Below are 72,089 nucleotides of genomic sequence, written 5' to 3' on the forward strand. Positions count from 1 at the left end.
CCCGACGAGAGCTGCCGCAGGAGCTCGTCGCCGGTAGCCCTCCGGTGATCAGCTCGTCCATCTGAGGCCACCAGCAGCTTCAGGCCGTCGCGTAGATGCCATAGGAGCCGAGTCCCGTGCGTAACTCCCTCTGTATCAAAGACCCCGATGACGCCCGAACCTTGGCCGCCGCCAAGCTCGTCGCCGGCGTCATCCAATATATCATATCATGTCTTTGGCCATATCACATCACATGCATACCGTGCGAAAACAAGTTAGACGTCCTCTAATTTGTTCTCGCAATTTTTACATGGCTGCTATGGGTATATAGTATGATCGCGTCTTACTTACACAAAGCCACAAAGGTGATATGCAAATTGCTATTTAACCTTCTCCAAGGACCGCCTCGGTCAAATCCAATTCAACTAAAGTTGAAGAAACAGACACCCGCCACTCATCTTTATGCAACAAGTTGCATGTCAGTTGATGAAACCGGTCTCTCGTAAGCGTACGATTAAAGTTGGTTCGGGCCACTTCAATCCAACAATACTGCTGAATTAAGAAAAGACTAAGGAGGGCAGAAAATTGAACATCAACGCCCAAAAACTGCTTTGCATGTCAGTTGATGAAACCGGTCTCTCGTAAGCGTACGAGTAAAGTTGGTTCGGGCCGCTTCAATCCAACAATACCGCTGAATTAAGAAAAGACTAAGGAGGGCAGAAAATTGAACATCAACGCCCACAAACTCCTTTGTGTTCTACTCGAGATATCATCTATGCATGAACCTAGCTCATGATGCCACTGTTGGCGAACGTCGCATGGGAAACAAAAAATTTCCTACGCACACGCAATACCTATCCATGGTGATGATCATCTATGAGAGGGGAGAGTGCATCTACATACCCTTGTAGATTGCTAAGTGGAAGCGTATATAGCGCGGTTGATGTAGTGAACCAGCTTCGCGATCCGAATCGCAGCCCGTCCCACGATCCCATCACGATCCATCCCGATCTAGTGCCAAACGGACGGCACCTCCATGGTCAGCACACGTACAGCTCGATGACGATCTCCGCCGTCTTTATCCATCAAGAGGGGCGAAGAGGTAGATGAGTTCTCCAGCACGGCGGCATGGTGGTGGTGGTGGTGGAGCTATTCCAGTACGGCTTCGCCTAAGCACCGTTGAAACTAGACTAGAGGAGAAACAAATCTAGAGAGAGAGGGCAGCACGTGGTTGTTTTATTGTGTTTTAAAAACCCACAATACCTCTAGTATATATAAGAGGGAGGGAGGGGAGGAGGCAGCCTCAAACCCTCAAGGTTTGGCCTAAACAGGAGGTGGATGATGTTGGAAATATGCCCTAGAGGCAATAATAAATTAGTTATTATTATATTTCTTAGTTCATGATAATCGTTTATTATCCATGCTATAATTGTATTGATTGGAAACACAATACTTGTGTGGATACATAGACAAAACACTGTCCCTAGTAAGCCTCTAGTTGACTAGCTCGTTGATTAAAGATGGTCAAGGTTTCCTGGCCATAGGCAAGTGTTGTCACTTGATAACGGGATCACATCATTAGGAGAATCATGTGATGGACTAGACCCAAACTAATAGACGTAGCATGTTGATCGTGTCATTTTGTTGCTACTGTTTTCTGCGTGTCAAGTATTTGTTCCTATGACCATGAGATCATATAACTCACGGACACCGGAGGAATACTTTGTGTGTATCAAACGTCGCAACGTAACTGGGTGACTATAAAGATGCTCTACAGGTATCTCCGAAGGTTTTCGTTGAGTTAGTATGGATCGAGACTGGGATTTGTCACTTCGTGTGACGGAGAAATAATTCCAGAAATGTTTAAAACTTAAAAAATTCATAGGAATTAATCTGTAACTCCAATGAAAATAATTTATATATGAAAAAGTATCAGAAAAAATCAAGGAATCTGAATATGTCAATTTCAAACATGTTTGAAAATGTTACAGAACCCAAACATGTAGATTAATGAATAAGTCAATTCTTATAAATACTTTATAAATGGAATATGGAAAATATTTGAATTTCACTATGATTGACATGATCAAATACTGTCCTAATTACAAACAAGCAACCTAACATGTCATCCCATGCATGTTAACATCAAGTTGATCTGAGCATCAGGTCGAATCAATTAAAATGGTATCCGAGAATACCTCGTTTGTAGTGATATTTGAATTTGATTCAAATTAACTTCAAACCTAATATATGCTATCTATATTAGTTTGTCACCTTGCATTCTCATGCCATGATCATGCATCATCTTGATTGCATATGTTTGTTATTGATTGTTGTCATTTCTTCCGGTAGGCTCCGCTCCCCCGGATTCCACCGAATATCCGTCTAACGGATATTGTCACTCCTCTGAGCAACAAGGCAAGCAACCATTTTGATCATCCCGATAAATCCCATGTTCTTGCTCCTGCACTTATTTATTGCATTAGGATCAAATGCTTCAACTGCTTTTGCCACGTTAGTTGAACCCACTTCCTTTGCATGACCTATCCTTGTCACAGTAAATAGCCGAACCTTGCAACCTAGCATACCTGGTAGTTGCTTGAGCCATGATGTGCCTTATCCTGCTATGCATGCTATGCTTAGAGTTGTGTATGGTGTGTCATCTGGGAGATGAACAGAATTGTGAGAATGTGTTCGGTAAGCAAAGATTGTGTGTTGAACCTGATTTGGTAAAGGTACCGGTGAAAGGCTGTTTAGGAGTACATGGCGGGTTGTTTCATTGGAACCGTCCTTAGGAATTGAGTTCCGTGTATGTAATCCAAGACTAGATACTACCACATGTTGGGCCCTGAAAGATGACCCCGCTCGGCCTATTAATCGCTTAGTACTCGGTCCAGGAGTTGCAAGTATTTTCTGGTGTTTATAGTCATGCTGGAGGCCGTGCATAGTGCTGACCTGAGAGGTGGGCTATGATGCGGTAGGCAGTGGCACGGTGTACCAAGTGGCACACGGATGGTGGGCTTGGGAACCCTGCGCACATCGTTTGAGGCCGTGGCGGAAACCTCGGCCGGACTTCCGTACAGGTTATTCTCATATAGGCGATAAACCTGGACTAGGTACTAGTGTGGTTAACGGTCGTGGCCGACTCCCTCGCTAGGCTTCCGCTTGAAGGTTGCCGAGGTGCATGACGTGCACATGGCGATAAGTGGTGAGAGCGTGTGTGACGAAGTACACCCCTGCAGGGTTATGATCTATTCGAATAGCCGCGTCCGCGGATATGGACTACTTGGAGACATATGTTGTTCATAGATAACTTAAATGGCTACTCATAAAATTGTCAAGATAAGCGTGAGTGTCGTGGACGGCATTTCCGTATGGAGACGGAATGATTCCACGATGGTGTATTGTTGTGGTGTTAGTGGACTCGTGTGCGAGAAATCAAGTTGTCAAAATTATTTAAAAATGCAAGTTGTCTAGCCACGAGTCAAATGCTGGCCTTCCGCATGAAACCCCACCATACCTTGTTGATACATTGCATGAGTAGTTAGTTATCCTAAAGTCTTGCTGAGTACCTTCGTACTCATGTTTGCTTAATAAATGTTGCAGAGGTTGCTAATGACCCTAATGGAGGGTTCTTCGTAGACATCGACGATGACGAGTAGCTGGTGTCCCAGCTACGATCTGGCCCTACGTTGGGTCTGTAGTATAGTCAGGCCATGTGCCTTCTAGTTGCCCTGTCTGTACTCAGATAGTTTTAAACTCTTCCGCTGGCTTGTAACTGAATGACTGCTATTATGGGTCGTGAGACCCTTAATTTGTAATATTATGTGTGTGGCTCTTCCGAGCCTCTTAAATAAAGCTTGTATGTTTATGGTTATGTTGTGATGCCATTGATGTATCTATACATATCGGTATGCCATGCGTACGTGTGTCGTACTTGATATCTATGGGGTTCGACTTCCTAGTCGTGAACTTTAGTAGCACTCCTTACAAGGAAATGCCCTTTGTGATCCAACGAGCCTTGGTAGTTCGCTACTGCTCCGGACACATTGGTTGACCGGCATGTGTCCTTCTTAGCCGCTGTGTCTGTCCCCCCTTGGGGAAATGTCACGCGATGTAATGGAGTCCCTGTAGCTTACTACGACTCGTCTACACTCGCTGGTGACCGACACCTGCTTTGTTGGGTCATGTATGTCTCTCCTTGTGCGGTACTGCCACTTTGGTTTGTGACTAGACTTGTCGATCCGGGTTCTTTGACATTGGAATGCTAGCGACACTATTGCATACGTCTGTCAAAAGACGCAAACGGTCCTGGCTAAGGTAAGGCTGCAACCGTGGAGTTAACCGTGCGCGAGACCGCAAAGAGATGCAATGTGTTACAGGCTGGATTCCTATGACTTAGGATCGGGGTCCCGACAATTACATCAACTGAGTTTCTTAACGCTTCCTGATGTGCGATCTACAAGGGCAGGGCAGGCTCTGGCCCAGGGCAAGAGGGGCGACGGCCCGGGGCCCGACCAAAATAGGGGCCCATATAATCTGGTACAGTGTATATGCAAAGGAAAAAAAAGGAAAAGGCCCATCTATCACACATGCACAGCTAGCCTAGGCAATGCATCAAGTAAACCTGCGCACAACACAACCAATCGCCCTCGTCACGAAATAAAGGCATGAACATAGCGGAAGGTTGATGCTTCATTTCCCGTCGAGCGATTCACGCACTGAGTGCTCGCCAGTTGCCCTCGCCCTCGCCCAGCCGCCCACTTGCCTGATTGGAAATTTGGATCCCTAATTCCCAAATCATGCAAGGTCATAGTCCTAGAGAGTTAGAGATGAAGGCACATAATCGATCAAAGTCGGCAAGAAATCAGGATTCAGGAAGATATCAAGATCAACAGATAATTCTCACTTCTCAGATTGAAATACTTTGCGAGACTATGCTTGTTGGGCGAGTCAATCTTTTCTTGTTCTCAATCTAAAAATCTCAATCAAATATCTGATTTTACTTTCTTTTTACATCACTTGCAGCTGCATCCATTCATTTGCTACAACGTTCAGGTGTCCAGTGTCCTCTCTCTTTTTATTGTAATCATGTTGCCTAAGAAGCATCTATCAGGTTGTCATAATTACTGGAGGCTTGGAGGTCTGATTTGTCAGCATGCTATTTCTCTTTATTTTTATGCGATGTAGCTTTTTATTATACTTGGTTTGGAACACATGCAAGAAATATTATTAGATATTTGATTCTGATGAAAAATTGTTAGTCTTTATGACTTAAAAAAAGATTATCCATTAATGTATCAAATAGGATTTTTCTCTCTATTGGACCCATTGGTGAAATCCGCCCTAGGGCCTTTGAAATCCTAGAGCTGGTCTTGTACAAGGGTACGTAGATCGGAAATCCCCTCTCGTAGATGGACATCACCATGATAGGTCTTCGTGCGCGTAGGAAATTTTTTGTTTCCCGTGCGACGTTCCCCAACAGTGGCATCATGAGCTAGGTTCATGCATAGATGTAATCTCGAATAGAACACAAAGGGTTTTGTGGACGGTGATGTTCGATTTGCTGCCCTCCTTAGTCTTTTCTCAATTCTGCGACATTGTTGGATTGCAGCGGCCCGGACCGACATTATTCGTACGCTTTGAAAGACTGGTTTCATCGATTGACATGCAACCTTGTTGCATAAAGATGACTGGCGGGTGTCGGTTTCTTCAAATTAAGTTGAATTGGTTTTGACCGAGGCGGTCCTTGGAGAGGTTAAATAGCAATTTGCACATCTCCGTTGTGGATTTTGCGTAAGTAAGATGCGATCTACTAGATACCCATAGCAGCCACGTAAAACATGCAACAACAATTAGAGGACGTCTAACTTGTTTTTGAAGGGTATGCTTGTGATATGATATGGCCAATAACGTGATGTGATATATTGGATGTATGAGATGATCATGTTGTAATAGTTAATATCGACTTGCACGTCGATGGTCGGCAACCGGCAGGAGCCATAGGGTTGTCTTTAAACTAACGTTTGTGTTTGCAAATGCGTTTATTATATTGCTAGGACATAGCTTTAGTAGTAATAGCATAAGTAGCACGACAACCGCGATGGCGACACGTTGATGGAGATCATGATGATGGAGATCATAGTGTGGCGCCGGTGACAAGAAGATCGTGCCGGTGCTTTGGTGATGGAGATCAAGAAGCACATGATGATGGCCATATCATGTCACTTATGAATTGCATGTGATGTTAATCCTTTTAAGCACCTTATTTTGCTTAGAACGATGGTAGCATTATGAGGTGATCTCTCAATAAAATTTCAAGACAAAATTGTGTTCTCCCCGACTATGCACCGTTGATACAGTTCGTCGTTTCGAGACACCACGTGATGATCGGGTGTGATAGACTCAACGTTCATATACAACGGGTGCAAAACAGTTGCACACGCGGAACACTCGTGTTAAACTTGATGAGCCTAGCATGTATAGACATGGCCTCGGAACACAAGAGACCGAAAGGTCGAGCATGAATCGTATAGTTGATATGATTAGCATAGAGATGCTTACCACTGAAACTATTCTCAACTCACGTGATGATCGGACTTGAGATAGTGGATTTGGATCACGTACCACTCAAATGACTAGAGAGATGTACTTTTTGAGTGGGAGTTCTTAAGTAATATGTTTAATTGAACTAATTATCATGAACATAGTCTAATGATCTTTGTGAATTATGATGTAGCTTGCGATATAGCTCTACTGTTTTTATATGTTCCTAGAGAAAATTTAGTTGAAAGTTGATAGTAGCAACTTTGCGGACTGAGTCCGTAAAACTGAGGATTGTCCTCATTGAAGCACAGAAGGCTTATGTCCTTAATGCACCACTCGGTGTGCTGCACCTCGGGCATCGGCTGTGGATGTTGCGAACATCTGACATACACGTCTTTGATGACTACATGATAGTTAAGTGCACAATACTTAATGGCTTAGAAGCTAGGCGCCGAAGACGTTTTGAAAACATCGCAGAACATAAGATATGTTCAAAGAGATGAAATTGAGATTTCATGCTCGTGCCCTTGTTGAGAGGTATAAGACCTCCGACAAGATTCTTTGCCTACAAAGTAAAGGAGAAAAGCTCAAATCGTTGAGCATGTTCTCAGATTGTCTGAGTACAACAATCACTTGAATCAAGTGGGAGTTAATCTTCCAGATGAGATAGTGATGGTTCTCCAAAGTCACTGCCACTAAGCTGCTAGAGCTTCGTGATGAACTATAACATACCAAGGATAGATATGATGATCCTTGAGTGATTCACAATGTTTGACACTGCGAAACTACAAATCAAGAAGGAGCATAAATTATTGATGGTTAGTAGAACCACTAGTTTCAAGAAGGGCAAGGGCTAAAAAGGGATACTTCATGGAACGGCAAACCGGTTGTTGCTCTGGTGAAGAAACCCAAAGATTGAACCCAAACCCGAGACTAAGTGCTTCAGTTATGAGGGGAACGGTCACTGAGGCGGAGCTACCCTAGATACTTGGTAAAAAAGAAGGATGGCAAAAGTCGACAGAAGTATATGTGATATACATGATATTGATGTGTGCTTTACTGGTACTCCTAGTAGCACGAGGGTACCGGATACCGGTTCGGTTGCTAAGTAATTAGTAACTCGAAATGAAAGCTACGGTATAAATGGATACTGGCTAAAGGCGAGGTGACGATATGTGTTGGAAGTGTTTCCGAGGTTGATGTGATCAAACATCGCACGCTCCCTCTATCACCGGGATTGGTGGTAAAACCTAAATAATTGTTATTTGGTGTTTGCGTTGAGCATGAACATGATTGGATCATGTTTATTGCAATATGATTATTCATTTAAAGAGAATAATAGTTATTCTATTTTCTTGAATAATTACCCTCAATGGTTTATTGAATCTCGATCGTAGTGTTACACATGTTCATAATATTGGTTCCAAAAGATATGAAGTAATAATGATAGTACCACTTAGTTGTGGCACTGCCACTTGAGTCATGTTGGTGTAAAATGCATGAAGAAGCTCCATGCTGATGGATCTTTGTACTCACTCATTTTTGAAACGTTTGAGACATGCAAACCATACATGTTGGTATAAATGCATGAAGAAGCTCCATAGAGATGGATCGTTTGGACTCACTTGATTTTGAATCACTTGAGACATGCAAATCATGCCACATGAAACAAGAGAGTAACTTGTTGGGAGCAATACATTTTTGATGTGTGCAGTCCAATGAGTGCTAAGGCACGCAGTGGATATCGTTATGTTCTTACTTCACTGACGATTTGAGTAGATACGGGAGTATTTACTTGATGAATCACAAGTCTGAAATGTTGAAAAGTTCAAAGTTGTTTCAGAGTGAAGATCGTCGTGACAAGAGGATAAACTTTCTACGATATGATCATAGAGATGAATATCTGAGTTGCGAGTTTTTGGTACATAGTTAAGACAATGTGGAAATTTTTTTCACAATTTATGCCACCTAGAACACCATAGTGTGATGGTGTGTCCGAACGTCATAGCCGCGCCCTATTTGATATGGTGCATACTATGATGTCTCTTATCGAATTACCACTATCGTTTATGGGTTATGCATTAGAGACAACCGCATTCACTTTAAATAGGGCACTGCGTATTTCCGTTGAGATGACACAGTATAGACTATGGTTTAGAGAAACCTAAGCTGTCGTTTCTTGAAAGTTTGGGGCTGTGATGCTTATGTGAAAAGGTTTCAGTCTGATAAGCTCGAACCCAATGCGGATAAATGCATCTTCATAGGATATCCAAAACAGTTGGATACATCTCCTATCTAAGATCCGGAAGCAAAGTGTTTGTTTCTAGAAACGGATCCTTTCTTGAGGAAAGGTTTCTCTCAAAAGAATTGAGTGGGAGAGTGGTGGAACTTGATGAGGTTACTGAACAGTCACTTCAACTAGTGTGTAGAAGGGCGGAGGAAGTTGTTCCTATGGCGCCTACACAAACTGAAGTAGAAAACTGATGATGGTGATCATTGAGCTTCGGATCAAGTTACTACAAACCTCGTAGGTCGACAAGGTCGCGTACTGCTGCAGATTAGTACGGTGACCCTGTCTTGGAGGTCATGTTGTTGAACAACAATGAACCCGCGAGCTATGGAGAAGTGATGGTGGGCCTGGATTCCGACATATGGCTGGAGGCCATGAAATCCGAGAGAGGATCTATGTATGAAAACAAAGTGTAGACTTTGGAAGAACTACTTGATGGTAGTAAGACTATTAAGTAAAGATGGATCTTTAAAAGGAAGACAAACGATGATGGTGATAAGTCACTATTAAGAAAAGCTCGACTTGTCGCAAAGATGTTTTCGACAAGATCAAAGAGTTGACTATGATGTGACTTTCTCACTCACAGCGATGCTAAAAGTCTCTTGGAATTATGTTAGTAGTTGCTGCATTATTTGTGAAATATTGCACATAGGAAGTCAAAACATTCTTTCCTCGACGGTTTCCTTGAGGAAAGATTGTATGTGATACAATCTGAAGGTTTTGTCGATCCTAAGGATACTAACAAGTATGCAAGCACCAGCGATCCTTTTATGGACTGGTGCAAGCATCTCGGAGTTGGAATATACACTTTGATGAGATGATCAAAGATTTTGGGTTTGTACAAGGTTTATGAGAAATTTGTATTTCCAAAGAAGTGAGTGGGAGGACTATAGTATTTCTGATAAAGTATATGTGGTTGACATATTGTTGATTAGAAGTGATGTAGAATTTCTGTAAAGCATAAAGGTTGTTTGAAAGGAGTTTTTCAATGGAAGACCTGGATAGAGCTATTTGAACATTGAGCATCAAGATCTATAGAGATAGATCAAAACGCTTAATAGAACTTTCAAATGAAATGCATGCCTTGACAAGTTCTTGAAGGAGTTCAAAATAGATCAGCAAAGAAAGAGTTCTTGGCTGTGTTGTAAGGTGTGAATATGAGTAAGTCAAAAGCCCGACCACGGCAGCAGAAAAAGAAAGGACGAAGGTCGTCCCCTATGCCTTAGCCATAGACTCTACAGTATGTCGTGCTGCGTACCGCGCCTGATGTGTGCCTTGCCACAAGTCTGTTAAGAGGTACAAAGAGTGATCCAGGATTGAATCACTGAACAGCGGTCAAAACTATCCTTCGTAACTAATGGACTAAGGAACTTTTCTCGATTATGGAGGTGGTTAAATAGTTCGTCGTAAAGGGTTACGTCGATGCAAGCTTTAACACTAATCCGAATAACTACTAGTAGTGAAACGGATTCGTATGGTAGAGTAGATATTTGGAATATTTCCGAATAGCACATAGTAGCAGCATCTATAAGATGAGATAAAGATTTGTAAAGCTCACTCGGATCTGAAAGGGTTCAGAACCGTCGACTAAAACCTCTCTCACAAGCAAGACGTGATCAAACCCCAGAACAGTAAGGGTATTGGATTTTTTAGAATCACATAGTGATGTGGACTAGATTATTGACTCTAGTGCAAGTGGGAGACTGTAGGAAATATGCCCTAGAGTAAATAATAAATTAGTTATTATTATGTTTCTTTGTTCACGATAATCGTTTATTATCCATGCTATAATTGTATTGATTGGAAACACAATACATGTGCGGATACATAGACAACACACTGTCCCTAGTGAGCCTCTAGTTGACTAGTTCGTTGATCAAAGATGGTCAAGGTTTCCTGACCATAGGCAAGTGTTGTCACTTGATAACGGGATCACATCATTAGGAGAATCATGTGATGGACAAGACCCAAACTATGAACGTAGCATATTGATCGTGTCATTTTATTGCTATTGTTTTCTGTGTATCAAGTATTTGTTCCTATGACAATGAGATCGTATAACTCACTGGCACCGGAGGAATACCTTGTGTGCATCAAACGTCACAACGTAACTGGGTGACTTAAAGGTGTTCTACAGGTATCTCCGAAGGTGTCTGTTGAGTTAGTATGGATCAAGACTGGGATTTGTCACTCCGTGTGATGAAGAGGTATCTCGGGGCCCACTCGGTAATACAACATCACACACAAGCCTTGCAAGCAATGTGACCAAGTGTAAGTCACGGGATCTTGTATTACGGAACGAGTAAAGAGACTTGCTGGTGACGAGATTGAAATAGGTATGCGGATACCGACGATCGAATCTCGGGCAAGTAACATACCGAAGGACAAAGGGATTGACATACGGGATTATATGAATCCTTGACACTGAGGTTCAACCGATAAGATCTTCGGAGAATATGTAGGATCCAATATGGGCATCCAGGTCCCTCTATTGGATATTGACCGAGGAGTACCTCGGGTCATGTCTACATAGTTCTCGAACCCGCACGGTCTGCACACTTAAGGTTCGGTGACGTTTCGGTATAGTTGAGTTATAGATGTTGGAAACCAAAAGTTGTTCGGAGTCCCGGATGAGATCCAGGACGTCACGAGGAGCTCCGGAATGGTCCGGAGGTAAAGATTGATATATGTAGGAAGTCCTGTTTTGGTCACCGGAAAAGTTTCGGGCTCATCGGTAGTGTACTGGGAGTGCCGGCAGGGGTGCCGGGGACCATCGGGAGGGGTGTCACGCCCCAAGGGGTATCATGGGCTATGGGAATAGATAAACCAGCCCCTAGTGGGCTGGAATAAGTTCCCACCAAGGCCCATAAGGTTTGAGAAGGAAAAAACACAAGGTGGAAAGAGTTTCCAAGTGGGAAGGTGGAATCCTACTCCAAGTAGGATTGGAGTAGGACTCCTCCACCTCAAATTTCGGCCAAACCTTGAGGGTTTGAGGCTGCCTCCTCCCCTCCCTCCCTCCTATATATACTAGAGGTATTGAGGGTTTTTGAGACACAACTTTGCCACGGCAGCCCGACCACATACCTCCACGGTTTTTCCTCTAGATCGTATTTCTGCGGTGCTCGGGTGGAGCCCTGCTGAGATAGATCACCACCAACCTCCGGAGCGCCGTCATGGTGCCGGAGAACTCATCTACCTCTCCTTCTCTCTTGCTGGATCAAGAAGGCCGAGATCATCATCGAGGTGTATGTGTGCTGAACACGGAGGTGCTGTCCGTTCGGCACTAGATCGGAGCGGATCGTGGGACGGATCGCGAGACGGTTCGTGGGACGGTTCGCGGGGCGGATCAAGGGACTTGAGGACGTTCCAGTAGATCAACTGCGTTTCTTAACGCTTCCTGTTGTGCGACCTATAAGGGTACGTAGATCGGAAATCCCCTCTCGTAGATGGACATCACCATGATAGGTCTTCGTGCGCGTAGGAAAAGTTGTGTTTCCCATGCGACGTTCCCGAACAATAACAGCCCCTGCAGTGTTTAAAAAGGGTCTTCCAAGGATGACCGCCATGGCATCATCCTCGGGAATATCTAGAATAACAAAGTCCGTTAAGATAGTAACGTTTGCAACCACAACAGGCCACTACTGGAATCTGCTAGTTTGCCGACAGCTTTAAGCTTTGCCGTCAGCAATTTCACGGGGCTGACGGCAAAGAGACTTTGCCCTCAGCCAAAATAAAAGCTCGCGGCATAGGAGGGGCTGACGGCAAATAAAATCTCTGCCGTCCGCTTTATCTAAGCCGGTAGCCAGCTGACGGTAAAGGACGAAAAAGTTGTCGGCATAGAAAGGCTGACGGCACACGGGCTAACACAGTCGCCGCCTCGACAAAAAAAAACGGGGGCTCTCTTTGCCGACAGCCAGCTGAGGGCAAAGACTAACGGCTATCTTTGCCGACAGCTGGCTGAGGGCAAAGAAAAAGAAAACTGCCTTATCCCCCCGTGCCTACCTCTTCTCTCTCTCACCGTTCTCTCTCTCACCCTCCCACGCATACTGCTCTCCCCCACACTGCGCCGCCCCGCCCTGCGCCGCCCCGCCCGCGCCGCCCCCTCCGGCTCGGGCCCTCGCCGCTCCGCCCGGACGCGTGCCCGCCGCCAGCCGCCGGACGACGAGGCGCCGCCCGCGCAGGCCCGCGCCGCCCCCCCCCCCCCCCCGCCCGACGCCGCCGGAGTCCCCTCCTCCTCCCCCGCCGCCCCCCGCCCGACGCCGCCGGAGTCCCCTCCTCCTCCTCTGGCTCGGGCCCCCGCCGCCCCCCGCCGCCAGCCGCCGGACGACGAGGCGCCGCCCGCCCTGGCCCCCGCCGCCCCCCCGCCCGAAGCGCGGGGCCTCTCCCTCCCGCCGGTCCGTCCTCGCCAGCTCCGTCCTCGCCAGGTCCGTCCTACAATACATTTTCTTGTCCCGATGCAGCTACAACCAGTAATTACTAGTAGAGTCAGTAGCTCAAGACATGGCCAAGGCTGCTGTTAGCAACCCAGCTGCATGACCTACGGCATAATGTCGATTGTGCTGGTTTTTATTTAGTTGACTGACAACCATGTTAGTTTCCATAGCTGTGGTTTTGCTGAATTTTCAGCTTGTCTAGGGACACTTTGTTGCCGTAATGTTTATCATTTTTAGTTGGACAGAACAAGCAGAGAAGCAACAACAACAGAGACAAAGCCGAATGCCAAATTTAGATGACTACAAAGACTAACAAGTCACGATGCTTCATTTAAATCTTGACTGTACAATTATCACAAAAGTGTTACTTGAACAGAGGCCTTGCATATATAACTTGCAGGTGCATCGAACAAAATATATGCCAAAACAAAGTAATATATCTCTGTCGAGTGTTGTCCAGAACTGAACTTGCCCACCCATGCTTGTTTGCACTCTGATTCATTTTCGAAAAACAACAGTACTTCACCATGACCCAGTGAAAAGATCATCACTAATTGGCCCCTGAAAATTAAATAAATAAGAATAACGTATGAGCAAGATTTTGCCATCTCTAGTTGGGATCATTCTAGATTTTTAAACTACATGAGCAAGATTATACCATCAACAACTGAGTGAAGCTAAGGTTGGTCTTGTAACCTTGAGGCTCCTTGGCATTATCCCTATAAACTCTATCATTTGCAACTTCTGCACCACCACCACCTGCCACTCCCCCCGTCTCTTGTATCTTATTGTGAAAGAAAATTAGAGGCTGTGAGAACTAATGTACATAACTATAACACCGAAAGCACTGTATTTTTTAGCAACATACCTCTTCACCCAACTGTGATGTAGCTTTGTTTTCTCTCCTTTTCCTAGCCTTGTGCTTCTTATCGAAAAGCTTGTAACTCTGAAATTCCTGCATCATCTGCTGTTGCAATTTCAAAAGCTTGTAACTTTGAAATTTTTCTTTGGGACACCATTAAGTGTAAGGTTTCTGCTAGGTGTAGTGTGTGGTTGTGTTCCAAAACCAGCTCCGATACTTTGAGATTTCCCTTCTTCCGGTCCATTTTAAGATTCATGTGCACTTCACAATTGGTTCTAGTTTCAGCTCGAGGGCACTTTGTCAAATGATCCTTTTTGTCTTGTGCTCGCTGACCCTCATTTGCACAAACAAATTTACATGTTAAGAGAACGTGGTACGTGAGGGATACGTTAGAGATATTATTTGCCAACATAAGGTACCAAACTAGGCAATACAACTCTGCAAAGTAGAACGTGGTGCAGTTGTAAAAAACTTGGACTATATGTTAAGAGAGAGAGATACGTTAGAGATATTATTTTTTGAGATAGAGATACGTGAGGGATGCGTAACTGACAAAAACGGATATGTAAGAGATTGAATTGGACATATCTGGTATTTCCATAGTATAAAAATAACATAATATATATTGCAAACTTCATATTATATAGAGTAATCTACACCGTAATAACTTGGTCCCACCAGATTAACAACTCCTAATTTCTAATTAATGTAGGAATTTCTTGGGAGCCCCTAATTAGTATAAGTATAGATTACTCGAAGAAGTTTATTAATCTACAAAATAGGGGAAGTAATATTAGCTCTACACAACAAACCTGAATGCATCACACTCATAGTAGTTTTGGAGAACTCTATGAATTATGCCCCCGAAGATCACAATTTAGGAGTGAAATTTAAGTATTTCGCATGTAAAGATATGGAGATTCAGAGTTTTAGAAAAATGCATTTAAATGATAGATGTTAGTATTAGTTAGCTTAATTACCGCGAGTGCGTATTTGTGTTGATTGAGTGCATTTAAATGTGCAGTAGCTTCTCCGCGAGGGATTGGTTTTTGACGACCTCCCCTGCATTCGAAAGTGAGCACATTTGTTAACTCCTCCTCCACCCCCTTTATTTTGCTCTGTTCCAGCCTTCATGCTGATGACACTATCTAGCTAGGTATTTTTAGTATTAAAATGCAAAGGTGTTGCGTAACCAATATGCGTCTCCCGTTCGAAAGGGTTCCTGTCATAAATATGCATGCATTTGCATATTTATAACGGTGATTCTTTCGAATTGTCCAACGTTGTCCATGGACAGCCCGGGTATGTGTAGATTGGGTCGTTTCCCACGCTTTGCTCCGGATCCCATGCAGAGTTTCGACAGCTCCTCCTTGTTGTTCTCCGGGTACACATCCTCTCGGTTAGTTGCCGAGACGTGTATCAGGAGAACAGCGGGGAGGTGCTGCCAAAATTTTGCGTTGGGTCGGGAGCAGAGCAGTGGGAAATGACCCAATCTACACATACTCGGGTGGGATTAGGACCCATCTTTACCTAGTAGCTGGTAGGTGTGCATGCCGTGCATCCCAATGTATTAACCATGATTAAAAAATGGCCATAATTAATTTAACATACTCGATGAATTGATATTTTATATTGTTTTATATGTGGATACTATGTAGCTAGCTTGCCAGACTGACTGATCGTGAATGGATGTACACCGGTCACCATAGTCAGAGAGATATGACCGATGAATGGTTGAGCAAAACCTATGAATTCGTGGAAACGGCGTTTTCTAAAGGCCAGCCAAAAACATGGTGCCCCTGCACTAAGTGCAAGAATTATTCGCGACAGACAAAGGATGTAATGGGTAAACACGTGCAGATGCATGGTTTTACTCCCGGCTATACCTTGTGGACATTTCATGGTGAGTTGGCCCAACGTAATAGAGATGAGGTGTTGCGTCGGCGCACCGATGATCATGGTACAGGGATTGAAGACATGGTGAATGACTTTGATGATGCTCGGAACAAGGACGAAGAGATGGAGGAATCCGCGAAAGCCTTCTATGCCATGTTGGAGTCTTCAAAACATCCTCTTCATGAGCACACTAAGATTTCTCAGCTAGATGCCATCGCACAAGTAATGGCTCTGAAAGCCCAGTTCAACATTGGAAGAGATCTGTTTGACTCAGTGATGACCCTATTTGGGAGCTTTCTACCAGAAGGTCATATTATGCCTTGAAACCTATATGAGTCAAACAAAATCCTTAGTGCACTCAAGATGCCGTATGAGCAGATACATGCTTGTGAGAAGGGATGTGCCTTATTTAGGAAAGAGTATGCGGAGGAAACATATTGTCCATTTTGCAAGTCCTCCAGATATGTTGAGGTAGAAAACGGTGAAGGTGAGAAGAAGCAGAGCAAAATCCCCGTGAGTGTCCTACGGTATCTGCCGATCCTACCAAGACTTCAACGACTTTACATGCTCGAAGAAACAGCAAAACAGATGACATGGCACAAACATGGAATTAGGAAAGAATTAGATGAACACGGAGTTCCGATGTTGGTACACCCTTCAGATGGTGACGCATGGAAGGCATTCGATAGTATACATAAGGAAAAAGCTAAAGAACAAAGGAATTGTCGAATCGCCATCAGCCTCGATGGGTTCAATCCTTTTGGTATGACAGCTACCCAATATAGTTGCTGACCTGTATTTGTCATTCCCCTCAATCTTCCACCATCATCCATTATGCAAAGAAAGCACATATTTCTGACGTTGATAGTTCCAGGGCCAAAATACCCGGGGAAGAATATGAGTGTGTACATGCAACCGCTGATGGATGACTTGAAAGAAGCTTGGGTGAATGGGGTCAACACATACGACGCAGCTAAGAAAGAGAACTTTCAAATGTATGTTTGGTACCAATACTCGTTGCATGATCTGCCAGCATTTGCGCTTTTCGTTGCCTGGTGTGTGCATGGAAGGTTCCCATGCCCATAATGCAAGGCAGCTCTTAAGTTTCATTGGTTGCCGACGGGTGGGACGTATTCCTGCTTTGACTTGCATAGACAGTTCTTGCCTATGAACCATCCATTCATAAAAGACAAGAAGAATTTCATGAAAGGTAAAGTTGTCAAACACTCTGCACCACCTGTGTTGACGGGGGCACAAATTAATGAATAGTTAAAATCTATGGAGCCTGATCCAAACCGTCCAGGGTATTTCTTGGGTTATAATGAGGAACACGCCTGGACCCACAAGCCATGCATCTGGGATCTCCCCTACTTTGAAGACCTCTTACTTCCAGACAACATTGACATGATGCACACTGAAAAGAATATCGTCGAGGCCCTTCTTGGCACATTTTTTGGCACTGATAAGGGCAAAGATAATACAAAGGCTAGAGTTGACCAGGAGACTCTATGTGATAGGCCATCACTAAACATGCGAGAACCGAAAGGAAGAAAAAATTGGTCCAAACCACCTGCCTGGTACAATCTTGAGAAGGGAGCAATAAGGGAAATCCTCTTGTGGGTGCAAAAAAATTTGTTGTTCCCCGATGGGTATGCTGCGAATCTAGCGAGGGGAGTGAGCATTGAAAAAATGAAAATTTTTGGGCTCAAGAGTCATGATTGGCACATATGGCTTGAGCGGATAATGCCGGTGATGTTGCGTGGCTATATACCCGAGGCTGAATGGCTAGTATTGGCCGAGTTGAGCTATTTCTTCCGTGTTCTTTGTGCTAAAGAGTTGTCGCGTGCCTTGATAGATGACATGGAAGAGTTGGCGCCTGAGTTGCTCTGCAAGTTAGAGAAGATTTTTCTACCGGGCTTCTTTAATCCGATGCAACACATGATTTTGCATCTCCCAACCGAGGCAAGATTGGGTGGCCCTGTGCAAAATCGTTGGTGCTACGCAACTGAAAGAATGCAGAAGACACTTCGAGGAAAATGTAAAAATAAACGTAGAATTGAAGCATCGATGGCCGAGGCGTTCATTACCGAGGAGGCGGCAAATTTCGTAACAGAACACTATGATGCCACTATGCACAGCTTGCATAATCCAAAGCCTCGGTACAATCTGGGCGACCCCAAACGACGTGAATCCAATCTCAGCCTTTTCAAAGGGAAGCTCGCACCTTCTGGTGTGGGAAAACCAAAGTTGCTGTGCGTCGAGGAGTGGCGCACACTAACGATGTATATATTGAACAATTTAACAGAAGTTCGGCCATACATCGAGTAAGCGCTCTATACATTGTTTCGCAACTTTTAACAAGTTTTGTGTCTAAAAACTATTATTAATTGATACAGTCGATACGTCGAACAGTTCTCGAATGGTGTTGCAATCGAGAAAGAATCCATTCTCGAGTATGAACTTCTTGAAAAGACAGGAGGCGGCTATCCCAGTTTCATCTCTTGGTTCAAAAAAACGGTACCTCCCTTATATATAATAAGTGATTTCCTTTGTTGCTATTACTCATGAGTAACACACCAAACTCTATCTTTTCTTACCTTCTAGGCTAATTCAGACGAGCAAGTCGACGATGAATTGAGACAAATAGCTAATGGTTTTGACTTTAAGGTCCGTACATTTCAGAAGTACGACATCAACGGGTATCGCTTTCGTACTGCTAGCAAAGAGCTTTCAATGCCCGGTCGAAAAACAAACAATTCCGGTGTCTCTGCTATAGGCGAGGGAGGTGTCGAGTATTATGGAAGACTTGAAGAAGTCTACGAACTTCATTATTATGGTGAAAATCCTCCGAACGTTGTTGTGTTCAAATGTCATTGGTTCGATCCTACTAAGACAAGACGGACTCATGAACATCTTGGGATTGTCGAAATTCGACAAGACAGGCAGTTAAGCGGTGCCGATGTCTATATTGTGGCTCAACAGGCCACCCAAGTTTTCTATCTGCCATACTGTCGTCAAAGTGTTAAGAACCTAGAAAGTTGGTATGTCGTGTTCGATGTGCCGCCACATCTTAGACCACCTCCCCCAAATGAAGACGATTATGAACCTCAAATTGACCCAATAACATATGATGGAGAATTTTTCCAAGAATCACGTGGTGTCAGACGTCGTACCCGAAACTGCTCTACGTCCACCTTGAACACGGAGGAACAAGACTCACGTGATGATGAGGAAGAAGTGGAAGTAGAAGAAGTTACCAATGCCGATGAGCTATCAATGCTTGATCAGTTACAAAAAGGCCTTCCACATGATGTCCTTGAACCCGATGACGATATCAGTCATGACGACACGTGTGATACTGATGATGATTTTGCTTCAATTGACCATGGAGAAGAGACAGATGATCCAGACTATTAGTACTTTGTATGCATCCAAACATTGTTGTTTAATTATTCAATTATTAGTTGAATTATTCATGTATTTATTATTGTTCACTTAATTATTGTCCTTGAATTTGTACTAATTATTTAACTATTTATCGTTACAGGTGGTGAGACATGGCAGGCGGGGATAAGTTGAGGATAGCACCTGGGCAGCTACGGAGAACTTTGTTGCAGAGCTTTGCCGAGGAGCCCCGTGGGAGAGGCGTAGGAAAGAAGAGAGGCAGAGGACGTGGTCGTGGGAGAGGGAGGCTGCATGATAGGAGCCAATCGCCACCACCCTCGGCCACTTCACCCTTGCAGACGAGGGTGTCGCCGGTGCGGGATCCTACCGTCCAGGAGGAGACACCGATGCAGGGGGCTGAGGCGGAGGGTGCTGAGGCGGAGGCTGAGGCGGAGGGTGCTGAGGCGGAGGGTGCTGGGGCGGAGGGTGCTGAGGCGGAGGCGGAAGCTGAGGCGGAGGGTGCTGAGGCGGAGGCTGAGGGGGCTGCCAGCAAGTCGGTCTACCAACGTGGTATGACACGAGTTCCAGACCGATTGGACTTGCAGCACAGGCCGTTAATTAAGCCAGAAGGCGAGAAGTAAGTTGATATATATTGTGTACCTTATATCATTATATTTCACCAAGTAGCTAATGTCTTTGCCTTATCATTATGTAGGGGGTGGGATTACCCGCAGAATACCCGGAATCCAAACTGCCTCCTTGGTGCTTTACTTAGGGAGCACTTCCCCGGGATAGTGCAGTTGCCCGGTGAGGGTATGGTTCCCGAGCCAGGACTCAACTGGGAGCACTACCCAGCCGCTCTGCTCCCGGAAAACACACATGTCAATGGTGTTGTTTGCGTGAGCGTGGCCGACAAGGTGTTGGCTGATTTTTGGGTAACTATTATTTTACCCAATAAAAAGTATACAATGTTATATATTGTTATTTCCTTCCAAATCATTTCACTATTCATCTGTGCATCTATTTGGCATAATTGCAGAGTCACTTTAGGGTCGAGGAGGGGACGGAGGAGGCGGCCAAGAAGAACCTCGTGAAAGAGTGCAAGAGTTTATTGAATAACACGAGGCACGAAATGCGTGTTCAGGCTGTTCGAGATTGGTACGCCAAGCAAGGGGAGTCGAAGACAAAGACTGAATGTCGAAAGATTTTCCTTGATAAGACCGAGTACATGGAGGTATGTACATTCCAAAGATCAATTCTTAGGGCTAGTTAGGTCTATTTAGTTATAATACTTAGTTTCATTCTTCATTAACTTACATTCATAGGTGCCCCCGAGATGGTTGGCCGATAAGATGGATTGTTGGGAGATGATAGCGGACAGGTGGTGCACAGAGGCTTGGTTGAGCACCCACACTATGGCCATGGACCGTCGTGCCCAATTGGTTGGTGTGCCACACCACCAAGGCAATGCCAACATCAAGCAATACGCCAAAAAATGGGTATGTGTGCCTTGTTTTGTTTCATCAATAATTCGTTCGTTCATGATTTTTGTTGTACTAATTCTTTGTCTTTTCGTGTAGGGCAAACACAATAACCAGCCCGAGCCTGAGGGATACACCGCGTTTAGCATGGCCCATAAGGGCTCGTACAAGACGGTGAAGGCATATTCTGAGGGGGACGGGCCGTCGGCGTACACAAGCCTGTCCGCCTACAGCAAGATGACGTCTTATTCTGAGGTGGTCAAACAGCTGCGCGGGCCTGACTTTGACCCGAGCCAGAATCCTATCGATCCAGAGGCGTTAATGATCTCTGGTGGCGGTAAGAGTCATGGCACGCTGGCCATGTGTGATGGCTTCGTCCCTATCACTGAGACTCTATCTCAGATCAAGTCGAGGCAAACGAGCTCCGCTCTTGCAATTAGGACTGGGCATTCGGTCTAACCGAACCGATCGGTTCGGCTCTACAGGTTAATAAGAAATTCGGTTTTTTAGAAAACACAGACCGCTCGGTTCCTTCACATTTAAGAAACCGAATTATTTTAGAACCGAAAATTCGGTTCGGTTCTGGGTTACAACCGAACAAGACGGAAGAGCTTTTTTATCCTACCACGATTTGTTGTGACAGCAAGTTGCATTGAGTAGGCGGATGTCTAGCTACTAGTAGTATTTGTAGTGTTACCCACACGTTCTTTCTCAATATATATTCGAGGTGGTACTAAATATAAAGTTGACCAGTGCAAGTGTGCAACCAAGTACTAGTTTTAGGCCATAACAATGAGCATGTACTTTTTAAGAAACTTTACTATATTTTTCAGCTAAACAAGGAAAGGCCTACACAGGCTAGGTAACTTTTTTGTAGCGGTACAGAGGCCAGCTAGCGAGCTGGACTAGGGCGCTTTAGAAAAAAAAAGCTAGGAGAAGCGGTACACAGGGTAGGAGAAGCGAGGTTTGTTGCATGTTTTTGGTTTTCTTAGTCTATTCAGTTAATTAGGTATAAAAACCGAAATTAATGAGATAATTTCGGTCCTGCATATTTGACAACCGAATTAAAAACCTAATTTTGTGGGTTCGGTTCATTCGGTTTCGGTCCCGATTCTTTCGGTTCGGTACATCGGTCCTCGGTTAATATGCCCACCCCTACGTGCAATACGGCAACGCGCGAGGCCAGTTGATCTTGCCATCGAGGTTAGTTTTCTTCATTAGTTCTTTCATTCTTTTGTCCCTGGATGGATGCTGAAAATTCCTTTTGAGGAGTGGTTGCAGGCCGCACTTATGAAGGAGAGGGAGGCCACCAGGCTCTTGTTGGAGGAGAGGGACCGGAATACGCAGAGGTTGCTTGACAAGGAGAGGGCACGCAATAATGCCCATGCGAAGGCCATGCACGACTTCGTTGCGGTAAGTCAGTTTTGTGAGAAGCAAGGCCATGTGTGAGATGCAACAAGGCTATTTCTTTGACTCCTCGAAAACTAATTTGCAGGCTATGTGTGAGAAGCAAGGTTTGCCGCCCCCTCCGCCAATGCCTTCTCCGGTGGGAACGGTGAGTTCCCTTTCAATGACCAACCTTGCACGGTCTTATACCATTGTCTGTTGCCGTGCTAACCACATATTTTAACTCTTGCCTTGTTGCAGCATCATTCAAGAGTTGAATCCCACGATCCCTTTACTTCTCCTGGTGAGAGCCCTAGCAACCCAGCGACCAACGGAGATGTAGCTTCTCCTTCGTTTCCTGGCATTTGGTAAGTTATTCCTCTCCTTCTTATTCTTCTTATTGTTTAGATCAACTTAGATTATGCCAGGCTTTAGTTAGCTTAGTAAATTCTAGTTGATATTAGCCATGGTTTAGTTATCTTAGTAAATTCTAGTTGATATTAGAGCTCAAAAATGACATAATTAGTTTAGAAAGTTTTAAAAGAAACCAGAAGAGAAGAACAAACAAGAGATGAAGAAATAAGAGAAGAAGAAAGAGGAGAAAAAGATAACTTCTCTTCTTTCTTTTTCTCTATCTTCTTCTTCTTCTTCCACTTCTTCCACTTCTTCTTCTTGTTCTTCTTCTTCTTCCACTTCTTCTTCTAATTGCTTAGCTTAATTTAGATAACTTCTTTCTTGTTGTATTCTTCTTCTAAATTCTTTCTCATTATGCAGATTTTGATAAAGCAGCATGGCATATGGATGGATGCTTGAGACTTTGTAATGCACTTGTGTAGTCCTAGATGAACTTTGTAATGCAATTGTATTTGTGGATGCACTTGTGATGCTTTGTAATACTTTGTGATCTTGTTTGCACTTTAATGACATATATTCGTGTTGTTTGCACTTGTGTTGTGCTGTTTGCACTTTTTGATGCACTTGTGGTGCTGTTTAGGGGCAGATTCAATATATACATGTTGCTGTTTGTATCTATGTTTTGCAAACGCAGGGAATTAACAGAAAACAAATATGAAAAAAGCAAAGAGGGTCTTTGCCTACAGCTCACTGACGGTAAAGGCTTTGCCATCGGTGGGCTGTCGGCAAAGAAGACACGTGGTGGCAGCCTGTGCATTCTGGCAACTCTCGGAATACCAGTTTTTCGGCTTTGCCGTCAGCTGGGACAAAGCTGTCGGCAAAGAGGCGGCCAAGGGGACCCAGGGGTAGGCTTTGCCGTCAGCTGGGCCCTAGCTGTCGGCAAAGAGGCGGCCAAGGGGACCCAGGTGTTTGGGCTTTGCCGTCAGCTCTGCTACAGCTGTGGGCAAAGAGGGGAGGCTTTGCCGTCAGCTTTGCTACGGCTGTGGGCAAAGCCTGCCGTTAACCTGCTAACGGAGCTCGGCCTGCGCCGTTGCCGCCACTGCTCTTTGCCGTCAGCCCGTGCCACAAAGCTGATGGCAAAGTCTTTGCCGTCGGTGGATCTCCGGCTGTCGGCAAAGAAGGTGATTGCCGATAAAATCTTAGCCGTCACCTTTGCCGACAGCTCACTAACGGCAAAGCCTTTGCCATCAGTTAAAATGTCCTTTGCCGTCAGCTCTGGCTGTCGGCAAACCAGCAGATTCCAGTAGTGGGCACATCCTCGCAAATGCCGATAGGAAAAGAAGTTGATTTGTCGGCCATTTGCAAAGACATTTCAGTGGGTGTCAACTTATCCAATTCAAGTCTACGATAAAGAGAGAGAGGCATAACACTAACACCAGCTCCAAGATCGCATAAATTAGTTCTAACATAATTTCCTTTAATGGAGCAAGGTATAGTGGGCACTCCGGGATCACCTAGTTTCTTAGGAGTTCCACCCTTGAAGGTGTAATTAGCGAGCATGGTGGAAATCTCAACCTCAGGTACCCTCCTTTTATTGGTCACAATTTCTTTCATGTACTTAGCATAAGGAGACATTTTGAGCATATTTGTCAAACATATTTGCAGAAAGACAAGTCTAATCATTTCAACAAAGCGCTCAAGATCCTCATCATCCTTCTTCTTGGATGGTTTGGGAGGAAAGGGCATGGGTTTCTGAACCCATGGTTCTCTTACTTTACCATGCTTCCTAGCAATAAAGTCGTTCTTATCATATCTCCTATTCTTAGGTTGTGGGTTATCAAGATCAACAGGTTCAATCTCCACATCCTTATCATTGCTAAGTTGAGCATCATCATGAACACCACTATCGATATTATAACTAGGCTCATGTTCATCACCAGATTGTGTTTCGGCATCAGAAACAGAGATATCATTTGGATTCTCGGGTGTAACAGCAGCAGGTTTGCCAGCATGCAAGTTCCTATCATCTTTCTTTTTCTTCCTAATACCAGGATGACTAGGTGCCTCAGTGCTAACTCCTTGAGAATCTTGTTCAATTCTCTTAGGATGGCCCTCAGGATACAAAAGGTTCCTGAGTCATTCTACCACCTCTAGTGACGACTCTAACAGAATTGTCATTCAACTCATTGAGCAAGTCATTTTGAGCCTTAAGTACTTGTTCTACTTGAGTAGTGACTGATAATCCACAAGTATAGGGTGTCGCAACAGTTTTCGAGGGTAGAGTATTCAACCCAAATTTGTCGATTCGACACAAGGGGAAGCCAAAGAATATTCTCGAGTATTAGCAGTTGAGTTGTCAATTCAACCACACCTGAAAGACTTAGTATCTGCAGCAAACTACCAGTAGCAAAGTAGTGTGATAGCAACAGTAGCAACGGTAACAGTAGCAGTGACAGCAGTAGCGGTAACAATAGCAGCAGTGACAGCAGTAGCAACAAAGTAACGTAGCAAGAACCAGTAGGAGAAGACTCGTAGGCATTGAATCGGTGATGGATAATTATGCCGGATAACATTCATCATGTATCAGTTATAACATGGAGAGATATGTAACTAGCTCCAGTTCGTCAATGTAATGTACGCATGTATTCCGTATATAGTCATACGTGCTTATGAAAAGAACTTGCATGACATCTATTGTTCATCCCTCCCGTGGCAGCGGGGTCCTAATGGAAACTACGGGATATTTGTTGGAAATATGCCCTAGAGGCAATAATACAATGGTTATTATCATATTTCCTTGTTCATAATAATCGTTTATTGTTCATGCTATAGTTGTATTAACAGGAAACAATAATACATGTGTGAATAAATAGATCATAATGTGTCCCTAGCAAGCCTCTAGTTGGCTAGCTCGTTGATCAATAGATGATCATGGTTTCCTGATCATGGGCATTAGATGTCATTGATAACGGGATCACATCATTAGGAGAATGATGTGATGGACAAGACCCAATCCTGAGCATAGCACTAGATCGTATTGTTCGTATGCTAAATCTTTTCTAATGTCAAGTGTCTTTTCCTTCGACAGTGAGATTGTGCAACTCCGGGATACCGTAGGAGTGCTTTGGGTGTAACAAACGTCACAACGTAACTGGGTGACTATAAAGGTGCACTACGGGTACCTCCGAAAGTGTTTCTTGGGTTGGTACGACTCGAGATCGGGATTTGTCACTCCGTGTGATGGATAGGTATCTATTGGGGAACGTCGCATGGGAAACAAAAAATTTCCTACGCACACGCAATACCTATTATGGTGATGTTCATCTACGAGAGGAGATTTCTGATCTACGTACCCTTGTAGATCGCACAGCAGGAAGCGTTAAAAAACACAGTTGATGTAGTGGAACGTCCTCGCGTCCCTCGATCCGCCCCGCTAACCGTCCCGCAATCCGTCCCACAATCCGCTCCGATCTAGTGCAGAACGGACGGCACCTCCGCGTTCAGCACATGTACAGCTCGACGATGATCTCGGCCTTCTTGATCCAGCATGAGAGACGGAGAGATAGATGAGTTCTCGGGCAGCGTGACGGCGCTCCGATGGTGGTGAAGGATCTACTCCTGCAGGGCTCCGCCCGAGCTCCGCAGAAATACGATCCAGAGGAAAAACTGCGTGGTATAGGGTCGAGCAACACGTGGCAAAGTTGTGTCTCAAAAACCCTCAATACCTCTAGTATATATAGGAGGGAGGGAGGGGAGGAGGCAGCCTCAAACCCTCAAGGTTTGGCCGAAATTTGAGGTGGAGGAGTCCTACTCCAATCCTACTTGGAGTAGGATTCCACCTTCCCACTTGGAAACTCTTTCCACCTTGTGTTTTTCCCTTCTCAAACCTTATGGGCCTTAGTGGGAACTTATTCCAGCCCACTAGGGGCTGGTTTATCTCTTCCCATAGCCCATGAGACCCCTTGGGGCGTGACACCCCTCCCGATGGTCCCCGGCACCCCTCCCGGCACTCCCGGTAGACTACCGATGAGCCTCAAACTTTTCCGGTAATGTCCAAAAACTTTCCGGTAACCAAATGAGGTCATCCTATATATCAATCTTCGTCTCCGGACCATTCCGGAAACCCTCGTGACGTCCATGATCTCATCCGGGACTCCTAACAACATTCGGTAACCACACATATAACTCAACTATACTAAAACATCGCCGAACCTTAAGTGTGCAGACCCTGCGGGTTCGAGAACTATGTAGACATGTCCCGAGGTACTCCTCGGTCAATATCCAACATCGGGACCTGGATTTCCATATTGGATCCTACACATCTCTGAATAACTTATCGGTTGAACCTCAGTGTCAAGGATTCAGGCAATCCCGTATGTCATTCCCTTTGTCCTTCGGTATGTTACTTGCCCGAGATTCGATCGTCGGTATCCGCATACCTATTTTAATCTCGTTACCGGCAAGTCTCTTTACGTGTTGCTTAATACAAGATCCCCTGACTTACACTTAGTCACATTGCTTGCAAGGCTTGTTTGCGATGTTGTATTACCGAGTGGGCCCCGAGATACCTCTCCATCACACGGAGTGACAAATCCCAGTCTTGATCCATACTAACTCAACGGACACCTTCGGAGATACCTGTAGAGCATCTTTATAGTCACCCAGTTACGTTGTGACGTTTGATACACACAAGGTATTCCTCCGGTGCCAGTGAGTTATATGATCTCATGGTCATAGGAATAAATACTTGACACGCAGAAAAACAGTAGCAACAAAATGACACGATCAACATGCTACGTTCATTAGTTCGGGTCTAGTCCATCACATGATTCTCCTAATGATGTGATCCCGTTATCAAGTGACAACACTTGCCAATGGTCAGGAAACCTTGACCATCTTTGATCAACGAGCTAGGCAACTAGAGGCTTACTAGGGACAGTGTTTTGTCTATGTCCACACAAGTATTGTGTTTCCAATCAATACAATTATAGAATGGATAATAAACGATTATCATGAACAAAGAAATATAACAATAACTAATTTATTATTGCCTCTAGGGCATACTTCCAGCAGTCTCCCATTTGCACTAGAGTCAATAATCTAGTTCACATCACCATGTGATTTCAACGAATCCAACACCCATATAGTTCTGGGGTCTGATCACGTCTTGCTCATGAGAGAGGTTTTAGTCAACGGTTCTGAAACTTTCAGATCCGTGTGTTCTTTACAAATCTTTATGTCATCTTATAGATGCTGCTACTACGTGCTATTCGGAAATACTCTAAATATCGACTCTATTATACGAATCCGATTCACTACTCATTGTTATTCGGATTAGTGTAAAAGCTTGCATCGACGTAACCCTTTACGACAAACTCTTTAACCACCTCCATAATCGAGAAAAATTCCTTAGTCCATTAATTACTAAGGATAACTTTGGCCGATGTTCAGTGATTCAATCCTGGATCACTCTCTGTACCTCTTAACACACTTGTGGCAAGGCACACATCAGGTGCGGTCCACAACATGGCATACTGCAGAGTCTACGCCTAAGGCATAGGGGATGACCTTCGTCCTTTCTCTTTCTTCTCCCATGGTCGGGATTTTGAGTCTTACTCAAATTCACACCTTACAACACAACCAAGAACTCTTTCTTTGCTGATCTATTTTGAACTCTTTCAAAAACTTGTCAAGGCATGTATTCATTTGAAAGTTCTGTTTAGCATTTTGATCTATCTCCATACATCTTGATACTCAATGTTCAAGTAGCTCTATCCAGGTCTTCCTTTGAAAAGCTCCTTTCAAACAACCTTTTATGCTTCACAAAAATTCTACATTACTTCTGATCAACAATATGTCAATCACATATACTTTATCAGAAATACTATTGTGCTCCCACTCACTTTTTTGGAAATACAAGTTTCTCATAAACCTTGTACAAACCCAAAATCTTTGATCATCTCATCAAATCGTATATTCCAACTCCGAGATGCTTGCACCAGTCCATTGAAAGATCGCTGGAGCTTGCATACTTGTTAGTATCCTTAGGATCGACAAAACCTTCTGGTTGTATCACATACAATCTTTCCTCAAGGAAACCATCGAGGAAACAATGTTTTGACATCCTATGTGCAATATTTCATAAATAATGCAGTAACTACTAACATAATTCTAACAGATTTTTAGCATCGCTATGAGTGAGAAAGTCTCAGCATAGTCAACTATTTGATCTTGTCAGAAACATCTTTGCGACAAGTCGAGCTTTTCTTAATAGTGACTTATCACCATCATCGTCTGTCTTTCTTTTAAAGATCCATCTTTACTTAATGGTCCTATGACCATCAAGTAGTTCTTCCAAAGTCTACACTTCGTTCTCACACATGGATTCTCTCTCGGATTTCATGGCCTCCAGCCATGTGTCGGAATCCGGGCCCACCATTGCTTCTCCATAACTCGTAGGTTCATTGTTGCTCAACAACATGACCTCCAAGACAGGGTTATCGTACCACTCTGCAGTAGTACGCGACCTTGTCGACCTACGAGGTTTGTAGTAACTTGATCCGAAGCTCAATGATCACCATCATTAGTTTCCACTTCAATTGGTGTAGGCGCAACATGAACATCTTCCTGCGCCCTGCTACACACTGGTTGAAGTGACGGTTCACTAACCTTATCAAGTTCCACCACCCTCCCATTCAATTCTTTTGAGAGAAACCTTTCCTCGAGAAAGGACCCGTTTATAGAAACAAACACTTTGCTTCCGGATATGAGATAGGAGATGTATCCAATTGTTTTGGATATCCTATGAAGATGCATTTATCCATTTTGGGTTCGAGTTATCAGACTGAAACTTTTTCACATAAGCATCGCAGCCCCAAACTTTCAAGAAACGACACCTTAGGTTTCTCCAAACCATAATCTATACTGTGTGATCTCAACGGAAATACGCGGTGCCCTATTTAAAGTGAATGTGGTTGTCTCTAATGCATAACCCATAAACGATAGTGGTAATATGACAAGAGACATCGTAGTATGCGCTATATCCAATAGGGCGTGGCTATGACGTTTAGACACATCATCACACTATGGTGTTCTAGGTGCCATGAACTACGAAACAATTTCCACATTGTCTTAACTGTGTACCAAAACTCGCGACTCAGATATTCATCTCTATGATCATATCGCAGACAGTTTGTCCTCTTGTCACGACGATATTCGCTCTGAAGTAGCTTTGAACTTTTCAATATTTCAGACTTGTGATTCATCAAGTAAATACTCATGCATCTACTCAAATCGTCAGTGAAGTAAGAACATAACGATATCCACTGTGCACCTCAGTACTCATTGGATGGTATACATCAAAATGTATTACTTCCAACAAGTTACTTTCTAGTTTCATCTCAACGAAAACAAGGCCTTGCTCATGTGGTATGATTTGCATGTCTCAAGTGATTAAAAATCAAGTGAGATTTAAAGATCCAACAGCATGGAGACTTTCATGCAATTTACACCAACATGACTCAAGCGGCAGTGCACAAGTAGGTGGTACTATCATCATTACCTTGTATCTTTTGGCACCAATATCATGAACATGTGTAACACTACGATTGAGATTCAATAAACCATTGAAGGTGATTATTCAAGCAAATAGAGTAAGCATTATTCTCTTTAAATGAATAATCATATTGCAATAAACACGATCCAATCATGTTCATGCTCAATGAAGCACCAAATAACAATTATTTAGGTTTAACACCAAACCCGATGGTAGAGGGAGCGTGCGACGTTTGATCATATCAACCTTGGAAACACTTCCAACATGTATCGTCACCTCACCTTTAGCTAGTCTCCGTTTATTCCGTACCTTTCATTTCGAGTTACTAATCACTTAGCAACCGAACCAGTATCCAATACCCTTGTGCTACTAGGAGTACTAGTAAAGTACACATCAATATCATGTATATCAAATATACTTCTGTCGACTTAGCCAGCCTTCTTATCTACCAAGCATCTAGGGTAGCTCCGCCTCAGTGACCGTTCCCCTCATAACACAAGCACTTAGTCTCGGGTTTGGGTTCAATCTTGGGTTTCATTAGTGCAGCAACTGGTTTGCCGTTTCATGAAGTATCCCTTTTAGCCCTTTCCTTTCTTAAAACTTAGTGGTTTTACAAACCATCAACTATTGATGCTCCTTCTTGATTTCTACTTTCGAGTGTCAAACATCGCGAATCGCTCAAGGATCATTGTATCTATCCTTGATATGTTATAGTTCATCACAAAGCTCTCACAGCTTGGTTGCAGTGTCTTTGGAGAACCATCACTATCTCATCTGGAAGATTAACTCCCACTTGATTCAAACGATTGTCGTACTCAGACAATCTGAGCACACGCTCAACGATTGAGCTTTTCTCCTTTACTTCGTGGACAAAGAATCTTGTCGGAGGTCTCATACCTCTTAACAAGGGCACGAGCATGAAATCACAATTTCATCTCTGTAGAACATCTCTTATGTTCTGTGATGTTTCAAAAACGTCTTCGGCGCCTTGCTTCTAAGCCATTAAGTATTTTGCACTGAACTATCGCGTAGTCATCAGAAACGTGTATGTCAGATGTTCAAAACATCCATAGATGACGCTCGAGGTACAACACATCGAGTGGTGCATCAACGAGGACAATCCTTAGTTTTACAGACTCAGTCCGCAAAATTGCTACTATCAACTTTCAACTAAATTTTCTCTAGGAACATATAAAAACCAGTAGAGCTATAGCATAAGCTACATCGTAATTTGCAAAGACCATTAGACTATGTTCATGATAATTAGTTCAATTAATCATATTACTTAAGAACTCCCACTCAAAAATACATCTCTCTAGTCATTTGAGTGGTACATGATCCAAATCCACTATCTCAAGTCCGATCATCACGTGAGTCGAGAATAGTTTCAGTGGTAAGCATCCCTATGCTAATCATATCAACTATATGATCCATGCTCGACCTTTCGTTCTCTTGTGTTCCGAGGCCATGTCTGCACATGCTAGGCTCGTCAAGTTTAACCCGAGTGTTCCGCGTGTGCAACTGTTTTGCACCCGTTGTATGTGAACGTTGAGTCTATCACACCCGATCATCACGTGGTGTCTCGAAACGATGAACTGTCGCTACGGTTCATAGTCAGGGAGAACACAATTTCAGCTTGAAATGTTTAGTGAGAGATTACCTCATAATGCTACCGTCATTCTAAGCAAGATAAGGTGCATAAAAGGATTAACATCACATGCAATTTATAAGTGACATGATATGACCATCATAAAGTGCTCCTTTGAACTCCATCACCAAAGCACCGACATGATCTTCTTGTCACCGGCGCCACACCATGATCCCCATCATCATGATCTCCATCATCGTGTCGCCATCGTTGTTGTCGTGTATGCTATGCTATTACTACTAAAGCTACGTCCTAGCAATATAGTAAACGCATCTGCAAACACAAACGTTAGTTTAAAGACAACCCTATGGCTCCTGCCGGTTGCCGTAGCATCGACGGGCAAGTCGATACTAACTATTACAACATGATCATCTCATACATCCAATATATCAAATCATGTCATTGGCCATATCACATCACAAGCATACCCTGCAAAAACAAGTTAGACATCCTCTAATTGTTGTTGCATGTTTTACGTGGTTGCCATGGGTATCTAGTAGGATCGCATCTTACTTACGCAAACACCACAACGGAGATGTATGAGTTGCTATTTAACCTCTCTCCAAGGACCACCTCGGTCAAATCCGATTCAACTAAAGTTGGAGAAACCGACACTCGCTAGTCATCTTTGAGCAACAGGGTTGCTCGTAGCGATGAAACCAGTCTCTCGTAAGCGTACGAGTAATGTCGGTCCGAGCCGCTTCGATCCAACAATACCGCAGAATCAAGAAAATACTAAGGAGGGCAGCAAATCGCACATCACTGCCCACAAAAAACTTTTGTGTTCTACTCGAGATAACATCTACGCATGAACCTAGCTCATGATGCCACTATTGGGGAACGTCGCTTGGGAAACAAAAACTTTCCTACGCACACACAATACCTATCATGGTGATGTTCATCTACAAGAGGAGATTTCCGATCTACGTACCCTTGTAGATCATACAGCAGGAAGCGTTAAGAAACGTGGTTGATGTAGTGGAACGCCCTCACGTCCCTCGATCCGCCCCGCGAACCGTCCCACGAACCGTCCCGCGATCAGCTCAGATCTAGTGCCGAACGGACGGCACCTCCGCGTTCAGCACACGTACAGCTCGACGATGATCTCGGCCTTCTTGATCCAGCAAGAGAAATGGAGAGCTAGACGAGTGCTCCGGCAGCGTGACGACGCTCCGGTGGTGGTGAAGGATCTACTCCTGCAGGGCTCCGCCCGAGCTCCGCAGAAATACGATCCAGAGGAAAACAACTGTGTGGTATAGGGTCGAGCAACACGTGGCAAAGTTGTGTCTCAAAAACCCTCAATACCTCTAGTATATATAGGAGGGAGGGAGGGGAGGAGGCAGCCTCAAACCCTCAAGGTTTGGCCGAAATTTGAGGTGGAGGAGTCCTACTCCAATCCTACTTGGAGTAGGATTCCACCTTCCCACTTGGAAACTCTTTCCACCTTGTGTTTTTCCCTTCTCAAACCTTCTGGGCCTTAGTGGGAACTTATTCCAGCCCACTAGGGGCTGGTTTATCTCTTCCCATAGCCCATCAGACCCCTTGGGGCGTGACACCCCTCCCGATGGTCCCCGGCACCCTCCCGGCACTCCCGGTACACTACCGATAAACCCGAAACTTTTCCGGTAATGTCCGAAAACTTTCCGGTAACCAAAATGAGGTTATCCTATATATCAATCTTCGTCTTCGGACCATTCCGGAAACCCTCGTGACGTTCGTGATCTCATCCCGGACTCCGAACAACATTCAGTAACCACAAATATAACTCAACTATACTAAAACATCGCCGAACCTTAAGTGTGCAAACCCTGCGGGTTCGAGAACTATGTAGACATGTCCCGAGGTACTCCTCGGTCAATATCCAATAGCGGGACCTAGATGACCATATTGAATCCTACATATTCTCCGAATAACTTATCGGTTGAACCTCAGTGTCAAGGATTCACGCAATCACGTATGCCATTCCCTTTGTCCTCCGGTATGTTACTTGCCCGAGATTTGATCGTCGGTATCCGCATACCTATTTTAATCTCACTACCAACAAGTCTCTTTACTCGTTCCGTAATACAAGATCCCATGACTTACACTTAGTCACATTGCTTGCAAGGCTTGTGTGTGATGTTGTATTACCGAGTGGGCCCCGAGATACCTCTCCGTTACACGGAGTGACAAATCCCAGTCTTGATCCATACTAACTCGACGGACACCTTCGGAGATACCTGTGGAGCATCTTTATAGTCACCCAGTTACGTAGTGACGTTTGATACACACAAGGTATTCCTCCGGTGCCAGTGAGTTATATGATCTCATGGTCATAGGAATAAATACTTGACACGCAGAAACACAGTAGCAACAAAATGACACGATCAACATGCTACATTCATTAGTTCGGGTCTAGTCCATCACATGATTCTCCTAATGATGTGATCCCGTTATCAAGTGACAACACTTGCCTATGGTCAGGAAATCTTTACCATCTTTGATCAACGAGCTAGTCAACTAGAGGCTTCCTAGGGATAGTGTTTTGTTTGTGTCCACACAACTATTGTGTTTCCAATCAATACAATTATAGCATGGATAATAAACGATTATCACGAACAAAGAATTATAATAATAACTAATTTATTATTGCCACTAGGGCACATTTCCAACAGTATCTATGGGCCCACTCGGTAGAACATCATCATGAGCTCAATGTGACTAAGGAGTTAGTCACAAGGATGACGTGCTACGGAACGAGTAAATAGACTTACCGGTAACGAGATTGAACAAGGTATAGGTATACCGACGATCGAATCTCGAGAAAGTTCTATACCGGGAGACAAAGGGAATTGTATATATACGAGATTGATTGAATCCTTGACATCGTGGTTCATCTGATGAGATCATCGTGGAACATGTGGGAGCTACCATGGGTATACAGATCCCGCTGATGGTTATTGGCCGGAGAGCGTCTCGGTCATGTCTGCATGCTTCCCGAACCCGTAGGGTCTACACACTTAAGGTTCGATGATGCTAGGGTTATAGGGAAATGTTATACGAGGTTACCGAAAGTTGTTCCGAGTCCCGAATGAGATCCCGGACGTCACGAGGAGCTCCAGAATGGTCCGGAGGTAAATATTGATATATAGGATGGATGGGTTTGGACGTCGGAAATGTTTCGGGCGTCACCGGTAGCGTACCGGGACCACCGGAAATGGTCCCAGGGGTCCACCGGGAGGGGCCACCGGCCCCAAGAGGTAACATGGTCCAAAAGGTGGAGGGAAACCAGCCCAAAGTGGGCTGGTGGGACACCCACAAAGAGGCCCAAGGCGCATGAGGTAGAAAGGGGGGGCAAACCCTATGCGCTGGTGGGCCTAAGGCCCACCTAGGGGTGCGCCACCCCCTCCCCCTGCCCTGGCCGCCGCACCTCCCATTTGGGGGGGCTGCCGCACCACCTAGGTTGGGAACCCTAGGGGTGCACCCCCTTCCCTCCTCCTATATATAGAGAGGGTTTTGGGGCTGTTTTACACACGGTTTTCCCTCTTCCTCGACGCAACCCTGCTCCCCTCCTTCCTCCTTTCCCATGGTGCTTGGCGAAGCCCTGCCGGGAGACCTCGTCTCTCCATCGACACCATGTCGTCGTGCTGCCGGAGATCTTCCCCAACCTCTCCCTCCTCCTTGCTGGATCAAGGTGCGGGAGACGTCACCGGGCTGCACGTGTGCTGAACGCGGAGGTGCCGTGGTTCGGCACTAGATCGGAATCACACCGCGATCTGAATCGCCGCGAGTACGACTCCATCAACCGCGTGCTAGCAACACTTCCGCTTAGCGATCTTGAAAGTTATGAAGATGCACTCACCCCTCTCTCGTTGCTGGTCTCTCCATAGGAAGATCTGAATATGGCGTAGGAAAATTTTGAATTTATGCTACGTTACCCATCAGTGGCATCCGAGCCAGGTTTTCTATGCGTAGATTCCATGCACGAGTAGAACACAAAAGGTTGTGGGTGATGATTTGTCAATTGCTTGCCGCTACTAGTCTTATTCTTTTCTGACCGTATTGTGGGATGAAGCGGCCCGGACCGACCTTACACGTACGCTTACGTGAGACTGGTTCCACCGACAGACATGCACACCGTGCATAAAGGTGGCTAGCGGGTGTGTGTCCCTCCCACTCTAGTCGGATTTCATGAAAAGGGTCCTTATGAAGGGTAAATAGCTTTGGCATATCATCGTTGTGGCTGTCATGTAGGTAAGAAGGCGATCTTGCTAGAAACCCAAATCAGCCACGTAAAACTTGCAACAACAATTAGAGGACGTGTAACTTGTTTTTGCAGGGTTTGACATGTGATGTGATATGGCCAAAGTTGTGATGTTGCATGTGTGATGTATGAGATGATCATGTTGTTGAAATAGGATTCACGACTTGCATGTCGATGAGTATGACAACCGGCAGGAGCCATAGGAGTTGTCTTAATTTATTGTATGAGATGCAATGCCATGTGTTTACTACTTTTACTTCATTGCTAACGGTTAGCTATAGTAGTAGTGGTAGTAGTAGTTGGCGTGACGACTTCACGGAGACACGATGATGGAGATCATGATGATGGAGATCATGGTGTCACGCCGGTGGCAATGATGATCATGCGATGCCTGAAGATGGAGATCGAAAGAGCAAATATGATAATGGCCATATCATGTCACTATATGATTGCATGTGATGTTTATCATGTTTTTCATCTTATTTCTTAGGACGATGGTAGCATAATAAGATGATCCCTCTTAAAATTTCGAGAACGTATTCCCCTAAGTGTGCACCGTTGCGAAGGATCGTTGTCTCGAAGCACCACATGATGATCGGGTGTGATAGATTCTAACGTTAGCATACAACGGGTGTAAGCCAGATTTACACACGCGAAACACTTAGGTTGACTCAACGAGCTTAGCATGTACAGACATGACCTCGAATACAAGAGACCGAAAGGTTGAACATGAGTCGTATGGTTGAATACGATGAGCATGAAGTTGCTCACCATGACGACTAATCCGTTTCACGTGATGATCGGACACGGGTTAGTCAACATGGATCATGTATCACTTAGATAACTAGAGGGATGTTGATTTAAGTGGGAGTTCATACTTAATTTGATTAAATGAACTTAACTGTCATGAACTTAGTCTAAAAGTTGGCTTTATAAATATTATAGATGGCCAACGTCAACCTTAATTTGAACGCATTCCTAGAGAAAAACAAGCTGAAAGATGTGTTGGAATTATGCCCTAGAGGCAATAATAAATATAGTTATTATTATAATTCCTGTATCAAGATAATCGTTTATTATCCATGCTATAATTGTATTGAATGAAGACTCATTTACATGTGTGGATACATAGACAAAACACCGTCCCTAGCAAGCCTCTAGTTGGCTAGCCAGTTGATCAAAGATAGTCAGTGTCTTCTGATTATGAACAAGGTGTTGTTGCTTGATAACTGGATCACGTCATTAGGAGAATCACGTGATGGACTAGACCCAAACTAATAGACGTAGCATGTTGATCGTGTCATTTTGTTGCTACTGTTTTCTGCGTGTCAAGTATTTATTCCTATGACCATGAGATCATATAACTCACTGACACCGGAGGAATGCTTTGTGTGTATCAAACGTCGCAACGTAACTGGGTGACTATAAAGATGCTCTACAGGTATCTCCGAAGGTGTTAGTTGAGTTAGTATGGATCAAGACTGAGATTTGTCACTCCGTGTGACGGAGAGGTATCTCGGGGCCCACTCGGTAATACAACATCACACACAAGCCTTGCAAGCAATGTAACTTAGTGTAAGTTGCGGGATCTTGTATTACGGAACGAGTAAAGAGACTTACCCGTAAACGAGATTGAAATAGGTATGCGGATACTGACGATCGAATCTCGGGCAAGTAACATACCGAAGGACAAAGGGAATGACATACGGGATTATATGAATCCTTGGCACTGAGGTTCAAACGATAAGATCTTCGTAGAATATGTAGGATCCAATATGGGCATCCAGGTCCCGCTATTGGATATTGACCGAGGAGTCTCTCGGGTCATGTCTACATAGTTCTCGAACCCGCAGGGTCTGCACACTTAAGGTTCGACGTTGTTTTATGCGTATTTGAGTTATATGGTTGGTTACCGAATGTTGTTCGGTGTCCCGGATCAGATCACGGACGTCACGAGGGTTTCCGGAATGGTCCGGAAACGAGGATTGATATATAGGATGAGCTCATTTGATTACCGGAAGTTTTTCGGAATTACCGGGAATGTACCGGGAATGACGAATGGGTTCCGGGAGTTCACCGGGGGGGGGCAACCCACCCCGGGGAAGCCCATAGGCCATGAGGGTGGCGCACCAGCCCTTAGTGGGCTGGTGGGACAGCCCAAAAGGTCCCTATGCGCCATACAAAGGAAAATCAAAGAGAAAGAAAAAAAGGGAGGTGGGAAGGGAAGGAAGGACTCCCACCCACCAAACCAAGTCCAATTCGGTTTGGGGGGGGGGAGCCTTCCCCCTTGGACTCGGCCGACCCCCTTGGGGCTCCTTGAGCCCCAAGGCAAGGTCCCCTCCCTCCCACCTATATATACGGAGGTATTGGGGCTGATTTGAGACGACTTTTCCACGACAGCCCGAACACATACCTCCACGGTTTTTCCTCTAGATCGCGTTTCTGCGGAGCTTGGGCGGAGCCCTGCTGAGACAAGGTCATCACCAGCCTCTGGAGCGCCGTCGCGCTGCCGGAGAACTCTTCTACCTCTCCGTCTCTCTTGCTGGATCAAGAAGGCCGAGATCATCGTCGAGCTGTACGTGTGCTGAACGCGGAGGTGCCGTCCGTTCGGTACTAGATCATGGGACTGATCGCGGGATTGTTCGCGGGGCGGATCGAAGGACGTGAGGACGTTCCACTACATCAACCGCGTTCACTAACGCTTCTGCTGTAAGGTTTGCAAGGGTACGTAGATCACTCATCCCCTCTCGTAGATGGACATCACCATGATAGGTCTTCGTGCGCGTAGGAAAATTTTGTTTCCCATGCGACGTTCCCCAACAGTGGCATCATGAGCTAGGTTCATGCGTAGATGTCTTCTCGAGTAGAACACAAAAGTTTTTGTGGGCAGTGATGTGCGTTTTGCTGCCCTCCTTAGTCTTTTCTTGATTCCGCGGTATTTTTGGATTGAAGCGGCTTGGACCGACATTACTCGTACGCTTACGAGAGACTCGTTTCATCGCTACGAGTAACCCCGTTGCTCAAAGATGACTGGCAAGTGTCTGTTTCTCCAACTTTAGTTGAATCGGGATTGACCGAGGAGGTCCTTGGATGAGGTTAAATAGCAACTCATATATCTCCGTTGTGGTGTTTGCGTAAGTAAGATGCGATCCTACTAGATACCCATGGTCACCACGTAAAACATGCAACAACAAAATTAGAGGACGTCTAACTTGTTTTTGCAGGGTATGCTTGTGATGTGATATGGCCAACGATGTGATGTGATATATTGGATGTATGAGATGATCATGTTGTAATAGAAAATATCGACTTGCACGTCGATGGTACGGCAACCGGCAGGAGCCATAGGGTTGTCTTTATACTAACGTTTGTGCTTGCAGATGCGTTTACTATTTTGCTAGCATGTAGCTTTAGTAGTAATAGCATGAGTAGCATGACAACCCCGATGGCAACACGTTGATGAAGATCATGGTGTGGCGCCAGTGACAAGAAGATCGTGCCGGTGCTTTGGTGATGGAGATCAAGAAGCACGTGATGATGGCCATATCATGTTACTTATGAATTGCATGTGATGTTAATCCTTTTATGCACCTTATTCTTCTTAGAACGACGGTAGCATTATAAGGTGATCTCTCACTAAAATTTCAAGACGAAATTGTGTTCTCCCCGACTGTGCACCGTTGCTACAGTTCATCGTTTCGAGACACCACGTGATGATCGGGTGTGATAGACTCAACGTTCACATACAATGGGTGCAAAACAGTTGCGCACGTGGAACACTCGGGTTAAGCTTGACGAGCCTAGCATGTGTAGACATGGCCTCGGAACACATGAGACCGAAAGGTCGATCATGAATCATATAGATGATATGATTAGCATAGGGATGCTTACCACTGAAACTATACTCAACTCACGTGATGATCGGACTTGAGCTAGTGTAAGTGGATCATGAACCACTCAAATGACTAGTGAGATGTACTTTTTGAGTGGGAGTTTAGCGAAAAATTTGATTAAGTTAAACTCTAATTATCTTGAACATAGTCTAAGTCCACTTTGAATATATTTGTGTTGTAGATCATGGCTCACGCGACAGTCATCCTGAATTTTAATACGTTCCTAGAGAAAGCTAAGTTGAAAGATGATGGAAGCAACTTTGTAGACTGGGCTCTTAATCTTAAGCTAATCTTACAAGCTGGGAAGAAGGATTATGTCCTTAATGCTGCGCTAGGAGATGAACCACCCGCTACGGCTGATCAGGATGTTAAGAACGCTTGGTTAGCACGTAAGGAGGACTACTCAATAGTTCAATGTGCAGTCTTGTATGGTTTAGAACCGGGACTTCAACGTCGCTTTGAGTGTCATGGAGAATTTGAGATGTTCCAGGAGTTGAAGTTTATCTTTCAGAAGAACGCCCGGATCGAGAGGTATGAGACCTCCGATAAATTCTATGCTTGCAAGATGGAGGAAAACTCGTTTGTCAGTGAACATGTGCTCAAAATGTCTGGGTACTCAAACCGTCTAGCTGAGCTGGGGATTGAACTCCCGCAAGAGGCTATCACTGACAGAATCCTTCAATCACTGCCGCCAAGCTATAAAGGCTTTGTGTTGAACTACAACATGCAAGGGATGAACAAATCTCCCGGCGAGTTGTTTGCGATGCTGAAAGTCGCAGAGTCTGAACTCCGTAAAGAGCATCAAGTGTTGATGGTGAATAAGACCACTAGTTTCAAGAGAAACGGCAAAGGCAAGAAGGGCAATTCGAAGAAGAGCGGCAAGCCTGTTGCCAATCCGACAAAGAAACCCAAAGCTGGACCTAAGCCTGAAACGGAGTGTTACTATTGCAAGGGTATGGGTCACTGGAAGCGCAATTGCCCCAAGTATCTGGCAGATAAGAAGGCGGCCAAAGAAAAATCAGGTATATTTGATATACATGTTATTGATGTGTACTTAACCGGCTCTCGTAGTAGTGCCTCGGTATTCGATACCGGTTCTGTTGCTCATATTTGCAACTCGAAACAAGAACTACGGAATAGACGAAGGCTGGCAAAAGATGAAGTGACGATGCGCGTGGGAAATGGTTTCAAGGTTGATGCAATCGCCGTCGGCACAGTTTCACTTCAGTTACCATCAGGATTAGTGATGAACTTAAATCATTGTTATTTAGTGCCTGCGTTGAGCATGAACATTATATCTGGATCTTGTTTATTGCGAGACGGTTACTCTTTTAAGTCAGAGAATAATGGTTGTTCTATTTCTATGAGTAACATCTTTTATGGTCATGCACCGAATGTGAGTGGATTGTTCATATTGAATCTTGATAGCGATACGCATATACATAACATTGAGACCAAAAGAGTTAGAGTTAACAATGATAGCGCCATATTTTTGTGGCACTGCCGCTTAGGTCATATTGGTGTAAAGCGCACGAAGAAACTCCATGCTGATGGACTTTTGGAGTCACTTGACTTTGATTCACTTGACACGTGCGAACCATGCCTCATGGGCAAGATGACTAAGACTCCGTTCTCCGGAACAGTGGAGCGTGCAAGTGACTTGTTGGAAATCATACATACCGATGTGTGTGGTCCGATGAGCATGGAGGCACGCGGCGGATATCGTTATTTTCTCACCTTCACTGACGATTTGAGTAGATATGGTTATGTCTACTTGATGAAGCACAAGTCTGAAACATTTGAAAAGTTCAAGCAATTTCAGAGTGAAGTGGAAAATCATCGTAACAAGAAGATCAAGTTCCTACGGTCTGATCGTGGGGGTGAATATCTGAGTTTCGAGTATGGTGCTCACTTAAGACAATTTGGAATTGTTTCACAGTTAACACCGCCTGGAACACCACAGCGTAATGGTGTGTCCGAACGTCGTAATCGTACTCTATTAGAGATAGTGCGATCTATGATGTCTCTTACTGATTTGCCGTTATCATTTTGGGGTTATGCATTAGAAACAACTGTATTCACTTTAAATAGGGCACCATCAAAATCCGTTGAGACGACACCATACGAACTATGGTATGGCAAAAGGCCAAAGTTGTCGTTTCTTAAAGTTTGGGAATGTGATGCTTATGTCAAAAAGCTTCAGCCTGAAAAGCTGGAACCCAAAGCGGAAAAGTGCGTCTTCATAGGTTACCCAAAAGAGACAGTTGGGTACACCTTCTATCTCAAATCCGAGGGCAAAGTGTTTGTTGCTAAAAACGGAGCTTTTCTCGAGAAGGAGTTTCTATCGAGAGAATTGAGTGGGAGGAAGATAGAACTTGACGAGGTTGTCGAACCTCTGATCCCTCTGGATGGTGGCGCAGGGCAAGGGGAAACCTCTGTCATTGCGATGCCGGTTGAGGAGGAAGTTAATGATGATGATCATGAAACTCCAGTTCAAGTTTCTGTCGAACCACGCAGGTCGACGAGACCACGTGCTGCTCCAGAGTGGTACGGTAATCCCGTCTTATCAATTATGTTGTTAGACAACAATGAACCTGCAAATTATGAAGAAGCAATGGTGGGCCCAGATTCCAACAAATGGCTAGAAGCCATGAAGTCCGAGATAGGATCCATGTATGAGAACAAAGTGTGGACTTTGGAGGTACTACCTGAGGGCCGCAAGGCTATTCAGAACAAATGGATCTTTAAGAGGAAGACGAACGCTGACGGCAATGTGACCGTTTATAAAGCTCGACTTGTGGCAAAGGGTTTTTCACAAGTTCAAGGAGTTGACTACGATGAGACATTCTCACCCGTAGCGATGCTTAAGTCCGTCAGAATCATGTTAGCAATATCTGCATTTTTCGATTATGAAATCTGGCAGATGGATGTCAAAACGGCGTTCCTTAACGGTTTCCTTAAGGAAGAGTTGTATATGATACAACCCGAAGGTTTTGTCGATCCTAAGAATGCTAACAAGGTGTGCAAGCTCCAGCGATCCATTTATGGACTGGTGCAAGCATCTCGGAGTTGGAACAAACGCTTTGATGAGGTGATCAAAGCATTTGGGTTTATACAAGTGGTTGGAGAATCTTGTATTTACAAGAAAGTGAGTGGGAGGTCTGTGGCGTTTCTAATATTATATGTGGATGACATATTACTGATTGGAAACAACGTAGAGTTTTTGGAGAGCATAAAGGGTTACTTAAATAAAAGTTTCTCTATGAAGGACCTAGGTGAAGCTGCTTACATTCTAGGCATTAAGATCTATAGGGATAGATCAAAACGCGTGATAGGACTTTCACAAAGCACATACCTTGATAAAGTTTTGAAGAGGTTCAAAATGGAACAGTCCAAGAAAGGGTTCTTGCCAGTTTTACAAGGTACGAGATTGAGTAAGACTCAGTGCCCAGCAACTGATGAAGATAGAGAGCATATGCGCTCCGTCCCCTATGCTTCAGCCATAGGTTCTATCATGTATGCAATGCTGTGCACTAGACCGGATGTAAGCCTGGCCATAAGTATGGCAGGTAGGTTCCAGAGTAATCCAGGAGTGGATCACTGGACAGCAGTCAAGAATATCCTGAAGTACCTGAAAAGGACTAAGGAGATGTTTCTCGTGTATGGAGGTGACGAAGAGCTCGCCGTAAAAGGTTATGTCGATGCAAGCTTTGACACAGATCCGGACGACTCTAAGTCGCAAACCGGATACATATTTATTCTTAATGGGGGTGCGGTAAGCTGGTGCAGTTCCAAGCAAAGCGTCGTAGCCGATTCTATATGTGAAGCGGAGTACATGGCTGCCTCGGAGGCGGCTAAGGAGGGTGTCTGGATGAAGCAATTCATGACGGATCTTGGAGTGGTGCCAAGTGCACTGAATCCAATAACCTTGTTCTGTGACAACATGGGTGCCATTGCCTTAGCAAAGGAACCACAGTTTCACAAGAAGTCCAGACACATCAAACGACGCTTCAACCTCATCCGCGACTACGTCGAGGGAGAGGACGTAAATATATGCAAAGTGCACACGGATCTGAATGTAGCAGACCCGCTGACTAAACCTCTTCCACGGTCAAAGCATGATCAACACCAGAATTGTATGGGTGTTAGATTTATTACAATGTAATTCACATGATGATGTCAGGGCTAGATTATTGACTCTAGTGCAAGTGGGAGACTGTTGGAATTATGCCCTAGAGGCAATAATAAATATAGTTATTATTACAATTCCTGTATCAGGATAATCGTTTATTATCCATGCTATAATTGTATTGAATGAAGACTCATTTACATGTGTGGATACATAGACAAAACACCGTCCCTAGCAAGCCTCTAGTTGGCTAGCCAGTTGATCAAAGATAGTCAGTGTCTTCTGATTATGAACAAGGTGTTGTTGCTTGATAACTGGATCACGTCATTAGGAGAATCACGTGATGGACTAGACCCAAACTAATAGACGTAGCATGTTGATCGTGTCATTTTGTTGCTACTGTTTTCTGCGTGTCAAGTATTTATTCCTATGACCATGAGATCATATAACTCACTGACACCGGAGGAATGCTTTGTGTGTATCAAACGTCGCAACGTAACTAGGTGACTATAAAGATGCTCTACAGGTATCTCCGAAGGTGTTAGTTGAGTTAGTATGGATCAAGACTGGGATTTGTCACTCCGTGTGACGGAGAGGTATCTCGGGGCCCACTCGGTAATACAACATCACACACAAGCCTTGCAAGCAATGTAACTTAGTGTAAGTTGCGGGATCTTGTATTACGGAACGAGTAAAGAGACTTGCCGGTAAACGAGATTGAAATAGGTATGCGGATACTGACGATCGAATCTCGGGCAAGTAACATACCGAAGGACAAAGGGAATGACATACGGGATTATATGAATCCTTGGCACTGAGGTTCAAATGATAAGATCTTCGTAGAATATGTAGGATCCAATATGGGCATCCAGGTCCCGCTATTGGATATTGACCGAGGAGTCTCTCGGGTCATGTCTACATAGTTCTCGAACCCGCAGGGTCTGCACACTTAAGGTTCGACGTTGTTTTATGCGTATTTGAGTTATATGGTTGGTTACCGAATGTTGTCCGGAGTCCCGGATGAGATCACGGACGTCACGAGGGTTTCCGGAATGGTCCGGAAACGAAGATTGATATATAGGATGAGCTCATTTGATTACCAGAAGGTTTTCGGAATTACCGGGAATGTACCGGGAATGACGAATGGGTTCCGGGAGTTCACCGGGGGGGGGGGGCAACCCACCCCGGGGAAGCCCATAGGCCATGAGGGTGACACACCAGCCGTTAGTGGGCTGGTGGGACAGCCCAAAAGGGCCCTATGCGCCATACAAAGGAAAATCAAAGAGAAAGAAAAAAAAAGGGAGGTGGGAAGGGAAGGAAGGACTCCCACCCACCAAACCAAGTCCAATTCGGTTTGGGGGGAGCCTTCCCCCTTGGACTCGGCCGACCCCCTTGGGGCTCCTTGAGCCCCAAGGCAAGGTCCCCTCCCTCCCACCTATATATACGGAGGTATTGGGGCTGATTTGAGACGACTTTTCCACGGCAGCCCGAACACATACCTCCATGGTTTTTCCTCTAGATCGCGTTTCTGCGGAGCTCGGGCGGAGCCCTGCTGATACAAGGTCATCACCAACCTCCGGAGCGCCGTCACGCTACCGGAGAACTCTTCTACCGCTCCGTCTCTCTTGCTGGATCAAGAAGGCCGAGATCATCATCGAGCTGTACGTGTGCTGAATGCGGAGGTGCCGTCCGTTCGGTACTAGATCATGGGACTGATCGCGGGATTGTTCGCGGGGTGGATCGAAGGACGTGAGGACGTTCCACTAGATCAACCGCGTTCACTAACGCTTCTGCTATACGGTCTACAAGGGTACGTAGATCACTCATCCCCTCTCGTAGATGGACATCAGCATGATAGGTCTTCGTGCGCGTAGGAAAATTTTGTTTCCCATGCGACGTTCCCCAACAAGATGATGGTAGCAACTATGCGGACTGGGTCCGCAACTTGAAGCTCATCCTTGAAGCAGCTACAAAGGCTTATGACCTTGAGCGCCGCTAGGTGACCCTCCTGCTCCCGCAGCAGCCCAGGATATTCTGAACGTCTCGCAAACACGGAGTGATGACTACTCTCTGGTTAGGTGTGGCATGTTATACAGTTTGGAAACGGGGCTCCAAAGGCGTTTTGAGCAACATGGTGCATATGAGATGTTCCAAGAGCTGAAACTAGTTTTTCAAGCTCATGCCCGTGTCGAGAGATATGAAGTCTCCGACAAGTTCTTTAGTTGTAAGATGGAGGAGAACAGTTCTGTCAGTGAGCACATACTCAAAATGTCTGGGTTACACGGTCGTCTGACTTCACTTGGAGTCGAACTTCCGGATGATGCTATAATTGACAGAATCCTCCAGTCTCTCCCACCAATCTACAAAGTTTTTGTGCTGAACTACAACATGCAAGGGATGGAGAAGACCATTCCCGAGTTGTACTCAATGCTCAAGTCTGCAGAAGTAGAAATCAAGAAGGAGCATCAAGTGTTGATGGGCAACAAGACCACCAGTTTCAAGAAGGGCAAGGGTAAGAAGATCTTCAAGAAAGACAACAAAGCCGTTGACGCGCCCGGTAAGCCAGATACTGGGAAGAAGAAAAATAATGGACCCAAGCCTGAGACTGAGTGCTTCTATTGCAAGGGAAAAGGTCACTCGAAGCGGAGCTGCCCCAAGTACTTAGCGGACAAGAAGGCCGACAATGTTAAAGGTATATGTGATATAAATGTTATTGATGTGTACCTTACCAGTGCTCATAGTAGCTCCTCGGTATTTGATACCGGTGTTGTTGCTCACATTTGCAACTCAAAGCAGGAACTGTGGAATAAGCGTAGACTGGCCAAGGACGAGGTGACGATGCGCGCCGGGAATGGCTCCAAGGTCGATGTGACCGTAGTCGACACGCTACCTCTACATCTACCGTCGGGATTGGTTTTAAACCTTAATAGTTGTTATTTAGTACCAGCTTTGAGCATGAATATTGTATCAGGGTCTTGCTTAATGCGAGACGGCTACTCATTTAAGGCAGAGAATAATGGTTGTTCTATTTATATGAGTGATATGTTTTATGGTCATGCTCCGCTGGTGAATGGTTTATTCTTGATGAATCTTGATCGTGATGTTACACATATTGTGAGTACCAAAAGATGTAAAGTTGATAATGATAGTCCCACATACTTGTGGCACTGCCGCCTTGGTCATATCGGTGTTAAGCGCATGAAGAAGCTCCATACTGATGGACTATTAGAGTCTCTTGACCTTGAATCATTTGACACATGAGAACCGTGCCTCATGGGCAAGATGACTAAGACTCCATTCTCAGAAATAATGGAGAGAGCGACCGACTTATTGGAAATAATACATACTGATGTGTGTGGTCCAATGAACGTTGAAGCTTGCGGTGGCTACCGTTATGTTCTCACTCTCACCGATGATTTGAGTAGGTATGGGTATATATAATTGATGAAGCACAAATCTGAGACATTTGAAAGGTTCAAGGAATTTCAGAGTGAGGTTGAGAATCAACGTGACAGAAAAATTAAGTTTCTACGATCTGATCGTGGAGGAGAATATTTGAGTCACGAATTTGGCACACACCTAAGGAAGTGTGGAATCATTTCACAACTGACGCCGCATGGCACACTGTAAAGCAACGGAGTGTATGAACGTCGTAATCGCACTTTATTATATATGGTACGATCTATGATGTCTCTTACCGACTTACCACTATCATTTTGGGGATACGCATTAGAAACTGCAGCATTCACTTTAATAGGGCACCGTCTAAATCCGTTGAGACGACACCATATGAACTGTGGTTTGGCAAGAAACCTAAGCTATCGTTTCTTAAAGTTTGGGGCTGCTATGCTTATGTGAAGAAACTTCAACCAGAGAAGCTCAAACCCAGAGCGGAGAAATGCGTATTCATAGGATACCCTAAGGAAACTATTGGGTATACCTTCTATCTTAGATCCGAAGGTAAAACCTTTGTTGCCAAGAACGGATCCTTTCTAGAGAAAGAGTTTCTCTCGAAAGAAGTAAGTGGGAGGAAAGTAGAACTTGATGAGGTGATTATAGCCCCTCTCGAACCGGAAAGTAGCGCAGCGCGGGAAATTGTTCCTGTGGCGCCTACGCCAACTGAAGAGGAAGTTAATGATGATGATCATGAAGTTTCGGATCAAGTTGCTACTGAATTGCGAAGGTCCACAAGGGTACGCTCCGCACGAGAGTGGTACGGCAACCCGGTGATGGAAATCATGTTGTTAGACAACGGTGAACCTTCGAAGTATGAAGAAGCAATGGCGGGCCCGGATTCCAACAAATGGCTTGAGGCTATGAAATCCGAGATAGGATCCATGTATGAGAACAAAGTATGGACTTTGGTGGACTTGCCCGATGATCGGCGAGCCATATAAAATAAATGGATCTTCAAGAAGAAGACTGATGCAAACGGAAATGTGACCATTTATAAAGCTCGACTTGTCGCAAAGGGTTTTCGACAAATTCAAGGAGTTGACTACGAGGAGACTTCCTCTCCCGTAGCGAAGCTGAAGTTAGTCTGAATCATGTTAGCAATTGCCGCTTTTCATGATTATGAAATTTGGCAAATGGACGTCAAAACAGCGTTCCTAAACGGGAATCTTAAGGAAGAGTTGTATATGATGCAACCAGAAGGTTTTGTCGACCCTAAGGGCGCTAACAAAGTGTGCAAGCTCCAGCGCTCCATCTATGGGCTGGTGCAAGCATCTCGGAATTGGAACATTCGCTTTAATGAGGTGATTAAAGCATTTGGGTTCAGACAGGTTTATGGAGAAGCCTGTCTGTACAAGAAAGTGAGTGGGAGTTGTGTAGCTTTCCTCATACTGTATGTGGATGACATATTATTGATGGGGAATAACATAGAGATGTTGGAGAGCATAAAGACCTATTTGAACAAGAGTTTTTCGATGAAGGACCTTGGAGAAGCTGCATACATATTAGGCATCAAGATCTATAGAAATAGATCAAGACGCCTCATAGGTCTTTCGCAAAGTACATACCTTGACAAGATATTGAAGAAGTTCAATATGGCAAACTCAAAGAAGGGGTTCTTGCCAGTTTTGGAAGGTATGAGATTGAGTAAGACTCGGTCACCGACCACGACAGCAGATAGAGAGAAGATGAGTATTGTCCCCTATGCTTCAGTCGTAGGCTCTCTAATGTATGCCATGCTGTGTACCAGACCTAATATAAACCTTGCCATAAGTTTGGTAGGGAGGTACCAAAGTGATCCCGGTATGGAACACTGGACAGCGGTCAAGAATATCCTTAAGTACCTGAAGAGGACTAAGGAGATGTTTCTCGTTTATGGAGGTGACGAAGAGCTCGTCGAAAAGGGTTACGTCGATGCTAGCTTCAACACAGATCCGGATGACTCTAAGTCACAGACCGGATACATGTATGTTTTGAATGGTGGGGCAGTGAGTTGGTGCAGCAGCAAGCAAGAAGTCGTGGCAGAATCTACATGTGAAGCGGAGTACATAGCTGCTTCAGAAGCGGCTCATGAAGGAATTTGGATGAAGGAGCTCATCACCGACCTTGGAGTGGTTCCAAGCGTGTCGGGTCCAATGACACTCTTCTGTGATAACACTGGGGCCATTGCCATAGCCAAGGAGCCCAGGTTTCACCGGAAGAGCAAGCACATCAAACGCCGCTACAACTCCATCCAGGACCATGTCCAGAGTGGAGTAATAGATATTTGTAAAGTACACACGGATCTGAATGTTGCAGACCCATTTACTAAACCTCTTCCTCGAGCAAAACATGATCAACACCATAATGCTATGGGTATTCGATACATCACAATGTAACTAGATTATTGACTTTAGTTCAAGTGGGAGACTGTTGTAAATATGCCCTAGAGGCAATAATAAAATGGTTATTATCATATTTCCTTGTTCATGATAATCGTTTATTGTTCATGCTATATTTGTATTAACAGGAAACAATAATACATGTGTGAATAAATAGATCACAATGTGTCCCTAGAAAGCCTCTAGTTGGCTAGCTCGTTGATCAATAGATCATCATCGTTTCCTGATCATGGGCATTAGATGTCATTGATAACGGGATCACATCATTGGGAGAATGATGTGATGGACAAGACCCAATCCTGAGCATAGCACTAGATCATATTGTTCGTATGCTAAAGCTTTTCTAATGTCAAGTGTCTTTTCCTTCGACAGTGAGATTGTGCAACTCCCGGATACTGTAGGAGTGCTTTGGGTGTATCAAAGGTCACAACGTAACTGGGTGACTATAAAGGTGCACTACGGGTACCTCCAAAAGTGTTTGTTGGCTTGGTATGAATCGAGGTCGGGATTTGTCACTCCATGTGACGGAGAGGTATCTCTGGGCCCACTCGGTAGAACATCATCATGAGCTCAATGTGACTAAGGAGTTAGTCACAGGATGACGTGCTTCGGAACGAGTAGAGAGACTTACCGGTAACGAGATTGAACAAGGTATAGGTATACCGACGATCGAATCTCGGGCAAGTTCTATACCGAGAGACAAAGGGAATTGTATACGGGATTGATTGAATCCTTCACATCGTGGTTCATCCAATGAGATCATCGTGGAACACGTGGGAGCCACCATGGGTATCCATATCCCGCTGATGGTTATTGGCCGGAGAGCAACTCGGTCATGTCTGCTTGCTTCCCGAACCCGTAGGGTCTACACACTTAAGGTTCGATGACGCTAGGGTTATAGGGAAATGTTATACGAGGTTACGGAAAGTTGTTCAGAGTCTCGGATGAGATCCCGGACGTCACGAGGAGCTCCAGAATGGTTCGGAGGTAAAGATTGATATATAGGATGGATGGGTTGGACGCCGGAAATGTTTTGGGCGTCACGGGTAGCGTACTGGGACCATCGGAAATGGTCTCGGGGGTCCACCGGGAGGGGCACCAGCCCCAAGAAGTAGCATGGGCCAAAGGGTGGAGGGCAACCAGCCAAAAGTGGGCTGGTGTGACACCCACAAAGAGGCCCCAGGCGCAGGAGGTGGAAAGGGGGGGGGGGGGCAAACCCTAGGCGTTGGTGGGCCTAAGGCCCACCTAGGGGTGCGCCACCCCCTCCCCCTGCCCTGGCCGCCGCACCTCCCATCTGGGGGGGCTTCCGCACCACCTAGGGTGGGAACCCTAGGGGTGTCGCCCCCCCTTCCCTCTTCCTCGGCGCAGCCCTGCTCCCCTCCTTCCTCCTCTCCCATGGCAAAGCCCTGCCGAGAGACCTCGTCTCTCCATCGACACGATGCCGTCGTGCTGCCGGAGATCTTCCCCAACCTCTCCCTCCTCCTTGCTGGATCAAGGTGCGGGAGACGTCACCGGGCTGCATGTGTGTTGAACGCGGAGGTGCCGTGGTTCGGCACTAGATCGGAATCACACCATGATCTGAATCGCCGCGCGTACGACTCCATCAACCGCGTTCTAGCAACGCTTCCGCTTAGCGATCTTCAAAGGTATGAAGATGCACTCATCCCTCTCTCGTTGCTGGTCTCTCCATAAGAAGATCTGAATATGGCGTAGGAAAATTTTGAATTTATGCTACGTTACCCATCAATATTAAGGTTCTCCTTTTAATAGAGAACCGGAACAAAGCATTAGCACTTAGTGAATACATGACCTCCTCATACTATGGTCATCTCCGGGAGTGGTTTCGGCTATTGTCACTCCGGGGTTGTCGGGTCATAACACATAGTAGGTGACTACAACTTGCAAGATAGGATCAATAACACACATATATTGACGAGAACATAATAGGTTCAGATCTGAAATCATGGCACTCTGGCCCTAGTGACAAGCATTAAGCATGGCAAAGTAGTAGCAACATCAATCTCAGAACATAGTGGATACTAGGGATCAATCCCCATCAAAACTAACTCGATTACATGATCGATCTCATCCAACCCATCACCGTCCAGCAAGCCTACGATGAGATTACTCACGAGCAGTGAAGTGCATCATGGAATTGGCGATGAAGGAAGGTTGGTGATGACGATGGCGACGATCTCCCCTCTCCGGAGCCCAGAACGGACTCCAGATCTGCCCTCCAGAGGAAGAACAGGTGGTGGCGGCGCCTCCATATCGTAAAACGCGATGAACGCTTCTCTTTGTTTTTTTCCGGATGAAAGGGACTAAATAGAGCTGGAGTTGGAGGCGGCAGAACTCCGAGGGCCCCACAAGCCTGCTAGGCGCGACCAGGGAGGCCCGCGCCTCCTGGGCTTGTGGGCTCCTCACTCCACGTCTCTGGTTGATTCTTGCGCCAGTATTTTTTATATATTCCACAAAAAATCCTCGTAAATTTCCAGGTCATTCCGAGAACTTTTATTTCTGTGCAAAAACAACACCATGGCAATTCTGCTGAAAACAGCTTTAGCCCGGGTTAGTTCCATTCAAATCATGCAAATTAGAGTCCAAAACAAGGGCAAAAGAGGTTGGAAAAGTAGATACGTATCAACTCCCCCAAGCTTAAAGCCTTGCTTGTCCTCAAGCAATTCAGTTGACAAACTGAAAGAGAGAAAAGAAAAACTTTTACGAACTCTGTTTGATCTTGTTGTTGTAATTATGTCTAACTCATATTCAAATTTTCAGCAAGATCATAAGCTAAACACATAAGCAATGACATTTAGATCTCAAGATGTACTCATGTCAATGGCATAATCAACTAGCGAGCAATCATAATAAGTTTCAAATGTCAACACTTCATCAAAACAATCATGAAGCAATATGAACAGACGGTATCTTGCTAGCTCTTTCTGAGACCGCAAAACATAAATGCACAGCACCTTCAAAGACCAAGGGCTGACTGAACATTGTAATTCATTGCAAAGAAGATCCAGTCACAGTCATTCTCAATAACAATTAAAGGCAAAGCATAAAAATGACGGGTGTGCTCTCTAGTTGGTGCTTTTATAAGAAGATGATGACTCAACAAAAACATAAATAGATAGGCCCTTCGCAGAGGGAAGCATTGATTTGCAAAGGTGCCAGAGCTCAAGCTTTGAAGATAGAGATAAATATTTTTGGGTGGCATGCTTTCATTCTCAACACAATGACCAAGAGTTTTCACCATCTTCCATGCTACACATGCTATAGGCGGTTCCCAAACAGAAAAGTAAAGTTTTGACTCCCCCACCACCGATCAATCACACTCCCCGGCTAGCCGATTCCTCGGGTGCCGTCCATACCAACAACAATCCAGGGGGAGTTTTGTTTGCAATTATCTTTTCGATTTGAGCATGAAACTGGGCATTCCAATTATCGGCCCCTTTTTCGTGAATGATAGTGAATAGACACATATCGAGGATAACACGCCTAGCATGGAAGATATTGACCGCCCCTTGTCACCACATGAGCGGTTCGGGCATGTAAAAAAGATTATTTTTTGAAGGTTTAGAGAGTGGCACGTGCAAATTTACTTGGAACGGTAGGTAGATACCGCATATAGGTAGGTATGGTGGACTCATACGTCTCAAACGTATCTATAATTTTTGATGGTTTCATGCTGTTATCTTGTCATCTTTGGATGTTTTATGTACCTTTTATATCTTTTTTGGGACTAACTTATTAATTCAGTGCCAAGTGCCAGTTCCAGTTTTTTTTTGTGTTTTTGGCTCTTTTCAGATCTGATTTTCGAACGGAGTCCAAACAGAATAAAATCCCCGAAATAATTTTTTCCCGAACGGAAGAAGATCATGGGGCTTGAAGGCCAAGGCAGGAGAGCTACAGGGGGCCCACAAGCCCTGTAGCCGCCACCAGGGGGAGCGGCGGCTAGCAGGCTTGTGGCCTCCCTAGCGCCCCCTGACCTAGCTCCTTCGCCTATATATTCCCTAAAATACAAAAAAAAAATCAGGGAATCCACGAAAACACTTTTCCGTCGTCACAAGCTTCCGTTTCCGCGAGATCTCATCTGGAGACCCTTCCCGGTGCCCTACCGGAGGGGACTTTGGAGTTGGAGGGCTTCTACATCAACATCATCGCCCCTCCAATGACTCGTGAGTAGTTCACTTCAGACCTACGGGTTCGTAGTTAGTATCTAGATGGCTTCTTCTCTCTCTTGGATCTTCAATACAAAGTTCTCCATGATCTTCATGGAGATCTATCCGATATAATCCTCTTTGGTGGTGTGTTTGTCGAGATCCAATGAATTGTGGATTTGTGATCAGATTATCTTTGATATATATTTGAGTCTTTGCTGATTTCTTATATGCATGATTTGATATCCTTGTAAGTCTCTCTGAGTCTTGGGTTTTGTTTGGCCAACTAGATCAATGATTCTTGTAATGGGAGAAGTGCTTGGTTTCGGGTTCATACCGTGTGGTGACCTTTGCCTGTGACAGTAGGGGCAGCAAGGCACACATCCTGTTGTTGCCATCAAGGGTAACAAGATGGGCGTTTATCGTAGATATGAGATTGTCCATCTACATCATGTCATCTTGCTTAAGGCGTTACTCTGTTCTTTTGAACTTAATACACTAGATGCATGCTGCATAGCGGTCGACGTGTGGAGTAATAGTAGTAGATGCAGAAAGTATCGGTCTACTTGTTTTGGACATGATGCCTATAGATATAATCATTGCCATATATGACGTCACGACTTTACGCAGTTGTATCAATTTCTCGACAGTAATTTGTGCACCCACCGTCTACTTGCTTTCATGGGAGAAGCCACTAGTGAACACTACGGCCCCCGGGTCTATTCACACCTATTGTTTTCACTTTCACTTTCACTTTGCTTTGTTAGTTTGTTGCTTTCAGTTCGCACATGGCAAACAATCTATAAGGGATTGACAACCCCTTCATAGCGTTGGGAGCAATCTCTTTGTGTTAGTGCAGGTACTTGTGATACTCCTTCACTGGATCGATACCTTTGTTCTCAAAACTGAGGGAAATACTTACCATCGCTGTGCTACATCACCCTTTCTGCTTCGGGGGAACACCAACGCAAGGCTCCAAGGCCACGGGGGAAATCCTTTGAATATTTGCCTAGGAAGTCCCTAAAGGCGTATCCGTAGCAGAAGGATTCCTCGTGCCGTTGCTGAGGAGTATCTACACAAGAATATTCTCCCGTGAGCACGTGTTTCTGGCGCCGTTGGAAGGTCTTTTGTTGCAGTAGTAGAAGTATTTCTGGCGCCGTTGCCGGGGATGGAGAGATCTATCCAAGTAGGTCTCGCAAACTCATCTCTTGCATTTAATTTTTTGCCAGTTGCCTCTCGTTTTCCTCTCCCCCACTTCACATTTGCCGTTTTCATTTGCCTTTTTTCATTTGCCTTTTTTGTTCGCCCTTTTCTCTCACTTGCTTTTTGTTCTCTTGAGTGCCATGTGCCTTCAATATGCTTGCATATTCGCTTGCTAATAATCTAGTGACATGGATCCTCACCCACTTGCTAATCTCTTTAAGAGATCCACTTATGTGGAACCAATTGCTCGTGAGTTTTGTGCACTAGATTATCTTTATGGAGTTTTGCTTGAGATGCGTGAATCTGAAAATTATGAGGAAGAAATTTATGAAGTGATTCACGAGGGCTCCTTGAATGAAAAGCATGATTGCAATGGTTGCACTATAAATTCTATTAGTGACAATCATGCTAAAAATATGCAAAACCCTAAGATTGGGGATGCTAGTTTTGCTTTGTCCACTACTTGTTGCAATAATCATGATTGGGGTGATGATATTTCTTATGATCTTGATATTTTTTTCAAACCTCATGATGAATATGATATTTGTAATAATATTGAAAGTGGGTTTGGAGAAGTCATGACTTTAGTTGATGATAATCCCACTATTTTTGAAGAGCGTCAACTTTGCATGCATGTGGATCATGAAAGGAATATCCTATGGGATAGCTATATTGTTGAATTTGAATTTGATCCCACATGTAATTGCTATGAGAGAGGAAAATATTGTGGTAGAAACTTTCATGTTACCATATTACCTCTTGTTATGTTGAGATTGCTATTGTCTCTTTCTTCTTCCTTGCATATGGTAACTATTGGTTGTCTTGCCAATTTGTTTTCCTACAAAATGCCTATGCATAGGAAGTATGTTAGACTTAGATGTGAGTTTCACATGCTTTATGATGCTCTCGTTGTGCTTCAATTCTTTTCTTTTGTGTGAGCATCATTGAATTATCAATGCCTAGCTAAGGGCGTAAAACAATAGCGCTTGTTGGGAGGCAACCCAATGAATCTATCCTTTTTATTTCTATTTTGTGTTTTCCACACTTTCATAATTCTGTTATGATTGTGTTTTTTGTGTTTATTTTTGCATTTGTGCCAAGCAAAACCGTTATGATTAGTCTTGGGGATGATCGTTTGGTCATGCTGGAAAAGATAGAAACTTTCTGCCCACGAAAAGAATTTTCATTTGTTTTATGTAAGAGCTTTTGAGTTGATTCTTTTTGCTGCTGATTTCTATCCAAATTTTTCACATTGTCGTAAGTTTTCAGAATTTTGAAGTACAAGAAGTATACGAAGTATACAGATTGCTACAGACTCGTCTGCTGTTAACAGATTCTGTTTTTGTTGAGTTGGTTGCTTATTTTGAAGAAACTATGGATAGTATCGGGGGGTATTAGCCATGGAAGATTGAAAATACAGTAACCCAACATCAACGTAAGTAGAATTTAAGTTTGCTACAGTACCTAAGGAAGTGTTGGTTTGCTTTCTTATACTAATGTTATCACGAGTTTCTCTTTAAGTTTTGTGTTGTGAAGTTTTCAAGTTTCGGGTGAAGTTCTTATGGACGAAAAGATAAAGAGTGGCAAGAGCTGAAGCTTGGGGATGCCCAAGGCACCCCAATATATTCAAGGATGCCGTAAAAGCCTAAGCGTGGGGATGTCCCGGGACGGCATCCCCTCTTTCGTCTTCAATCCATCGGTAACGTTACTTGGGGCTATATTTTTATTCACCACATGTTATGTGTTTTGCTTGGAGCATCTTGTATCGTAGGAGTATTTTATTTTTGTTGTTTCACAATCATTCTTGCTGCACACCTAGAGAGAGAGACATGCACTCACCGTGATTTTGTCGAGCTTCACTTATATCCTTTGGTAGACAATTCAGCTCACATGTGCTTCACTTATATCTTTTGAGCTAGTTGATTTTGCTCTATGTGCTTCACTTATATCTTTTGAGCTAGTTGATTTTGCTCTATGTGCTTCACTTATACCTTTTAGAGCACAGCGTTGCGTGGCTTGGTAGTTGATCTATGCTTTGAAAGTAGTCTCAAAAGGGGTAGTTATCCAAAGGGATATGAAAACTTCCACCTTCATGTGCATTGAATAGTTAGAGAAGTTTGATTCATTTCAATTAGTTTTGAGTTGTGGTTGTGGTAATATTAAAGTTATGCTAGAAAGGTGTTGTGGATCTAGAAATACTTGTGTTGAAGTTAGTGATTCCTGTCGCATGCACGTATGGTGAACCGCTATGTGATGAAATCTGAGCATGATTAGTCTATTGATTGTCATCTTTTGTGTGGCGGTCGGGATCGGGCGATGGTTTATACCTACCAACCCTTCCCCTAGCAGTATGCGTTGAATGCTTTGTTTCGATTACTACTAAAACTTTTGCAACAAGTATATGAGTTCTTCATGACTAATGTTGACTCCATGGTTTAGATGCACTTTCACCTTCCACCATTACTATCTTCTTAGTGTCGTGCAACTTTCGCCGATGCACATAACCCACCATTAGCCTCCCTCAAAACAGCCACCATACCTACCTACTATGGATTTTTCAAAGTCATTCCGAGATATATTGCCATGCAACTACCGCCATGACATGTGCCACCACTTCTACATTGCCATTGCATGATCGTAAGATAGCTAGCATGATGTTTCCATTAATGTCTATGCCATGCTAGATCATTGTCACGGTACACTACCGAAGGCATTCCATATAGAGTCATCATTGTTCCAAGTTTTGAGTTGTAAGTGTGATGATCGTCATTGATGGAGCATTGTCCCGTGTGAGGAAATAAAAGAGACCAGCGAAGCCCATATATAAAAAGAGGCCAAAGATTCCCACCAAAATAAAAATAAATAAAAAAAGAGGCCAAAGAGCCCACCAAAAAAATGAGAGGGAAAGAGAGAAGGGACAATGCTACTATCCTTCCACGCTTGTGTTTATTAAGCACCATGATCTCCATGATTGAGAGTCTCTCGTTTTGTCACCACCATATAGCTAGTGGGAAATTTTCATTATATAACTTGGCTTGTATATTCCAATGATAGGCTTCCTCAAATTTGCCTTAGGTCTTCGTGAGAAAGCAAGTTGGATGCACACCCACTAGTTTTCTTTAAGAGCTTTCGCATACTCTTAGCTCTAGTGCATCATTCGTATGGCAATCCCTACTCATTCACATTGATAACTATTGATGAGCATCTCCACAGCTCATTGATATGCCTAGTTAATGTGATCATCTTCTCCTAGTTTGTCTTGCAACCTCCACCACACTCCACCCCACTTATAGTGCTAAAACCATGGCTCATGCTCATGTATTGCGTGAGAGTTGAAAAGGTTTGAGAAAGTAAAGGTGTGAAAACAATTACTTGGCCAATACTGGGGTTGTGCATGATTTAAATTCGTTGTGCAATGATGATAGAGCATAGCCAGACTATATGATTTTATAGGGATAACTTTCTTTTGGCCTTGTAATTTTGAAAGTTCATGATTACCTTGCTAGTTTGCTTGAAGTATTATTGTTTCCACATCAATAGCAAACTATTGTTTTGAATCTAATGGATCTGAACATTCACGTCACATAAGAGGAGTTACAAAGGACATCTATGCTAGGTAGCATGAAAGCATAAAAAATTCATTCCTTATCACTTCCCTACTCGAGGACGAGCAGGAGTTAAGCTTGGGGATGCTTGATACGTCTCAAACGTATCTATAATTTTTGATGGTTTCATGCTGTTATCTTGTCATCTTTGGATGTTTTATGTACCTTTTATATCTTTTTTGGGACTAACTTATTAATTCAGTGCCAAGTGCCAATTCCAGTTTTTTCTGTGTTTTTGGCTCTTTTCAGATCTGATTTTGGAACAAAGTCCAAATGGAATAAAATCCCTGAAATAAAATTTTCGCAAACAGAAGAAGATCAGGGGGCTTGAGGGCCAAGGCAGGAGAGCCATAGTGGGCCCACAAGCCCTATAGCCGCCACCAAGGGGCGGCGGCTAGCAGGCTTGTGGCCTCCCTCGCGCCCCCCTAACCTAGCTCCTTTGCCTATATATTCCCTAAAATACAGGAAAAAAATCAGGGAATCCACGAAAACACTTTTCCGTCGCCGCAAGCTTCCGTTTCCGCGAGATCTCATCTGGAGACCGTTCCCGGTGCCCTGCCGGAGGGGACTTTGGAATTGGAGGGCTTCTACATCAACATCATCGCCCCTCCAATGACTCGTGAGTAGTTCACTTCAGACCTACGGGTCCGTAGTTAGTATCTAGATGGCTTCTTCTCTCTCTTGGATCTTCAATACAAAGTTCTCCATGATCTTCATGGATATCTATCCGATGTAATCCTCTTTGGCGGTGTGTTTGTCGAGATCCGATGAATTGTGGATTTGTGATCAGATTATCTATGATATATATTTGAGTATTTGCTGATTTCTTATATGCATGATTTGATATCCTTGTAAGTCTCTCCGAGTCTTGGGTTTTGTTTGACCAACTAGATCTATGATTCTTGCAATGGGAGAAGTGCTTGGTTTTGTGTTCATACCGTGTGGTGACCTTTTCCAGTGACAGTAGGGGCAGCAAGGCACGCATCATGTTGTTGCCATCAAGGGTAACAATATGGGCTTTTATCGTAGATATGAGATTGTCCATCTACATCATGTCATCTTGCTTAAGGCGTTACTCTGTTCTTTTGAACTTACTACACTAGATGCATGCTGGATAGCGGTCGACGTGTGGAGTAATAGTAGTAGATGCAGAAAGTATCGGTCTACTTGTTTTGGACGTTATGCCTATAGATATAATCATTGCCATAGATGACGTCACGACTTTGCGCGGTTCTATCAATTGCTCGACAGTAATTTGTTCACCCACCGTCTACTTGCTTTCATGGGAGAAGCCACTAGTGAACACTACGGCCCCCGGGTCTATTCACATCTATGTTTCCACTTTCGCTTTCACTTTGCTTTGTTACTTTGTTGCTTTCAGTTCTCACTTGGCAAACAATCTATAAGGGATTGACAACCCCTTCATTGCGTTGGGAGCAAGCTCTTTGTGTTTGTGCAGGTACTTTTGATACTCCTTCACTGGATCGATACCTTGGTTCTCAAAACTGAGGGAAATACTTACCGCCGGTGTGCTACATCACCCTTTCCGCTTCGAGGGAACACCAAAGCAAGGCTCCAAGGCCACGGGGGAAATCCTTTGCATATTTTCCTAGGAAGTCCCTAAAGGCGTAGCCGTAGCAGAAGGATTCCTAGTGCCGTAGCTGAGGAATATCAAGACAAGAATAGTCTCCCATCAACACGTGTTTCTGGCGCCGTTGGAAGGTCTTTTGTTGCAGTGGCATGGACTCATATGGAACAACTTTGGGTTTATGGAAGTGGATGCTCAAGCAGTATTCCCGCTTAGTACACGTGAAGGCTAGCAAAAGACTGGGAAGCGACCAACTAGAGAGTGACAACAGTCATCAATATGCATTGAGATTAACCAACATTGAGTGCAAGCATGAGTAGGACATAAATCACCATAAGCATGAATATCATAGAGGCTATGTTAATTTTGTTTCAACTACATGCGTAAACATGTGCCAAGTCAAGCCACTTGAATCATTCAAAGGAGGATACTATCCTATCATACTACATCATAATCATCTTGAAATTCATGGTGGCATCCAAGACAAACCATTATAAGCTCCTAGCTAATTAAGCATGGCATCAGAAACTATGGTCTCTAAGTTGTCATTGCAAACATGTTTCTCTCACAACAAAGCTGAATTAGGAACGATGAGCTAGTCATATTTACAAAAACAAAATAGATCGAGTTCATACCAACTTTTCCAGGCTCAGTCACTTCACCATATATCGTCATTATTGCCTTTCACTTGCACGACTGAATAATGTGAACAATAATAAGAGTGTTCGTGCATTGGACTACGCTGAAATCTGCAAGCAACCACAAAGGAGAAGACAAAGTAATATGGTTCTTTGACAGATAAACAGATATGCATGCGAGAGCCACTAAACATTGTAACCATGGTCTTCTACCTTGACCCAAAGAAAAAACAAAACTATTTACACGGGAAAGCTCCCAACAAGCAAAAGAAGAACGAGAAGTCTTTTTGGGTTTTCTCAATCTGAACAAACACACGAGAAGAAAGCGAGAAAAAGAAATAAACTAGCATGGATGATACAATGGCAAGGTGCGAACACCGACTAACAAAGTGAAAGCGTGAGCAAGAATATAAAGTCAGTGAGAAACACGCACTCCCCCAAGCTTAGGCTTTTGGACTAAGTTGGTCTACTCCCAAGGAGGGAAATAACCGTCTCCGGGGTACTCTGGAGTGTACTAAGGGTGCCACTGCTGTGTGAGCTCCTCTGGCTCCCACTGATAAACTGTCGTCTGGTACTCGACTGTTAGCTCGGGCACGGGCGCCTGTGGTGGTGCTATGCCCCAATATGCGTAGATGTCCGAGGGCATAATAATGTACCTACCTAGATGAAGATTGAACAAAGAAGGAGAGGAAATGTAATAGTCTCACGAGTACCCTGACTAAATACCGGGTTATAAATTATCCTCTTATTTATATCTTCATCAGGAAAGTCATGGTGAACCATGCTATCATAATCTAGATATCTTTCAGGAAGAAGAATCTCTTCTTCCTCGTGCAGTCTAATAGGTATCTCAAAATGTCTAGCAAGACGGGTAGCATAGATACCTCCATAAACAACGCCTTTAGAACGGTTCGTGTTCAACCGTTGAGCCACTATAGCGCCCAAGCTATAAGTTTTATCATTATAAAGGGCTTCGCGCAAAACCGCAAGATCTGGGGAGCTAAGGGCCCCAACTTTCCCACGGCCGATCAAACATTTTCCCACGAATAATGAGAAGTACCGAAGCACGGGAAAATGTATGCTAGCAACTCTAGTGCAAGACACTCCTCTCTCCTCTCCTACATCAATAGTATAAATGAAAGCCTCCAAGTCCCGTGGACGAGGTTCATGAATATCCCCAACATAAGGTAATTTGCAAACATTGCAAAAATCCTGAAGTGACATGTGCTGGGGGATATCATATAACTTGAACTCAACCATAGGAGGACTCTTCATTGGATAGAAGTTAAAGCTTTGCACGAAAATATTAGTGAGGAGGAGGTATTGTGGACACTTATCTTCAACAAATGCGGTAAGTCCTGCGTTCTCCACCAAGTAATAAAAATCCTCATAAAGATCGGCGGCACGTAAGAACACATCGCTTGGCCACTCGCACGCTCGAACTTCTACAAGTCGGGGGACCGGATACTTGGGTTTCTTCTTCTCATTTTCATCATCCTTGGGGTCACGGGTTGAAGAGCCTCTTAGGAACCTCCTCATCTTTTCCTTTTTCTTTCTCTGAAATTTTTAGTGACTCAAAGGAAAAATGAACAAGGCTCAACGAAACTCATAGCAACTACTCCTACAAGTGCCTAGAGGCCACATCACGCATCAAAACTACTTGGGACCAGCTAAAATTAGCATGCAAAGCTCAAGAACAGGGTCACCAAGGCAGCAATAATACGCAACGAATAAGGCACTAGAGAAAAAACTAATTGGACCAATGGAAGGGTCACATACCAAGGAACAATTTCCCCAAAACAGTTTGGTGAATGGGCCTTTGCACAAGGAGATTGAAAAACGCAGCAAGAAGAGCAAGAACACGGGTTTGATCTATAGAATGAATTTTTCTGGAGGTAGGAGAAGGAGATGGGAGCTGGAGTAAGTGGAGGGGGGACACGTGGGCCCCACAAGCGTGGTAGGCGCGGCCAGGGGGTGCCCGCGCCTCCTGAGCTTGTGGCCCACTGGTGCATCCCCCTGACTAGCTCTCCGTCTCAGATTTTTTCAAAAATTCCAGAAAAAATCATACTTGATTTTCAGGGCATTTGGAGAACTTTTATTTTCGGGACACTTTTCTACGGGACGGAAAAAGCAGAAAACAAGAGAAACTAAAGCTAAATCTATCATTTTTCTTCTAAACAACCAAAAGTAAAAGTTTGGAACACAGGGTCATCAAAAGAAATCCATCAATGAGGTTGATCAAGTCTCCTTGACAAACTTTTTTCGAATCGCATAAAAATGGAGAATTTTCGAATAGTCACTAGGTTACCTCAATGGGCATGTGCATATCCCCAACAAGCAAATCATACTTCATCTTAACAGTAGGTATAGGGCATTCAAAGCTCCTAATAAGAATCGATGAAGTTTTTTCAATAGCATTGATGCAATGTACTCGATATTGTTTCTTCGGAAAGTGCACCGTATGCTCATTACCATTGACGTGGAAAGTGACATTGCCTTTGTTGCAATCAATAACAGCCCCTGCAGTGTTTAGAAAGGGTCTTCCAACGATGACCGCCATGGCATCATCCTCGGGAATATCCAGAATAACAAAGTATGTTAAGATAGTAACGTTAGCAACCACAACAGGCACATCCTCGCAAATGCCGATAGGGAAAGCAGTTGATTTGTCGGCCATTTGCAAGGAGATTTCAGTGGGTGTCAACTTATCCATTTCAAGTCTACGATAAAGAGAGAGAGAGGCATAACACTAACGCCGGCTCCAAGGTCGCATAAAGCAGTTCTAACGTACTTTCCTTTAATGGAGCAAGGTATAGTGGGCACTCCGGGATCACCTAGTTTCTTAGGAGTTCCACCCTTGAAGGTGTAATTGGAAAGCATGGTGGAAATCTCAACTTCAGGTATCCTCCTCTTATTAGTCTCAATATCCTTCATGTACTTAGCATAAGGAGACATTTTGAGCATATCTGTCAAACGCATTTGCAGAAAGACAGGCCTAATCATTTAAACAAATCGCTCAAAATCCCCATCATCCTTTTTCTTGGATGGTTTGGGAGGAAAGGGCATGGGTTTTTGAACCCATGGTTCCCTTTCTTTACCATGCTTCCTAGAAATGAAGTCGATCTTATCGTATCTCTTATTCTTAGGTTGTGGGTTATCAAGATCAACTGCTTCAATCTCCACATCCTTATCATTGCTAGGTTGAGCATCTTCATGAACATCACTATCAATATTAACATTAGGCTCATGTTCATCACCAGATTGTGTTTCGGCACCAGAAACACATACATTGTTTGGATTCTCGGGTGTAACAACAACGGGGTTGTTAACATGCAAGTTCCTATCATCTTTCTTTTTCTTCCTAGGATGACTAGGTGCCTCAATGCTAACTCCTTGAGAATCTTGTTCAATTCTCTTAGGATGACCCTCAGGATACAAAGGTTCCTGGGTCATTCTACCACCTCTAGTGACGACTCTAATAGAATTGTCATTCAGCTCATTGAGCAAGTCATTTTGAGCCTTAAGTACTTGTTCTACCTGAGTAGTGACCATAGAGGCATGTTTACTCAAAAGCTTAAGATCATTGACATTTCTATCCATACAAGCACTTAAATGACTAAGCATACGAGCATTCTGTTCCAATTGTCTGCTAACATAATCATTGAAACTTTGTTGTTTGGTAACAAAGTTATCACATTCATATAGGCATAAGCTAGCAGGTTTATCAAAAGGAATATCACTCTCATTGAATCTACGAAGAGAATTTACCTCTACTACCTGTGTCGGGTTATCAAGACCATGGATCTCTTTGATAGGTGGTAGATTTTTGACATCTTCAGATTTAATGCCTTTCTCTTACATAGATTTCTTGGCTTCTTGCATATCTTCAAGACTGTCGGCTTCGATAGGTGTTGGCTTCGGAGGTGGTTCGGGAATAGTCCAAGCATTCTCATTGCACAAGATATTATTCAATAGAATCTCAGCTTGTTCCACAGTTCGTTCCCTGAAAACACAACCAATACAACTATCTAGGCGGTCCCTAGAAGCATCGGTTAGTCCATTATAGAAGATATCAAGTATTTCATTCTTCTCAATAGGGTGATCAGGCAAAGCATTCAGTAGCTGGACGAACCTCCCCCAAGCTTGTGGGAGACTCTCTTCTTCAACTTGCACAAAGTTATATATTTCCTGCAAGGTAGCTTGTTTCTTATGGGCAGGAAAATATTTATTAGAGAAGTAGTAGATCATATCTTGGGGACTACACACACAACCAGGAGCAAGATAAGTGAACCAAGTCTTAGCATCATCCTTTAGCGAGAAAGGAAACAACTTAAGGATATAGTATTAGCAGATCTTTTCCTCACTCGTGAATAGGGTGGCTATATCGTACATCTTAGTAAGATGTGTTACAACCGTTTTAGACTCATAACCATGAAAAGGATCAGATTCGACCAAAGTGATTAACTCAGGGTCGACAGAGAATTCTTAATCCTTATCGGTCACAAAGATAGGAGAAGTAGCAAACTTAGGATCGTATTTCATTCTAGTGTTCAGAGATTTTTCTTTCCACTCGCGCAGTAATTTCTCAAGATCATAGCTATCCTTACAAGCAAGAAAGTCCTCAGCTATCTCTCCCTCCATAACCTAAACCTCAGGTATATCAGGCAATTCATATCTAGGAGAGCTAGTTCTAACAGGTGAAACAGCAGGTTCTACTTCAATAGTTTCAGAAGTTTCAGAAGTATCATCACATTCAGCAGCAACTCTAGAAATTTGTGCATCAAGGAATGCACCTAGTGGCAAAGTAGTATCAAGCAAAGCATCATCATAAGCATAATGTATAGAAGAAGTAGCATCATCAAGCACAAGCGACACATCAAAATTTCTAGTAGGTGGTGGTGTCGCAAACTTACTCATAACTGAAGGTGAATCAAGTGCAGAGCTAGATGGCAGTTCCTTACCTATCCTCGTAGTTGAGGTCGAGACTTTATTTTTGGATCTCTCGGATTCCTCATAGTGATCAACATACGTAAATCCCAAGTGACTCAAAGAATAGAGCTAGGCCTCCCGGCAACGGCGCCAGAAAATAGTCTTGATAACACACAAGTATAGGGGATCGCAACAGTTTTTGAGGGTAGAGTATTCAACCCAAATTTGTTGATTCGACACAAGGGGAAGCCAAGGACTATTCTCGAGTATTAGCAGTCGAGTTGTCAATTCAACCACACCTGAAATACTTAGTATCTGCAGCAAAGTTTTAGTAGCAGAGTAGTGTGATAGCAATGGTAGCAACGGTAACAGTAGCAGTATTGACAACAGTAGCGGTAACAGTAGCAGCAGTGACAGCAGTAGCGGTAAGGTAGCATAGCAAGGACCAGTAGGAAAATACTCGTAGGCATTGGATCGGTGATGGATAATTATGTCGGATGACATTCATCATGTATCAGTTATAACATGGGGTGATTTGTAACTAGCTCCAGTTTGTCAATGTAATGTAGGCATGTATTCCCTATATAGTCATACGTGCTTATGGAAAAGAACTTGCATGACATCTATTGTCCATCCCTCCCGTGGCAGCGGGGTCCTAATGGAGACTTAGGGATATTAAGGTCTCCTTTTAATAGAGAACTGGAACAAAGCATTAGCACTTAGTGAATACATGAACTCCTCATATTATGGTCATCTTCGGGAGTGGTTCCGGCTATTGTCGCTCTGGGGTTGTCGGGTGATAACACATAGTAGCTGACTACAACTTTCAAGATAGGATCAAGAACACACATATATTGATGAAAACATAATAGGTTCAGATCTGAAATCATGGCACTCGGGCCCTAGTGACAAGCATTAAGCATGGCAAAGTAGTAGCAACATCAATCTTAGAACATAGTGGATACTAGGGATCAAACCCCATCAAAACTAACTCGATTACATGATAGATCTGATCAAACCCATCACCGTCCAGCAAGCCTACGATGAGATTACTCACGAACGGTCAAGAGTATCATGGAATTGGCGATGAAGGATGGTTGATGATGACGATGGTGTCGATTTCCCCTCTTCGGAGCCCAGAATGGACTACAGATCTGCCCTCCAGAGGAAGAACACGTGGTGGCGGCGGCTCCGTGTCGTAAAACACGATGAACTCTTTTCTCTTAATTTTTTCTGAGTGAGAGAGACTAAATAGAGCTGGAGTTGGAGGCGGCGGAGCCATGAGGGCCTCACAAGCCTGCCAAGCGCGGCCAGGGGGCGCCTCCTGGGCTTGTGGGCTCCTGGCTCCGTCCCTCCAGGTAATTCTTGCACCAGTATTTTTTATATATTCCACAAAAAATCCTCGTAAATTTCCAGGTCATTCCGAGAACTTTTATTTCTCCACAACAACAACACCATGGCAATTCTGCTGAAAACAGCGTCAGTCCGGGTTAGTTCCATTCAAATCATGCAAATTAGAGTCCAAAACAAGGGCAAAAGAGTTTGGAAAAGTAGATACGATGGAGACGTATCAGTGCCCCTTTGGTGGACACCTTGACTGGATCACAAATAAGAATACGATTCTGCTTAGGCTGAAATTCATCATTACTCACAAAGCTTTGCTGACTAGGTTCTTCATTATCCAAGATGTCCTTACGGGCTATAATTTCTTCCATTGCTGCCAGCATCTTGTTGAATAAGAATGGGTTATGACATGCGATATGAGAAGCTTCTGTAGATACACTGCTCAACTTACTATATCTAGCTCTGGCCTCAGTACCCGTCCAAACCCGTGAAAACAGATCGCTTGTGCGCTTCACGGGCAATCCAGATCTTGCTTTCTTTGTGAACCGTCGCAGGATACAACACTTAGGTATTGCAGGTAAGTTGAGTGCATTCAAAACATGAAGAATATGTTTGCAAGGAAGGCCTTTGCGAGTCATACTTCGACAACTGCATTTTATAGTTTCTGTAGAGTTACCTGGTGCGTAGTCCATAGTAAACCTATGATCCCTATTATTTTTTCAAGCAACCACGAATCTGTGATTGTCTGCTCCTCTTAATCTATCAATTACTTGAAGCTGATGTACCTTTTTTCAATCTTCCTGCAAGATGTAAAAGTTTGCCTTCGTGAATGTTTTGGCAGCAAACACCTCAATGGTAATACACTCAGTCACTGCTACTGGTAGAGTCTGTGAGGCCACACAATCGTCATGCGATTCATTCTTGCGTGGGCGCATGTTGCAATTCTCATAGTGTACAATCATGTCAACAATTGTCATACCGTAGTCCAGATGTAGGTGCAGGCATGAGTTCAGGCTCTCGCTCCTCTGATTACTCCGCATACCAAGAAATAACCCACCAGACAACTATGATGCAGCCCAAAGCTTCTTCTTCCTGTACATCCTATGGAGCCATGTTTTTGTTTTCTCCGTCTGCCATTTCTGAACAAACACGACCCGTCTCTCCTCGAAAACTGTATGTGTGGTGGCATAGTACAAGAGTGACCTGAATTCCTTCAAAGACTTGTGGTGGAGGTGTTTCTGCATGTTCTTTTCAATATGCCATGAACATAGACGATGCCACACGTCAGGAAGCACCTTCCTGATAGCCCTTATCATCGCTGCATCTCCATCAGTAATTACAGACTGGGGCTTCTTCTGACAGTGAGCTTTCAAAAACGTCTCTAGCAGCCAAACATACGTACCTTCAGTCTCATCTGAAACAATGGCGCATCCAAAAACCATAGTGCAACGGTGATTGTTGATACCAACAAAAGGGATTAATGGCATTCCATACCTATTCATCTTGTACGTACTGTCGAACACAGTGACATCACCATAGTCTAGATAATCCCGACGTGATTGCGAATCACACCAGAACAAGTTGTTCAGCCTACCTTCAGCGTCAACAGTATGCTCAAATAAGAAATCCGGATCATTGTCCATTCTAGCCAACATGATTCCTATAGCAGTGTCAGCATCACCCTGGGCAAGCAGTGTCATCTTCTCCCTGTACCACATATTATACAACTTCCTCCTTCCAAACCCTGTCTTAGCGTACGAACCGTACCTGCTGACAGAGTTATCAAAAATGATGTGCTTTCTTATCCCAGCTCCTGCCATAGCTAAAATCTCTGCCTTCTAGAAATCTTTGATCACATTGTGAGACTGGAGGAAAGGGACTTCGTCCGGTTTTGCAAGAACATGGTTGTGATCATCGGATAAACTGCTGACATACCAAAGTCCACTCTTTCTATCAAGCTTCACTTTTAAATGGGCTTCACAGAAGCATCGACTCTCCAGTCTCAGTCTGTGGGTCCGGCCTTCCACGGTTAAAAAAAATTGCCTGTCGTTTTCCTGCCCTGGAACAGAGATACCTCCTCATGCGTAAAACTTTTTGGGAACCTTTTCCAAATCTTTTCGAGTCCCTCTTGATACTGAATCCACGATCTTTCGTGTACTGGTTGTAGAACATGTACGCCTCTCCTTCTAACCTGAATGTCTTGGCCATGAATTACCAATGCCTATCCAATGTCTCTTGCTGATATTCATCATAGCCGATGTCAAGGTCAAAATCAAGGTCGCCAACATGCTCATCGTTCCCATTAGGACCATCAACACCCCCCTGCAAAATAAGACATATCACCATGTTCGTCAGTCTGTTGCTATGTTTTCAGTTTTCATGAGTAATTCGAACATGTACTATAACTTACTGCACTCATATTTCCTTCATTAGATGTATTGTCATCATCCTCATCATTATCATCATCCTCATCATTATCATCCTCATTATTGTCATCATCCTCATCATTGTCATCATGTAAAGTTCTCGCCTCAGTGTCACCATCGGTATTTCTCTGTGCAGATTCAAAAGTGTAAGTGGTAATACAATTTGTATGCTAATAATAATACAACTACATATTTGAAACATACCTGGGTTCCACTTTCAGCATAAAATTGTTCATCTATATCGTAATCATCATTGTCATCATTAGCATGCACCTATTTAAATTCAATAGCAATTGTAAGTGTTAATGTAATAGCTTATATTTTCATTATTTATAGTGAACGTACACAACACTTATATTACCACTATATGATTCATCCTGACTCATATAGTTGTGTCCGAGTGATTTATTTGCATTCAATGACGAAGATTCATCCTCACTACTAGAGTCATCACCAGCATATTCGGTGTTGTCTTGCTCTAATAATAAACCTTTCAGTAGGTGTTGTATCAATGTCACAATAAACACTCATACAATGAAATCATGAAAAATCGTATGGATTAAATGAAAAAACTTACTGTCCGTCGTCGAAGGGTTGACCAACATCGTTCGCTGTGTTCGACATCGATGCACCGGTGGCTGCAACATCGTCGTTTGAAGATGGTACGCCACGTCCGTCACTACAACCGTCGATGTCGAAGCGGAGGAGGGGGGTCACGTTGCCGGTGGAGACGTGTGGGGTGGCGTACCGGCGACGGCGAAGGAGACGGCGCGAGGTGTAGTCGCGGCGGTGGCGGAGACGGTGGGGGGTGTCACGTCGGTGGTGGAGACGACGTGTGGTGGACTCGCGGCGTCGGCGGAGACGTGCGGGGGTGGAGCCACGTCGGTGCCGGAGACTCAAGTGATACGACGCGTGGTGGAGTCGCGGCGGCGGCGGCGGAGGAGGAGGCGTGCGTGCTGAAGATAGGTTTTTTTTCTTTTTTTTCCAGACCAACCGCTGACACGTGGGCTAACGTGGCGTACGTACGACGAGCGGGCGGATGGGGCGGCAAATACTGTACACAACGTGTAATGACCATACTGCCCTTATACGTTTAGTGGGGGGCTGTACCGAAGTGGTTCTTTATTAAAAATAGGTTAATAACTCATGACCATTGCCGCAAATGAAGAACGAGGCAGCACGGGTCGAGTCTACGACCGCGCACGAGGGTGTGGGAGATCCAACGTGTGACATGAAACGACAACAGAAACGACCGGATGGAGTTGACGTCTCGTTACCATTTTGCAACGCACGACCGGATAATGTCGGCTCATGGCATACGAGCACGTCTGGTTCCCACGGAGGCGTTAGGCTGGTTCTAATGGGTAGTATCATATAGTAGTATCATGCATATGATACTAGTCCATGATACCACATCTGTAATGCATAGTATCATATATTAGTATCAAAGGATAGTTCATTTATTGTCATGCAAGACACATAGTAGCACATCATTTAATATGATACGGTATCATGATATGATACTCAACCCTCTCTTTCTTCATTTAATTCCATGACACCTCATCGAAATTGCCTAGTTAGCATGCATGATACGACCTATGATACTCCCATTACGGGCAGCCTTAGACAATGCAACCACGTCGGGTGGCCACGATGGCGTCACATGCACCGTCAGCATGGATTAACGGCGGGAGGGTAAAAGGGAGGCAACTAACGGCACATAACGAGACAAACTGAAAACTAATTAGGTTGTCATTGTTTTTGTTCTCACTACCTATATGTTCCCAAATACACTGCTCGTCTCCTTTCCAGACAATTGTTGCCGCCGCAGCTTTGATTCCATAGTAGCAAATAAACCGAAGCAAAATTGTAGACACGTTGAAGAAGAACCGACTACCGTAACCATTGTCGCATCGCCGACATCGCTCCCACCATCATCGTTGCCACAGAAGCCTGGACGCCACACCCGCCGCCAACCGCCATCCAACGTCCCGGTCGCCGATGCCAAGCTCCCAAGACGAATCCTCTAAGAGGAAATATGACACCAAGGTGTCGCCATCGTCCGACCATAGATCAGGGTTTCCCCCGAAGAGGCCAAAATGACCGGATCCGCGCAGGAGGGGTGGGAGAACAAAGCAACGATGCCTTCATGAAGGTCAACGACGGCCACAGCCATTGCCATCGCTGGTCACGACACGAGGCCAAGACATGGTTTTCACCAAGCTCCACACCACCTCACCGCACATCATCCTGCAATGGCATCGGCAAGCCCACCAAACA

The sequence above is a fragment of the Hordeum vulgare genome, chromosome 2H (assembly GCF_904849725.1).
Source record: "Hordeum vulgare subsp. vulgare chromosome 2H, MorexV3_pseudomolecules_assembly, whole genome shotgun sequence".
Classification (NCBI taxonomy): Eukaryota; Viridiplantae; Streptophyta; class Magnoliopsida; order Poales; family Poaceae; genus Hordeum; species Hordeum vulgare.